Below are 72,089 nucleotides of genomic sequence, written 5' to 3'. Positions count from 1 at the left end.
AATCATACATAAAATAATTCAGAGAAGATTCAAATATTATTCATAGATAGACTTGATCATAAACCCACAATTCAACGGTCTCAACAAACACACCACAAAAAGAACAAGATTACATCGAATAGATCTCCACGAGAGAGGGGGAGAACTTTGTATTGAGATCCAAAAAGAGAGAAGAAGCCATCTAGCTACTAACTATGGACCTGAAGGTCTGAGGTAAACTACTCACACTTCATCGGAAAGGCTATGATGATGTAGAAGCCCTCCGTGATGACGGCCCTCTCCGGCGGAGCTCTGGAACAGGCCCCAAGATGGGATCTCGTGGATACAGAAAGTTGCGGCGGTGGAATTAGGTTTTTGGCTCTGTATCTGTTCGTTTGAGGGTACGTAGGTATATATAGGAGGAAGAAGTACGTTGGTGGAGCTTCGATGGGCCCACAAGGGCGGGGGGGCGCACTTGGGGGTATAGGGTGCGCCCCCCTACCTCGTGCCCACCTTGAAGCTTCCTTGGCGTAGGGTCCAAGTCTCCTGGGTCATATTCGGTGAGAAAATCACGTTCCCAAAGGTTTCATTACGTTTGGACTCCGTTTGATAGTCCGTTTCTTCGAAACACTGAAATAGGCAAAAAACCGCAATTCTGGGCTGGGCCTCCGGTTAATAGGTTAGTCCCAAAAATAATATAAAAGTGGAAAACAAAGCCCAATATAGTCCAAAATAGTAGATAATATAGCATGGAGCAATTAAAAATTATAGATACGTTGGAGACGTATCATGCGGCACCCCGAACTTATAGCATTATATGCATCAGCTCCGAATAATGTCTTGGGTCAATAGTTGGGTTTGCCCGGTTCCCATATTTTGGTACCTTACGTTCCGCTATATCGGCTAAGGTAGCATTGGGAGAACTACTGCGATTGTGCCCCGGTTCATCTGGGTAAGCACCTAAGTAGAGAAAGCTAAAACTTGCTGTCATGATAAGGCTAGAGCTGGTCGCTGTTCAAGAGGTCTCGAGTCCCTAAAGACTTATGCCGCTTAGAGCGAGGAGTCGGCTTTGTCCGGCTTAAGGCGTGTATAGCGCCCCGAATTTGGCCTTCCAAATACTAGGGGCTTCGCCAAAATTTAAAATTGTAGACTTCTATGGTTAAGTGAGAGTGATAAAGCATTATAGTCCGATTGCCTTGTTCGTTGTGCTGAGCACCTCCCTCGAAGGACCCAACAATGGGAAAAAGAGTGCTCAGATTTATCTCGAACACCCCCAGCACTCGTGGCATGGGGGCAAAAGCCGACGACTGGCCATCTCTCAGATTTGATAAATAGCCGCACAGAAGGTAATATCTTAAATTCAAACAAGCGTTGCATACCGCACATGAACAAGTTTTCATAATACAGGATCACACGAGCAAGTTCATTCAAAAATTACATCCTTCGCACACTCGTCCGCCACAAGACGGCACCCTTCAGGACACCCTCATAATACATTTCAGGGTAGCGATGCTCCTTGCCCTGCGGCGGCCCCTCCTTCACCAGCTTCTCGGCGTCCATCTTGGCCCAGTGCTCCTTCGCACGGGCAAAAGCCCGGCGTGCACCTTCGATGCAGATGGACCGCTTTATGACTTCCAGCCGTGGGCAGGCATCCACAAGCCGCCTCACCAGGCCAAAGTAGCTATTGGGAAGGGAGTCGCCAGGCCACATCCGGACTATAAGGCCCCTCATGGCCTGTTCGGCCGCCTTGTGCAGCTCGACCAGTTGCTTCAGCTGGTCGCTCACAGGCATCGAGTGTTCGGTCCCAGTATACTGAGACCAGAACAACTTCTCCGTCGAGCTTCCCTCCTCGGCCTAGTAGTACATTGCGGCATCTGACATGCTGCGGGGCAGATCTGCGAATGCTCCTGGAGAGCTCCGGACTCGGGTAAGTAATAATTAATTTGCTTTGACATGCTTGCTTTGCATAATGAACGCCTTACCCGCTGCTATCTTCCTCATCGCCTCAATTTCCTGGAGGGCCTTTTGGGCTTCAGCCTTGGCATGCTTTGTGCTCTCGAGGGCCACGGCAAGCTCGGACTCTCGCGTCTTCGAGTCAAGCTCCAAAGTCTCGTGTTTCTTCATGAGAGCCTGGAGATCTTGCTGCACCTTGCCCACCCGCGCATCTTGTTTCTCCCGCTCGGTGCACTCCTTGGCTGCTTTGTTTTCGGCCTTGGACAATGCTTACTTCAGGGTCGCCACTTCGGTCGTGGCCCCTGGCACATCCATGATGATCCTATCATTTTGCAACCACATCTTTTTTTACATATATAGACAAGGTATTACTTACCTTTGTTCTCCTCGAGCTGCCTCTTGGCAAGGCCGAGCTCTTTCTCGGACCGCTCGAGGTTCTGCTTCAGTGCGGCAACCTCCGCAGTCAGTGCGGCAGAGGTCAGCAGCGAAGCCTGCATACACATACATACATACTTATATTAGACTCCTGCAGATATTATTTGATCCTCTATTCGGCTTTTATTTGTGAACACCAAACAGAGCATCAGGGGCTACTCTCTATGCGGTAATATTTTCCTATATTTTAAATACTTACCTCAAAGCCTGTTAGAAGGCTGGCACATGCTTTAGTCAGTCCGCTCTTGGCGGACTGAACCTTCTTGATCACCGCACTCATAATAGTGCGGTGCTCTTCATCGATGGAAGCGCCACGAAGCGCTCCCAGCAGGTTGTCTGGTGCATTTGGATGGACAGAGGTCACCGGCACGGGCGGCTTGCTCCTCTTGGAAGGGGGCCGCCTGCTGGAGTCCGGAATCACTGGAGGTTCCGGCGTGGTGTTCGGCTGAGGGCCGAACTTGGAGCCCTTGGGAGTCTTGCTCCCTTTGCTCTTGGAGTCCCGAAGGTTGCCTTGAGGCGCCTCCGAGACTATCTCCAACCGGCTCGGTGCCCCTTGAGACAATACCTCGACATTGTCCGTAGGGCAAGGAGAGGAGGCGGTTGCAAGTGTATCACTATTCATATCCGATGAGTCCAAGGAACCGTCCGACGAGGATACGTCAATACGAGCTCAGGGCGGACTGCATAATCATATTCGATGTTAGGAGAAGCAGTGCAACAAAAGTATGCTATGAGTTACTCTGGTATCCGAATACTTACGACTTCGCCAGGGGCTTGGCCCTGAGTAGCCACTCGTCTTCACCTTCGGCGGCGGTGGTGGAACAGTCCGGAAGGAGAGTCCTTCCCTTCTTGGACCCTCCGGCCTCCCCGGTTGGGGTGGCCTTCCTTTTCTTGTCTCCCCCGGCTGGAGGGGGAGAATCTTCATTTTCCTCCTTGTGACGCCCGGGTAATTAACTACAGTGAACCTCTGCTAATGATGCCACGTCACCTCGGTTATTGTTGCTAATCTCGCGTTAGTTCGAAACCAATTCAAATTCAAATTCAAAATCAAGCAAACAATAAAAGTTTTCAAATATTAAAACTAAAATGTTCGGTTTGTGCCAAATAATGCATAGGTAATTATGGTTGAGAAACCAAATTTTTATAAAGTGTTTAAGTGCTCAAAAATAATTTAAATAGTGGCTTAAGCGATTATATAAATGGCTTTTATAATTTCTAAAATATCGAACTAAATTAGTTGAGTACCAAGCTTTTTGTGGCGGAGGTATGTTTACTTATACTAATTTAGAAACTAGTTTTGTATTTGATTTTAACTAAAATAACGTGAAGTTATAAGTAAATAGAAAAGTTTTGAAAGAATAAAAAAAATGAAAAGTAAAAAAAAGCCAGGCTGCACTGTGCACTTGGCCCAGCCGCACAACACTGCAGCCCAGCCCAACTCCCCCTCCCTCCTCGTCCTCCTGTTCATAGGAGGCACCGTGGACGCCCCTGTGTCGTCCATGGCGCGGAGGCCGCGCCGTGTCGGCCATCCCGCGCCTCTGTGCCGTTTCCCCCGTGTGGATAAGACCCCCCATGCCCCTCCTGGAACCCTAGCCTCCCCAATTCCCCCCTCGCCTCGATCTCTTCTTCCTTGCGCAAGCCGAGTGAGTCCATCATCATGGCCCCGTCACCTACCACCGAGCCCTTGCCTCGCCGACATGTCCAGGAGATCCGTTGTCGTCCTCTTCATCTTCCTCACCCACGAGCTCAAGCCCGGAGCCACCGCAGTGGCCGAATCGACACCATCTTCTTCACCGGCCGTTGCCGCAGTTCTTCGTCGATCCGCCGCCTCTGCAGCTCCTAAGCCACCAACGGGCCTCCATGTGCCTCCGTGGTGAGCTCCTCATCACTTCCCCTCTTGCTGCGTGTCGACCCCCCTGCACCTGCCGCTGCTGCCGTAGCCTAGCGCCGCCGTTCCTCGCCCCGCTGCTCGCGCCTGCTGCCGCCCAGGCGCTCGGCGCCCCTCCTCCGTACGCGCCCGCGCTTGGCCGCCATGGTCGCCGGCGCCGCAGTCCGCCGTGCGTGTTCGCGCACGGACCCCCTCCCTTTCCTCTTCTCGGGTCGACCCAGCCGCCCCCGCTCTTCCTGCACGTGCGTGTGCCCCGTGCCCCACCGCACACCCCTGCGAGCCGCCGCGGTTTGCTGCTGCTGCCTCCGGCGACCCCCTGTTGCCGCTGCCGCGCCCCTGATTTCCCCCCACCGTGTCCACGCGTCGGGCGTGTCCTGCTCACGGCCCGATCCTCGCCCGCCTGCTGCAGTCAGCGCGTGCGCCTGCACCCCTCATCTCTGTCCGCGCCCCCGCTGGCCTCCTAATGCTTCTGCTCCTCCTCCCGCCGCCGTGCCTCGCCCTTCTTCCTCTCCTACTGCTGCCGCCCCTGCAGCTGCCTCCTGCTGTCGTCGCTCCGGCCGGGCGCGCATCTCCGGCCGCCATCGTGGCTGTTGGCCTTGGCCACGGCCATGGCCGATGGCGCTGTCGGCTCCTTGTGTGTGTGCGTACATATTGGGGGCTAACCCCCCCACTAATCACCCACTAAACTAACCCCCACTATCACTGACAATAGGCCCCACACGCACTATTTAACTAAATGGTTTAATTAATCACTGGTTTTTTTTCTATTTGTATCGCTGACTGCTGGGTCCCACTGGACCTAGTTGACCAGTCAACCTACTGACTAGGATAACCCAGTCAATGACACGCGGGTCCCTTTGACCCTTGTTTGACCAGTCAATAGTCAAACTTTGACTATTGACCGGGCTGATGACTCAGCTCCTGACCCCACCAGTCAGCCTCTATGTCACATTTGCTGGGTACACTTCTGTGTACCCATAGTAATTAAATATTAATTTATTTATGAATTAAATTAAATTCAGAAATTAGTAAATCAATTAAAAGTTTGAAAATTAATATAAAATAAACCGTAACTCAGATGAAAATACTTTGTACATGAAAGTTGCTCAGAACGACGAGACGAATCCGAATACATAGTCCGTTCATCCACCACACATCCCTAGCATAGCGAACACACAACTTTCCCCCTCCGGATCATCTGTCTGAAAACATGAAACACCGGGGATACTTTCCCGGATGTTTCCTCCCTTCATTGATATCACCTCCTACCGCATTAGGTCGCCCCTAGCATCGCGTATTGCCATGTTATGCTTTGTAATGCTTTGATTGCTCTGTTATTCATTATGTTCCCCCTCCGCTACTTCTTTCCGGTAGACCCCGAGACCGCTGCCGGTACCCCAGTTCGACTACGGTGTTGACAACTCCTCTTTGCCAAAGCAACCACGCAAGCCCTCCCCCCCTTGATCATCAGATATCGCTTACTCTCCTCTATACTACTTGCATTAGAGTAGTGTAGCATGTTACTGCTTTCTGTTAATCCTATTCTGATGTATAGCCTGTCATTGTTGCTACAACTGTTGATACCTTACTTGCAATCCTAAATGCTTAGTATAGGATGCTAGGGTTCCATCAGTGGCCCTACACTCTTGTCCGTCTGCCATGCTATACTACTGGGCCGTGATCACTTCGGGAGGTGATCACGGGCATATACTATATACTTTACACTGTTACATTACCGGTGATACTGTTTAGAGATGGGGGCTGAAGGGGCAGGTGGCTCCATCCAGGTAGTGGTGAGCCCGAGTTCCCGACGGCCCCCGACTGTTACTTTGTGGCGGAGCGACAGGGTAGGTTGAGACCACCTAGGAGAGAGGTGGGCCTGGCCCTGGTCGGCGTTTGCGAATACTTAACATGCTTAACGAGATCTTGGAATTTGATCTGAGTCTGGCTACTGGCCTATACACACTAACCATCTACGTGGGGACAGTTATGGGAACTCAACATCGTGGTATCAGCCGAAGCCTTCGCGACATCAGCGACCGAGCGGCGCGCGCCGGATTGGACTGGAACGCCTGCTAGGCTAGGTCTGCTTCCGGCCGCGTTCGCAACGTGCAGGTGTGCAAAGGGCGATGGGCCCAGACCCCTGCGCCATTGGATTTAGACCGGCGTGCTGACCTCTCTGTTGTGCCTAGGTAGGGCTGCGACGTGTTGATCTTCCGAGGCCGGGCATGACCCAAAAAAGTGTGTCTGGCCAAATGGGATCGAGCGTGTTGGGTTATGTGGTGCACCCCTGCATGGAAGTTAATCTATTCGAATAGCCGTGATCTTCGGTAACAGGACGACTTGGAGTTGTACCTTGACCTTATGACAACTAGAACCGGATACTTAATAAAACACACCCTTCCAAGTGCCAGATACAACCGGTGATCGCTCTCTCAGAGGGCGATGAGGGGAGGATCATCGGTTAGGATTATGCTATGTGATGTTACTTGGTGAACTTACCATCTACTCTCTTCTTCTGCTGCAAGATGGAGGTTACCAGAAGCGTAGTCTTTGATAGGACTAGCTATCCCCCTCTTATTCCGGCTTTCTGCACTTCAGTCCACATATGATAGCCTTATTCCAGTTGATACCAATGCATACATATGTAGTGTAGCTCCTTGCTTGCGACCAGATGATGGAGCCCAGAAGCCAGACGCCACTGTCGATGACGACTACTACTACTCGGGAGGTGCCAACTACTACGTGCAGCCTGCTGACGACGACCAGGAGTAGTTAGGAGGATCCCAGGCAGGAGGCCTGTGCCTCTTTCGATCTGTATCCCAGTTTGTGCTAGCCTTCTTAAGGCAAACTTGTTTAACTTATGTTTGTACTTAGATATTGTTGCTTCCGCTGACTCGTCTATGATCAAGCTCTTGTATTCGAGCCCTCGAGGCCCCTGGCTTGTAATATGATGCTTGTATGACTTATTTTATTTGTAGAGTTGTGTTGTGATATCTGCCCGTGAGTCCCTGATCTTGATCATACACATTTGTGTGTATGATTAGTGTACGGTCAAATCGGGGGCGTCACAAGTTGGTATCAGAGCCAACTGCCTGTAGGAATCTCCGTTCCAACTCCTTGGCCGAAGTCGAGTCTAGATGTTGCAAAACTTTTACTAACATGGCTGTGTGGCTTACGGGCCCACGTCGCCATTGGGTGGTATTAGGATCCTTTATTCCTCATCTATACTTCGGGATTCTAATCTCTCTTCTATTCGGGTTAAATGATTTTACCAACGCTAACTCTAGGTTCTCGTAATTACTTTCTCCCGGAGAGCCCCTCACTCCAGATGATTGCTTGGTGCATCGAAGGATTCCGAAGATACTATCCGATGTTCTCTCAAGATTTTATGCTCACCACTTTTTGCTATTCCCGACCACCGATAAATCCTTATGGATAACCACTTACGTTTGCTGTTCATACCTTTGTACCCAGTTGCCCTTGTTATTACTTGATACCCTAAAAAAATTCTCTGATATTCCGAGAATCCTTTGTGCCTACTGCATTGTTGCTCTTTTCGCATTATTATCGCTACAGATAATTTCTTGCACTTATCGAGTATCCGCCCATCCCCAGTTGTTTATGTGTTTCACTAATTAAGGTCTTCAAAATAATCGATCTTCCGAAATTCCTTAGCAACTTATTGCCCTTGAAATTCTTGCTTGCTTGCATTATGGTTAATCCCATAAGTAAACTAATCTTATTGACAGCCTTTGTCACTATCATTTTGAGTCCATTGATTCAATATGTTGCGAATGCTCGCAATCCTCAATCAGGTCCTAGAATTCATCCTTCCGACTCAGATGTCATTGTAAACATGAGCTGGATCTCGACCAATCAGATTGCCATCGATTGTACCCCTAAGCCTACGCAACTTATCCATCCTTAATCAGAGCGTTTGCTTCTGATCCCTTGATTTGGAAATCATAAATTCCTTTGCACTTGAGCTTTGAATTAGTCAGTTGTTCTATAATCGTATCCCCTGCTTTTGTCAACCATGCTCTACTCCTGAGCTTGAGTTATTCGCTCTTGAAGTTATGGTAAGTGTTCATAAGATGCCCCGATGGGTTAAACCTATGCCTTCCTTACTCTATGTGAACCCGAGAGATTTCATGGGTCATACTTATCTGGTATTGCACCAGGTAAAACTTTCAACAACTAATGTCAATTTCTAAAAGCGAGGAGTGAATGGAAGGTTATATGATGAAGAAGTGGGAGTCAACCTTGAACCCTGTGTTCATGCCCATGGACATGATGTATAACTTATCATGGAAGCTTCTTGTAATAATAACTATTCCCTTGATATAATATCATTTGGTATCTGTGAATTGATCCTTTGCAATTGTGGCTCCGATCATATTTTCTCCTTGATCTCGGACAAGTTAAAGCACTTGTCTTCTGCAGATCAATACACCTCTGCAACCTCTATTATGTTCTACCTTCGAGTATTACCCTGTGGTATCTCGATAATATCACAGAGCCATATTACTTCTTATGAGTTCTTCATCAAGTACTACATTCTCACTGATTCCAATTTTTCACGGGCTCTGAGTTATTAAACACTCAAAGACACCGATAACTGAATCGAGCTCGCACCGCGATTAAACAACTCTTGGTAACCTTCATTACTTACGAATTTGACACTACTAGGAAAAGGGCTATAGATAGGATTGACACTAATGGCGCACCAGGGAAGTAGTGCGCCACTACTATATACTAATGGCGCACCAGTTGGTGATGCGCCATTAGTGTGGAAGACACTAATGGCGCACCAGAAAATAGGGGCGCCACTAGTGATATTTTTTTTACATACACACTAATGGCGCATCCTACCGAAGTGCGCCATTACTAGTTCTAACTAGTAATGGCGCACCAGACATGGAGTGCGCCAGTACTGAATTTTTTAATTCTTTTTTTTTGCAAAACTACTAATGGTGCACCGCCTCACAGTGCGTCATTACTAGTTTAAACTACTAATGGCGCACCCTGCAAAAGTGCGCCATTAGTATATATATATATATATATATATGTTACTTTTCTGCAAAACTACTAATGGCGCACCACCTGCAACAAGCAATTCGGGTGGCAAGCAATTCTGGGAGCTGCCCCAGGAGTTGGAGGAAGAACCTTACCGCTATGAGGACGCCGCGAAAGACACCGATCCTAACTACACAACCCCTAGTGGCGTCGGGGATGACACCACTGATGATGGCGGCGCACGCACAGATGGCAGCCAACCGAAGAGGCAACGGAAGGACCGGCGCCCGAACGTGCTCGGCACCGTTAGGGAGGAATTTACTGAAGTGAACTCCGACGGGCATCCGACGGCGCCCAAACACGTAGTCAAGGGGTACTCGATTCAGCTCGGGTGCATTCTCCGGAGCACCGCCTCGATCAACACCGAGAACCTAAGGCATAAGGACCGAGGGAATTTGCGCAGCCTCCTCTTCACGAAGCTGCACGAACGATACAAGTTCCCCGCTAAGTTTGCAAACACATGCCTCTCGGGTAATAAAATGAACGGTGCCGCCCTCACGACGATGAGCACGGCCCTGTCTACTTGGAAAAGCACGGTGAAGGCAATGATTGACAAAGGTGATAGTTATGAGAAGATCAAGGCAAAATATCCTTTGATGAGCGAAGATGACTACAAGGAGTTCAAGATCAAGTGCGAGAGCCCCGCAACCTCCGAATCAAGTCAGTGGGGGAAAGAAATGCGAAAGTTGAACATAGGGGTCCACCAACTCGGTCCCGGCGGTTACAGAGTGGCGGAGCCTGTATGGGACAAGGAGGACACGGAGCGTGCCGAGCAAGGCCTCCCGCCCCGCTTCGAGAAATACAGTGACAAGCAGACCAGGAACTTTCTTAGGGCCCGATACAAGCAGGACCTGGTAACAAAGGAGCTTACCACGGATCTGAAGACCAAGGAGCTTGAGCTTGTTCTGGTAAGGAATACACCCCCGCGTAATTAGCTCCATATGGTTGCATTCTAATTAATCCCCAATATTTCTAAATGGTTCACGTTCCTTCCACAGGACAAAGAAAGCAGTAGCGCGGGGTCGTCTCAGAGCTCCCCTTTCGACACGCCTTTGAATAGGGCATTGAACATAATGAAAAATAGGGACAAGCTCAATAAGCCGACGTCAGCTGGTCGTGTGGCCGGCAAAGGCTTGTCCACAAAATGGTCGTCATACTATGGCGCTGGTGGGCGAAAGGAGAAAAAGACCAGCTCGGAAAGCCAGTCGCGCGAGGTTGAAGCACTCAAGGCGCAAGTGGCGCGGATTCTGGAGATGGTCCAAGAGCAAGTGCAACAACAACTGGGATCGACGCTTACCGGCATTATGCCTACCTTGATTCATGGGATAACGATGTGGATTGCGAGTGGCCAACAGGGGCCGCCCCAGATTCCCAGCTTCACGGCCAGCAACTCACACAACGCGTAGGCGGCGCCATTGGTGTCTCCGGCGGCGGCGGTATTGGTGTCTACGGCGGTGGCGGTATTGGTGTCTCCGACACCGGCATTGGAGCTTAATGCACCCGGGTGTACGCCGGCCGGCACCTCGCCAGCAAGCGGCCCCTCCGTCAGTTGCACGCCCGCCGTTGGCGTTGCCTCGACATTAGCCGAGCTCGACGGCATCACGGTAACTAAGCCTCTCGGCCGAGGACTTCATCTCCTTGCCTTTGACTGGGCATCCCTGACGCCCTACATGTTTTCATAGGGCGCCGCCGACGTTCCTTGCACTCTCCTGCACTTCGTGGGCGGCGAGTTGGTCGATGTCGCCAAGGGCAGAATCGTTCAACCGGGCAACCCCGTGTTCCACGGTAATACGATGCCACCCACAATGTATAGGGTTGAAGTGGTTCGGGTGCTGCCAGGCTGCGATGAGCTGTTACCTCCGATTCGACCCGCTGGGGCCGACGAAGAAGATGAGATGACCCTCAGCGCCTGCGTAAGTTGGCCCCTGCTTTGGCCGAAGAGCCAGATTCGTTTGGGGGCGGGGGACACCACCCCACAGACAAGACCGCCAGTCGTGCCGGCGCCAAGCCATGGCAAGAACGCCGCAATGCTACCGGACATGCCGGACATCCCTATGGCACAGGATCCGGACATGCATATGGCACAGGATCCGGACAACGATGACAACGACGATGGTACATTTACCAACATTGATAAGTACTTTGCCGAACATGGGTACGGTGACGAGTTCTGCGGGCCTCCTTCTCAAGAACCCAAACAAGACAACCGCGATCTAGCTGGTACGATGGAGAAACCCAATTGCAACAGGCGTCGTCTGGCGTTCAGTTCTCAGGAGACGCCTCCAACTGCCGCCTTCACCGAGCCTCAGATAGCGGAGGTGCCAAATATTATCATCCCCAACACACTCAAGAAGGCGGTCTGTGAGCAAAACTCAGTCCCATTACAGCAGATCAAGAAGAAGGGCCGGAAACGGCCGACTAAAAAGGCCGCCGGTGTGAGCCAGCCGGCACCGAGTATGATCCGTGCTCAGGACGGGCCACCTTCACCTAAGGATATCACGAGGAGGATGCAAGTGACGGGTAGGGCGATGCTACTGACAAATATGCTCAGTGCTGCAACCGGTGCTATGCGGAGTCTACACGACAATGTTCTTTCTTTGGAGAAGCGGCGTCTCAGAGAGAATGATGTGGCATACCCGGTTTTCGTGGCCAAGGTGCCAGAGGGCAAGGGCTCTGTGAATGGCGCCATCGGGGGTACGATCGTCCTGCGGTTTGATGACATCTTTGCTATGTTCAACCTTCATCCGCTGCACTACACCTTCGTTCGGCTGTTTTCGCTAAGTATGGAGATGCGGATCATTAGAGACAAGACCCCGGACATCGTGATCGTCGACCCCTTCTACATGCATGCCAAGCTCTTGAGCAGCGCTGGGGACCGCCAAGTCGCGAGTTCACACCTTGAAGATGTCATTCTGGCAAACCCAGATAAGGATAACTTCCTTGTGGCTTACTTTTCCAGTAAGTCATCCCTTAACCGCCCCGTAACATATGATTTCTTAGATTTCGACCGTTCTTTTTTTTCTAACATTCCGTGTTCTGTGCAGTGATAGACATTGCACATTCATCCTCTTAAGCCCGAAATATTCCATGGCCACGTATTTCGACCCAAACCGTAACTCCAGGATAGACTACACAAATATCAAGAAAGTTCTTGATAATGTTCTCCCTGGCTACGCCAAATCTGGAGGCACCTTCATCAGGGCAGTTCATAAGTACGGCAAGCACGTGTTCACCCACAATACGATGTTCTGCTACATCAAGCAGCCGCCTGGCAGTCAGAAGGATGCCTACTACGCCCTCCATCACATGCGGGCGATTGTAAGGGACCATCATCACCTTCTGCTACCAAATAATCTCAAAGATTGGGCCGCGAGCTTGTCAGCAATCCAGGACGCAGACATCAGACAAGAATTCTTTCGCATCCAGTCAGAGTTTGCGGACATCATCCATCAAGATGTCCTTCATACTTCGGGGCAGTTCTTCCTCAGATATCAACCGTCCAACATTGAGATAGACGAAATGCTACAAATGCAGGCTGACAACGCCCGCGATTTCATGACCATCACGACAGACGGCGGCTTCATCCACGCTCCTATCCATGAGTCGAGTTGAAAGTAGTGATGTGTAGTTCTGAAACATTGATTGGCTCATGTTGTAATTAAACTTTAATGAATTGTATGTCTCTTTGGTTTGGACAGTCGTTCAACTTAGATGTAATCGATGCTATTTATTAGTAGGACCATGAATCGTGCTATTAATGTCTTGCTTTTCTCTTCCGATCCTTTTGTTGCATACTTATATATTGCTTATGTATGTATTGTCTATTGTTTGGCTTGTGCATAGAGATGCCGTCATATGTCGTGTACAAGGGTAAGGTTCCCAGAGTCTACGACGACTGGGAGGAGTGTCGGAGACAGGTTCACTGTTTCAGCGGTAACAGTTACAAAGGGTACACCACTAGGGCAGAGGCCGAATCTAGATACGCCCGCTATCTAGCGGGAGAGAGGAGGGAGCGGTGGAGGAACCGGATGAAGACCTGTTTGATCGCGATGATGCTCATCATGATGACCACAGCTCTCTTCTATGTGATGGTAGTTTAGATGATTGATATCGACTTGTAATGTTTTATCTTTGTTCGGTCTTTTGAATTCGAAGACTAATATGATGAATTGTATTCGGAGACTAATCTTCTATTGTATTCGATGAATCTGCTGTTGCTGTGTGCTACTGTCTATATTCTGTCAAATAATATATTTTGTAACCTGTGCAAAAATCAGAAAAGTAAAAAAAAACAAATATTCATACTAATGGCGCATCACCACAAGGTGCGCCATTAGTATGCCAAAGGATACTAATGGCGCATCAAGACAGAGTGCGCCATTAGTATGCCAAAGGATACTAATGGCGCATCAAGACAGAGTGCGCCATTAGTATGCCAAGTATACTAATGGCGCATCTATCCGCAGTGCGCCATTAGTGTGCCAAAGCACATGGTTAAATATGGCCCCTGGGAGGCACACTAATGGCGCATGGTGTTATATACTAATGGCGCATTGGGTGGTGCGCCATTAGTATACCAGATACTAATGGCGCACCAGTGGTGCGCCATTAGTAAAAATTACTAGTGGCGTGCTACTAATGGCGCACCAGTGATGCGCCATTAGTAGGCAAAACTGGTGCGCCATTAGTAGGCCTTTTCCTAGTAGTGTGAACTCGATCACGTAATTCCTAGCCTACTCGACTATATCATTGTCATGCCGATTTTAAACTGTGCTACCTGGTCCTTCTTTCTAGAGCAAAAATTTCGAGGTGAGCTAATCTTACGTCGATCTTCCTCGTCATAACAATTGTCCTTGAATGACAAGCTTGATTTCAAGTTTGTGTCATACCTATGGTTTCAATAACTTCTCGCTTCATCATTCCGTTGACTTGATGTCATCGTCGATCGGTTACATCTTCTTGAAACCTCTCGACAAATGTGTCATGATCATCATCAACATTTTGACCCCTTCCAAGATATCAATTGAATTCATGATGAGAAGTACCGCTCCTTGCCCTCGATGAGTTGTGTTATCATCGACCACTTTATTGCCTTCTGTTCAACACAAACTTGTTCGTGTCTTTAGCAACCCTATTACTTTCAAGTTAATGGTCGATATTTCATCCTTAGACTATTGGTTGTTGAATCACCTTTCTAGCATTGGTCAGCTACCTAAGACCATATTTTGGGTGCACTTTTCATCCAATGCTTAATTGTGTATGTTTTCCTCGAGCATACATCCTTATATCATTTGATCTGACAAATGTTATCTCCTTGTTCACATAAGTGTGGACATACATCTTTTGAAAATCTCAATGAATTGTCGTTGAGTTCATCAGCCACCTCTTCATCCTCTCCTTGGTTTTAATGATGAACTCTTGTTTTGGAACTCGCTTCCATAGTACATTTCCCGAGAATCTTACAATGTCGTCTCGTCAATTGTGATGCACCTTTTCTTCTCAGGCATCCTAAGTCTGAGGCATCCTGGCACCAATCAGATCTGAATCTCGGTCAGCTATGATGGTTGGAACATATTTCGAAGAGTTATTACATTGGTCCTTATATATCGGTAAGGTGAGGTCATGCCTATCACACCTGGCCGGTTATCCCTTCTTCCATGAGGGAATTGTAAGACCTATTCTTCAAGTTATTCCTGATGGATCCTTTGTGTCTCCAGAGTCTGATCTTCACCTGTTGACCATGTCAATGCTATCTCGAAGCATGTCTATGGTACTCCGATTTTCAACAAGAACATTTGAAGCCCAATGCTAAATGTTTCCTGCTCAATTACCCAAACACCATTGTATGGTAATGACATGAAATTCCTCTCCCTTTACCTAAATGATTTTCTACTTCTATCCTGTCATGGATGTCATGCTCTGTTTGTCCTTGGGAAGGATATACCCCTGAAATATGTGTTTAAACACATTTTCCTTTCCATTGTTCTGTTTAATTTCATGATCATATTATCCTTTCCATTGATTGGTTTGACCTTTCTTGAGGTCTATATGATCTAAGAAGTAATATTCTCCTGCTTATTTAAACACCTCGGTGTACAATTCTATCAAGCAAGACCTCATTACTATTGTTGATGACATTCCGGTAGCCACCGATGGACGAGAACTTTGCCTAATGGTCCGCCTCGTTCAACGAGCAGGAAAATGGTTCTCTTTGTCCCTCGCCCTTGGTACCGACATTGTTATCGGAATAACAGATAGGCTACCCCCTGACATGTCTTGCTATCATGACCGTGCAAGGTGTCAACGCCCTTCCTACTTTTAACCACATGGTGGGACCATAACACACAGTTCCACGGGATCGAAACCTGACTCTCTTTTTCACCCCCTATTGCAAAAGTTATCCCTTATGCTTGGTTTTGTATGTAATTCACGAGCTAACTTCCCTGCCATATTTCATTCCGGTATCAGATGCAACATTTTTGTTCATTGCTCTGAACACCTTTCACACTATGTTTCAGGCAACAAACGATTGCCTATCCTCTTGAAATTTCTTAGTGCACCTTCTTACCTTGCTCTCGATGAATCTCTTTAATTTCATCTCAAGAGATGCCTCTATGCCTTGTTCACTGAGATAGCCCCCAGGTACCTAGCATGTGTTGAGCTCCGTCCTTCCTGAGTCTCCCTCATCTTTTCCGTAAGTACGATGGAGATCTTGAAGAAAAGGATGTCGGCTTCATCATGATGACCTGGAGCAGAGGAATGAAGACATCAATGTAGTGGATCGACCTTTTCGAGAAGAGCAACCAAGACCGAGAAGATCCGTTAGAATTTTGGAACCAAATCTTTCCCCCTTTCTCTACCTCCTAAATCTCGAGACGAGATTTCTTGTAGTGGAGGAGAATTGTGACGCCCGGGTAAGTAACTACAGTGAACCTCTGCTAATGATGCCACGTCACCTCGGTTATTGTTGCTAATCTCGCGTTAGTTTGAAACCAATTCAAATTCAAAATCAAAATCAAGCGAACAATAAAAGTTTTCAAATATTAAAACTAAAATGTTCGGTTTGTGCCAAATAATGCATAGGTAATTATGGTTGAGAAACCAAATTTTTATAAAGTGTTTAAGTGCTCAAAAATGATTAAAACAGTGGCTTAAGCGATTATATAAATGGCTTTTATAATTTCTAAAATATCAAACTAAATTATTTGAGTACCAAGCTTTTTGTGGCGGAGGTATGTTTACTTATACTAATTTAGAAACTAGTTTTGTATTTTATTTTAACTAAAATAATGTGAAGTTATAAATAAATAGAAAAGTTTTGAAAGAATAAAACAAAACAAAATGAAAAGTAAAAAAAAGCCAGGCTGCACTGTGCACTTGGCCCAGCCGCGCAACACTGCAGCCCAGCCCAACTCCCCCTCCCTCCTCATCCTCCTGTTCATAGGAGGCACCATGGACGCCTCCTGATCTTGATCGTACATATTTGCGTGTATGATTATTGTACAGTCAAATCGGGGGCGTCACTCTCCTCCTCGTTTTCATGGGAGGAGTGCGTATCGGAGTTATCGGACGATGTGTCCAATACCACCTAGCGCCGGGAACTCTTTTGGGTTCCCGTGGCCTTCTTCTTGGCCTTCTTCGGCACCTCATAAGGAGCCGGAGTCCGCATCTTCGTCAGGAGAGCGTCTGCAGGGTCTTCGGGCAGAGGGGCCGGACAGTTAATCTGTTCCGATGTCTCCACCCAGTCCTGTCAAAGGCATGGGAGCTCAGACCCCGCACATGGTTAAGCTATGGAAAATAAATACCCTACCAGATGTACAGAACTTACCGGATTCGTAGGGCGCTTCACGCTTAGCCTGTGGTCCTCGGTAAGAGAAGGGGGGATCTCGGCTCCCTTGAACAGCTCCTTACAGACGTCCTTATGCGTTATGTCGAAGAGATCGCATAGAGTCTGGTGCTGGGCCGGGTCGAACTCCCATAAGTTGAAAGCCCGTTGTTGACACAGGAGGATCTGGCGGAAGAGCATGACCTGGACTATGTTGACAAGCTTAAGTTTCTTGCTTATCATGTTCCGGATACACTTCTGGAGTCCATCTAGCTCCACCGATGAGCCCCAGGACAGGCCCTTCTCCTTCCAGGAAGTGAGCCGTGTGGGGATTCCGGATTGAAACTCGGGGGCCGCCACCTATTTGGTGTCGAGCGGCTCGGTGATCTAGAACCACCCCGATTGCCACCCCTTTATGGTCTCCACGAAGGAGCCCTCGAGCCATGTAACATTGGGCATTTTGCCCACCATGGCTCCGCCACATTCCACTTGTTGGCTGCCTACTACCTTCAGCTTGATATTGAAGGTCTTCAGCCACGGGCCGAAGTGGGGCCGGATGCGGAGGAAATCCTCACACACGACGATGAGCGCCGAGATGTTGAGGCTGAAATTCGGGGCCAGATCATGAAAGTCCAGCCCATAATAGTACATAAGGCCGTAGATGAATGGATGTAGGGGAAACCCCAGTCCGCGAATGAAGTGGGGGAGGAAAACCACCCTTTCGTAAGGTTCTGGGGTAGGGACGATCTGCCCCGTGGCTGGCAGCCGGTGCATGATATCCGCGGCTAAGTATCCGGCCCCACATAGTTTTTTTGCGTCCCTTCATGATGGAGGAGACCATCCACTTGCCTCCCACTCCGTGCATGTTTGGAGAGAGTTGAGGAGAAGGATGTGGACTTGGGGGCTAGAGCTCGAGTGCGCGAGAATGGATGAGCAAGGAGGAAGAAGGCGTGGGTAGAAAAAGGTGAAACCTTATCCCTTTATAAGGGCGGACAAAACTATGCGCCCCCACCAGCCTGGTAAAACTCGCTTATCCCCCAAGCGCCGTAATTGATGGCGTGGTTGGGTTACCCATGTCTGTACTGATGGGAATCGCGTAATAAGGGGACATGATCTCTGCTTCGACAAGACGTGCCAAGGAAACCGCCTCGCGAAACATGCTGAGATAGGTTATGAAAAACGATTCGCATAAAGACCTGGCTGTGGTGTGATGTCACGCTACGGGGTACGTCAGCAGATTAGATTTGTGGAAATATTATTCTCTCTACGGTGGTATGTGGAACTTGTTTTGCAGAGCCGGACACGATCCTCGTGTTCAAAATCTTCTATGAAATATTCGGAGGAGGAACACACCTTGCAATGCCGAAGAGAATCTACACGCCCGACTCATCGTCATTGAAGCCTGGTTCAGGGGCTACTGAGGGAGTCCTCGATTAGGGGGTATCCGGCAGCCGGATTATATCCTTTGGCCGGACTGTTGGACTATGAAGATGCAAGATTGAAGACTTCGTCCCGTGTCCAGATGGGACTCTCCTTGGCGTGGAAGGCATGCTTGGCAATACGGATATGTAGATCTCCTTCCTTATAACCGACTCTGTGTAACCCTAGCTCCCTCCGTTGTCTATATAAACCAGAGGGTTTAGTATGTAGGGACAACAACAATCATACCATAGGCTAGCTTCTAGGGTTTAGCCTCTCTGATCTCGTGCTAGATCAACTCTTGTACTACTCATATTATCAAGAACAATCAAGCAGGACCTAGGGTTTTACCTCCATCAAGAGGGCCCGAACCTAGGTAAACATCATGTCCCCTGCCTCCTGTTACCATCTGCCTAGACGCACAGTTCGGGAGCCCCTACCCGAGATCCGCCGGTTTTGACACCGACAACTTGCATATTTGATGTGATCTCAACTTGAGTAGTGTAGCCCCCAAGTGTCGGGTCGTAAGCCTGCAGCGACTCGGGACTATTCCTTCCATTATAGATTAAATCATATCCATCGATAAAATAATATCTATTGCGCTAAAGCGACTTTGAAAACCTCAATGATAATACTGGTTATTGATAACCATAATAAAAATTCCAGCCATGTTGGATATTAAAGATTTGAACAATATACACAATGATTTATAAGCGCATGATTCCAATGGCTCAATCCAAATATATACTGGCGACTTATAGTCTAAGCCAGGCCGGTTTAATAAACACCGGTGCATTATAATCATAAAGCATGATAAGCCGCATTAAGTAGACCTAAAAAATCAAGAGAATTTAAGTAGTCATAACTGTGGCATTGCGCCGATCAAGAGGGTTTAAGCTATGGTTCGGATACGACCAAAGCCCCCAAGTGATCATCCTGGTGGCCATACGCAGATCAAGAGGGTATAAGCTTTGGTTCGAATACAACCAAAGCCCCCAAGTGATCATCCTGGTGGCCTTACGCCAATCAAGATGGTATAATCTATGGTTCGAATACGACCAAGCCCCCAAGTGATTATCCTGGTGGCCTTACACCAATCAAGAGGGTAGAAGCTATGGTTCGAAGACGACCAAGCCCCCAAGTGATTATCCTGGTGGCCTTACGCCAATCAAGAAGGTATAAGCTATGGTTCGAATACGACCAAGCCCCCAAGTGATTATCTTGGTGGCCTTACGCAAATCAAGAGGGTATAAGCTATGGTTCGAATACGACCAAGCCCCCAAGTGATATTGTGAGCTGTGCTCAAGGGGCACCTATGTTTGAGTTGTGCTTTTGCAACAGACTCTCTTTTGTCCCTTTAATTTTTCCTGCGAACTCGAACTAGGTTGTGAACCGGATTATCCTTGTGGCCTTACGCCAATCAAGAGCTGCAAAGCTTTGTGGGAGGCAGATTTCCCTTGAACCAGATTGTGAACCGGATATTAAGAGTTTCACACTACTAGGGAAAAGCCTATACACAGAATCTTACCAGCAGCGCGCTTTAAAATCAGGCGCTGCTGCTAAGTAGCAGTAGCACGGGTTTTTAACCCTCGCTACTACTAAGTTGATAGTAGTAGCGCTGGTTTTTTACCCTCGCTACTACTAAGCGGTCTCTACCGTGCCCCCGGGACATGCCATAGTAGTAGCGCGAGTTTTTAACACTCGCTACTACTAAGTTGATAGCAGTAGCGCTGGTTTTTACCCCTCGCTACTACTAAGCGGTCTCTACCGTGCCCCTAGGCCATGCCATCGTAGTAGCGAGGGTTATAAACCCGCGCTACTACTAAGTTTTTACCCCTTGCTACTACTAAGAGGTCTCAACCGTGCCCCTCCGGGACATGCCATAGTAGTAGCGAGGGGTAAAATCCCTCGCTACTACTAAAGGTCCCATTTTGAAACTCTACCCCCCCCCTGGATCGCCTTTTCGGTTTTGTAAAAAGCAAAAGAAAATGATAAAAACTTCAAAAATTAAAATCCTTCGAGATGTAGTTATGTTACTACATCTACTAGTTAGGAAAATTTAAAAACTTAAATTTGGACATGTTTTGCAAAAAGTGTAGGGAAAATGTAAAACGGCTATAACTTTTGCATACGATGTTAGAAAAAAACGTATAATATATCAAAATGTTTCAAAAATTAAAATCCTTTGAGATGTAGTTATGTTACTACATCTACTAGTTAGGAAAATTTAAAAACTTAAATTTGCACATGTTTTGCAAAAAGTGTAGGGAAAATGTAAAACGGCTATAACTTTTGCATACGATGTCATAAAAAATGTATAATATATCAAAATGTTCAGCACGAAAATCCGCATATGATCAAGACTGCCTACGGCCGGTTTGCAAATTTTTAGAATCCTCAAATTCTAAAAGGAAAAAAAGTTATGCTCAAATTTTAGTTTTTTTTTAATTTTGGTCAAATCTGGTCAAACTGTTGTCAAACTACTTATTCAAGAAGTATTAGTGTTACTAAATAATTATTCAAGAATATTAATGTTACTAAATAATTATTTCAGTTTTTGGGAATTTTGGTCAAATCTGGTCAAACTGTGGTCAAACTTTGGTCAAAATGTGGTCAAACTCCTTATTCAAGAAATATTAGTGTTACTAAATAATTATTGTTTTTTAGAACAATAGTTTTAAACTCAAACAGCGAAATGTGTGACTTCATGCTCAAGCTAAACTACCGAGGGTTAATAGGATTGACATCTTACTATTGTCAGGAAAACAACAAGTGTAGACTTGGAATTGAGGGAGAATAGAACCCGGAAGTTAAGCGTGCTCAGGCTGGAGTAGTGAGAGGATGGGTGACCGTCCGGGAAGTTAGATGATTTGGAATGATGAGGGGTGATTAGAGATTAAATTGAGCAGCGATGAGGGTGATTAGAGATTAGAGGTTAAAATAATTCAGAAATTTGAAAATTTGTGCAAAAAATTCGAAAAAAAATTCCGCGGTTTTTACCCACGCTACTACTAACGGACGTAGTAGTAGTGCGGGTGGCACCCGCGCTACTGCTATACGTTAGCTGTAGCGCCTTATTAGTAGCGCCGGCCCCCGCGCTGCTAATAGGCCCAAAACCCGCGCTGCTGGTAGGCTTTTCCCTAGTAGTGTCAGCGCATTGTAGGAGACAGATTTCCCTTGAACTGGAACCTTCATTTGGAGCCGGAAACTTTCTGATGGCCCTTAAATTTTCATCGATATAGCAGTAATCTCCGGGGCCGGGTTATTTCCCATCCAATGACCCAGAGTACTTGAATTTTGCTGAAACCGGTAAGATTTGCTGAGTCATACAATTGTAGCCCCAGAGTCTTAAGACGACTCGACGAGTTGGCTTGAGATTCTTCATATTTGACCGTGATATAAACCGGTATGAGTCATTCAACAGCTCAGTGATATAACTTGTCCTGCATTGGAGAACTTGCAAGCCAGAGTAATTGCTCTTTTAAACAAAGCAATATATAATATAAAAATATACCGGATGGATTTTGCCTGATATGTTTGGCCGGTCATTATCCGCCGTGGAGTTGATGATCACCATGGTGAAGCTGAAATCAATCATGGCCAAGTCAGCCGTGGGAGCAGGCAGATAAGTTGACCGCGACCTTGTAAGCCGGTGCGGATGAGGAGAGTCGGCGGCGGCGTTGTAAGCCGGTGCGGACGAGAGAGTCAGCCGCGGCGTTGGAAACGGCACAGATGCAGGCAAGTCGGCCATGGGCATGGACAATGAGTCAGTCGCGTGTGTTGATGTAGCGGGGGTGGCAACTTGCGCGGGACGAGCGCTAGTGCAAAAATAGTATTTGCTCATGCCCCTTTTGCGAAACCTGATTTGTTCAGATAGCATATGATCCGCACGCAAAATCTTTGTACGTAGTAGTGGCAGTGCTCCATATGCCTTTTGGACTGATGCAACACCCTCTTTCCTTTAACTCCTCACACAAGGTGAGTGAATCTCTTTTTGCAAACTCACACTTTGTTCTCTGAGCCATATAATACTAATTGCCACACACACTCGGCCGGCTGGATACCCAATCTTCTCGTGAAGTGGGTTTCTCTCTCCTCCGTTGCTTTTGCTAGGTCCTTGTGCGTTTGAACCATAGTAGCCAGAAACAGGGAACGGTGGGCTGTCTCTCGATCCGGATTCATCGACCCGGAATCAGATTCAGGAACGAGGGTCGATTCAGTAAGATTCGATGCGGATTCGATGCGGATTCGGCGTTTTCCGTAGCCGGATCGTCGATTCAGGTTGGGCGACTCGACAGTCTTGGTTCTTGAATCGATCGAGTAAGCAAAAGGTCAGCCATATCAATCACGAACTCCTCGTTTTACTCTCTGTCCCGTTCTTTTCCACTCCCCTAAATAACTCCTCGTTCTGCTCTCCAATTACTCCAAGGCTGTTAATAAATTTTCCATTGGGAAGGAGATGATGTATTTTAGTCTTCATGAATCGACGATGTAGCCAGTTGCTCCCAGCCCAGCTAGTTCCATGTATAAGTACTCCCTCGGTCCCTCCCAGCCAGTTGCTCCCCGCATCTATAAAGATTCACGTTCCTCGTTCCATGGTACCGTACCGGATTCATCGTACCGGAATTGATTGGATCGCGTTTCCGCTTTAGAAAAATCGTTCTAGAGATGTATACCCTCACTGTATCCTACTTTTTCCAGCCCCCGACTCTCGTCCCTCGTTTCTGTTCCTCGTTCCCACCGTACTGGAAACATGGCAACTATGGTTTGAACTTTGGGCAGCAGCTGAACATGGTGCCTCGTCGCGAAGTGAGAGGACGGTGATGGGCGCGCTGCAGCCTCAGTGCTGGAGGCAGAGGTGTGGTGTCCCGAAGTAAAGGTCGGGACGGCTCAGTAGAGATGGTGGCTCGAGGACTACTCCAGCGGTGACAATTTGGCAAGCAGGCGGCTCAGAAGACAGGCGCAGCGGCAGAGCTCCCAAGGGCTTAGGCGGATCAAGGCCACGGCGGCTTGAAAACAGGCGTGAAGCAGACGGTCTCGAAACAAGGCCCGTGACTCGGTAACTCTGCGAGGCAGTGACTTCGTAGCATGGCAAAAGCACCTGGCGGCTCAAAGCGGACCGGCGGCTCAACACACAGAAAAGCGGCAACTCAACGCAGTGAAGGCGGCTCGACGCGGCCCCCGGTGGCTTCACGTGCGGCAAACGGTGACTCAACATGGCAGGGGTGGCTCAACATAGCCCCCGGCGGCTCACGGCGAACGGAAAAGAAGGAAAGATGCGGTCGGGCACGGTGACCTAGAACCAGCACAGGTGAGGGCCGGCGTGGCTGAACGCGAGGTTGACGCGAGGTGGGTCAAGCAATGAGGTCGTGCTTAGGGGTGGACTAACGAGCAGCTCGGCTCGTTAAGCTCGTACTCGTTAAGCTCGCGCTCGTTAAGGCTCGGTTCGTTAAGCTCGTTAAGATTAACAAGCAGAAAACCCTGCTCAGCTCGGCTCATTTGAAGCTCGTTAAGCTCATGAGCGCTCGCGAGCGCTTGTTAACAGATTGTAATGTGTTATGATATACATGATGAATGTGTAGGTATGGTTTTCAAGATGAAATATGGTGACTACAAAAATAAATGAAGTAGTTTGTTGCCTCATATGTCGATTAGATTAAATAGATGGACTGAGGTGCTACAAAAAGTTTGTCACATAAGATAAAAATATGTATTGTGTTGTTTCTAACGAGCTTAACGAGCTACTCGTGAAACTCGTTAGCTCGCTCGTTAAGCTCGTTATGCTTAATGAGCTAAAATCAATGATTGGCTTTGTTCATTTAGAAGCGAGCTACGAGCTTAAAGAGCCAAACTATCGAACACTCATTAAGCTCGCGAGCTACGAGCTTTTGGTCCAGCCCTAGTCGTGCTGACAGATGCAGCGGCTCGGAGCGAGGCCGGGGGAAACAAAGGCGCGACAGCTACGGAGCCCGGCCACTGACCCAGCGCGGGAAGTAACTTGATGAAAAGGTTGCTTGGGGCGGCTCGTAGCAGAGGCATGAACGGCTTGCCCAACAAGTCTTGTGTTTTGAACGCTGGATTTAGAGAAAAAACTCCGGTGTGATGATGCTTAAGCCATTGGCCACCTCCTAGACGGCAATAGTAGTCGACCATGTTCTTAATATATAGTAGAAGCATGACGCATCAGACACCCCCTGTCTCCTACACCATGTTCTTGGTTGATGGGAAGTCTAATTCTCTCGAGACTTGATGGGCTCCACAAGACGATTCGTAAAGCTGGCGGCTCGAAGCAAGCATCCGACTTAGAGCAAAGTTCTTTGAGTCAACGAGGCAGATCAGCAGTGGTGAGTGACCAGGCCGGGCGCCAGGCCAGCCACCGCCGGAGGTTTGAAGCGTGTTGAGGTCGTAGAGGCGGCAAGGTGGACTCCAAGGCGGATTGGTGATGGAGGATCAATGGCGGGGTCATGGAGTTTGCGACTCGGAAGGAAGTCAGATGCTCGCCGATGAGGTGGCGGCCCTAGGAGCAGCGGAGACCAGATTGCTGTGGTTGAGTCCGGTTGGGATTGATCTGATTGTATTAGTGATTTGACTAGTACAAACGTGATACTGAGCTGTAGTCGTGAAGTTCTTGATGCTTGCCCACTCCCGTGTGTGTTTAACACGGGTGATATAACACAGCGTCCGGCGTCTGTAGCAAGATTCTTGTCTGCCTCAGCAACAGGCGATAGCAGCAGCAAAAGTTCACCTCCTCATCTTTATGATGGCTTTCATCATTTGATGATAATCAACTGATCCTGCTGATACACACGATGGCTCATGCTAAATCTTTCAGGATCTTCTCTCATGATCCGGTCAACAGAACAGATGAACACTTCCCGTAACAAATTCTGATCTCGATCTAGTGAACTCAAAGTTTGATGTAGATCCTTCCAAAACCGGTCTTTCTTCATCCGGAAATTTAAGAACTTCTCGAAATCCTTGAAACAGATCCCTCCAAGAACTCAACACCACCGTGCGCAAGCCCCATGGTGGGCGCCAACTGTTGTGGAATTGTCACGGCAGATGTCCTTGTTGAAAGGACTTAGTCATGAGGCCAACACATCTATGTGGTAGCTTGAGAGGGGTTGAGCGGGACGAGAGATGCGACGTTTTACCCAGGTTCGGCCCCTCACGGTGGAGGTAGAAGGCTACATCCTGCTTCATTGATATTTATGATGATGATCACTATTACAAAGGTGATCTATCTCGAGAGCTATTGACTTGTCTGTCTAGACCTAACTTGTCAAACTTGTGGAACTTGTCCCTCTTGGGGGGCCCTGCCCCTCCTTATATATGTTGAAGGGGTGGCTTACATGACTAGTCCTATTAGGATTAGGATTACTCTATTACGAGTGGAGTCATAGTCTTGCTTCCTTTGTAAGGGAATATTCCTTATGCTTTCCTCTTATGCCGGCCTACCATAATGTAAGCCGGCCTTCCTTGAACCGCCTACTGGGCCTCCGGGTCTTGTCGCTCCTCTAACCTGCTGGACGGGTCACCAATGAGTCACCTGGTTCGGTCGGGTCATCAGTGAGTGAAGAGATTCGGGTGGGTCACTTAATGAGTCACCAAGTCCGGCCGGGTCATACATCTGGCCGGGTCATACCGCAGGGTATATCCCCAACAATAACCGAACATAAAACATAATTTTAAACTAAGCTAAACTACTTTCGGTCGAAGTAGAGGTCGAGCCAATCCTTCCTCGTTGATAATCCACAAGTATAGGGGATCGCAATAGTTTTCGAGGGTAGAGTATTCAACCCAAATTTATTGATTCGACACAAGGGGAGACAAAGAATATTCTCAAGTATTAGCATCTGAGTTGTCAATTCAACCACACCTGGAAACTTAATATCTGCAGCAAAGTGTTTAGTAGCAAAATAATATGATAGTAGTGGTAACGACAGCAAAAGTAACGGTAGAAAAAGTAATGTTTTTGGTATTTTGTAGTGATGATAGCAATAGCAATGGGAAAATAAATAAGCGAAGAACAATATATGGAAAGCTCGTAGGCAATGGATCGGTGATGGTGAATTATGCCGGATGCGGTTCATCATGTAACAGTTATAACATAGGGTGACACAGAACTAGCTCCAATTCATCAATATAATGTAGGCATGTATTCCGAATATAGTCATACGTGCTTATGGAAAAGAACTTGCATGACATCTTTTGTCTTACCCTCCCGTGGCAGCTGGGTCCTAGTGGAAACTAAGGGATATTAAGGCCTCCTTTTAATAGAGTACCGGACCAAAGCATTAACACATAGTGAATACATGAACTCCTCAAACTATGGTCATCACCGGAAGTGGTCCCGATTATTGTCACTTCGGGGTTGCCGGATCATAACACATAGTAGGTGACTATAGACTTGCAAGATAGGATCAAGAACTCTCATATATTCATGAAAACATAATAGGTTCAGATCTGAAATCATGGCACTTGGGCCCTAGTGACAAGCATTAAGCATAGCAAAGTCATAGCAATATCAAACTCAGAACATAGTGGATACTAGGGATCAAACCCTAACAAAACTAACTCGATTACATGACAAATCTCATCCAACCCATCACCGTCCAGCAAGCCTACGATGGAATTACTCACGCACGGCGGTGAGCATCATGAAATTGGTGATGGAGGATGGTTGATGATGACGATGGCGATGGATTCCCCTCTCCGGAGCCCCGAACGGACTCCAGATTAGCCCTCCCGAGAGAGTTTAGGGCTTGGCGACGGTTCCGTATCGTAAAACACGATGAATCTTTCTCCCTGATCTTTTTGTCCCCGAACACGAATATATAGAGTTGGAGTTGAGGTCGGAGGAGCTCCAGGGGGCCCACGAGGTAGGGGGCGCGCCCCCCACCCTCAGGGCTAGGGTGTGGGCCCCCTGGTATTTATCTTTTGCCAGTATTTTTTATTACTTCCAAAAATAGTCTCCGTGAGGTTTCAGGTCATTCCGAGAACTTTTGTTTCTGCACATAAATAACACCATGGCAATTCTGCTGAAAATAGCGTCAGTCCGGGTTAGTTCCATTCAAATCATGCAAGTTAGAGTCCAAAACAAGGGCAAAAGTGTTTGGAAAAGTAGATACAACAAAGACGTATCACTCGTCATGTACGGTGGTCTGGGCCAGTACCGTCATCGGGGTCGTTGGGGAAGGCACTCCTCCACTCGTCGACGTTGATCTCCTGTCCTGGGGGCCCACCTCGACGCCCTCCGCGCCGCCGTCGCCGCCGCCTTCGACCTCGTCATCAGAGGAGAGCGCGATAACCTCACCGCCCTCCACGCCGCCGTCCTCGCCGCCTTCAACCTCATCATCGGAGGAGAGCACAATAACCTCGCGGCCCTCCATGCCGGCAATGATCGCCCGCTCCGCCTCTACGAGCTTTGGGTGCTTCCAACGGAGCTCTTGCATGTAGGCCTCGGCGGTGGCCTCGGCCTCGAGAAGCTCCCACGCCTCGCGGTCCTCCCGCGCCATAGCCCCTGGCTCCGGCGAAACGAGGTGGACCGGACATGTGCCAAAGGGGAAATTGAGCCTAGTCGCCTCGCCGTGGTAGCGGACCTGCCAGCGGTTGTACTCCATGGCCACGAGCTCGGCCGTGTGGAAGCTACCGAGCCACCGGGGGTGTGGGTCTCTCGATCTGTAATCTCGGCGACCCACGTCCCCCAGCGCCGCTGCCGAACCCCGAGGTAGGACTTCGTCGGCTGCCGGGTCCGGGGGAGCACGGGGAAGTCCTCGAACCGGCGTAGAGGCACGGCGGCGGACGGATCGGGGGACCGGCGACAGGGGATCGGGCCCGCGGAGGACGACTGGGACACCTCGCCAGCATCGGGCGAAAAGTCTGTGATAAACCTCTTTTTGGTCATTGGCTACTCGAGCTCCCCGGCACACAGGAAGAGGTTGTGGATGGAGGTGCTGGCGATGGTGGCGACCTACCAATGGATTCGAGGGTTGTGTGTGTCTGTGTGAGCAGAGGTTGTGTTTGAGGAAATACTGCGGCAACTAAAAATTTTACTAGGCGGGAGTAACAAGGCGGGGCTACTAAAAATTTGGATCAAGGGCGAGCAGATATTTTTGAGATTGCAAGGGATGTAGAGGCGGGAGTAAAATGTCGGGGCTACTGAAAATTTGAATCAAGGGACTAAAGCAGAGAGGGATGCAGAGGCGGGAGTTTTGGGGGAGCGAGCTAGTGTGCTTGACACGCCGGCTGTGGACTGTAGCCGACGCACCTTCTCGCGTAAGCCATAGTCGTACTATACACCGACGGTACTCCAAGATATTTTGTACTACATCTCACATGGTTGGTGAGAATAAACTGTGTGGGATCTACTTGATTCGAATTACAAAATGGGGTCACAGCGGCAATGGACGGTGTTTAAATTGCTAGACCTTTTATCTGCAGTGAACATGCAACTGTATGTGTGTCGTAAAAGAATTGGAATTATTCAGGGTTCGTTTAGACATTTCATACATTAAACTGGTTTTCTAGCCATTTCAGGTACACAATTCAAAAATTAAACTACGTGCACATGCTCCGGTGCATACAAATTGGTTGAAAAATCAAATATGTGTCCTTCAGTGCATGCTTAGGTCCCATGGAAGGAATGGGAATGAATTTTTCGTGGATCGTTTGGCCTTTTTTTTACATTAACTCGGTTTTCTAGGCATTTTATGTGCATAATTCAAATTTGAACTACAAGCACATGCTCCAATGCACAAAAGTTGGTTGAAAAATCACATGTGTGTCCTTGGGTGAATTTCTAGGTCCCATGCAAGAGATGGGAATGAATTTCAACGACCAGGGCACTATTGATTGCCGGTAAAACGTTGAGATACCTGGTTTTTAAATTCTAGTAAAATCCAAAATTCGTCTGAAATTCATGAAACTTGGCATGCTATCATGGAGCGGTATCAACATGTCGTGGTGAAAATTTTGTCCCATTTGGGGCAGGTTTGGGTAAATGCTTCTCACAAACTAGAGCTTCTCACAACAAGAATGATGGTTTCGATAGGGAACGTACCACCTTTGGGGACGAGACGATATCTGTTGCCTCTTATTGCTTTCAAAAAATTTCTAGTGTCAACATAGAACAACAGGAGTGTTGTGTTCAATCTTGGAATTTTTTGGGGTTCGTTTGGCCTTTTTTATACATTAATTGGGTTTTCTAGGATTTTTATGTTCATAATTCAAATTTGAACTACAAGCACATGCTCCAATGCACCAAAGTTGGTTGAAAAATCACATGTGTGTCCTTGGGTGAATTTCTAGATCCCATGCTAGAGATGGGAATGAATTTCAAGCACCAGGGCACTGTTGATTGTCGGCAAAATGTTGAGACGCCTGGTTTTAAATTCTAGTAAATCCAAAACTCGTTTGAAATTCATGAAACTTGGCATGCTATCATGGAGTGGCATCAACATGCCGTGGTGAAAATTTTGTCCCATTTGGGGCAGGTTTGGGTATAAGCTTCTCACAAATCAGAGCTTCTCACAACAAGCATATGATGGTTTTGATAGGGAATACCACCTTTGGGGACGAGACGACTATCCGTTGCCACTTATTACTTTCAAAAAATTTCTAGTGTCAACATAGAACAACAGGAGTGCTTTGTTCAGGGCCGGTCCTGAGATTTCAGGGGCCCGGGGCGAGACTAGAATCAGGGGCCCTCAATATAAACATCACAATAATATTCAATATACGTATATGTGAAATATTTTAATAAACAGTATAGTAAAGTGCATCCAAAATGAAATATTTTATCATTTACCTTAAAAAAATTCCTCTAACATAGCTTGACGCAATTATATTCATTATGGTATCAATATAAATCTCATTGAATAATTTTAAAGTTACTAAACTATTTAAGCTCCCTTGGAAATTTACAAAGCGCACATCATTTCTACTCTCTATATGGCTATTTAAAAGATGTTCATGCTTCTTGTAGTATGACAATAACTATCACATAAGCCAGCATACCTCGGCCATCATTCACACATCCAGTGTCTCCTCATACATGTCCTTCATAAAAGAAATTGTTCTTGAAGCATTGAAACCATCTTCTAAGCTCTACACATAGCACATATAATGAGTTGAATGACATAAACTATATAAGAAAACTGATGAGCAGAAGATTCAGTATATTACTAGATATCATCTCCAGATCCAAAAGGCATTATTTTCTATCAACTTTGATCCTGGAGGTATATGTTGAAACTTTCTAAAAGGAAGGAACCTGAATGTTTTTGAGAAAATTGATTTTGCGTAATCACTACGAAACTATAAAATTGATCAGCAAGTTAATAGAACAGACAAGTGTCATACAGAATTCGATGTACCTAAGTGGTTAATCCTGCTTTAGTTGACATCAACCCCTACTCATAATTTCTCTAAACCCAACAGTAACATCACGACCCTAATTTTCGAATGCCAAACTTAAATCCTGCTCATGGTGACTATTTCCTTCCATCAAGAGCAAGGAAGGGGAGAAATCTGAAAATCCATACACTCCCACAAGATTCAATCAAAAAACAGCGAAGAGATGCTTACCAGGGCCTGAAGAACAGCACATCTATCTGCTTCTCCTCCCTCGCAGACGTCATAGCATCGGCACCGATCGACTTGCCGTGAGCCCGCGATTGGGTCCTGAAGTTTGGCGTCGGCGGCGGGCGATGGGCATCCACACGCGACAGAAAAAAAAAGAAGACGAGGGCATTGTGCGCTTCATAGGCCTCGGCAGCATTGGTCATCTGCCCATGCATTGGGCCAGGCCCAATATCTCAGCGAAAGAGATGGACGGAGTGGAAAGATGAACACGTGACAAGGTACGACGTGATCTAACCTGCTGCTCCGTACATGCACATACCTGGTCAGTGGGGGCCCCTGGATTTGGGGGGCCCGGGGCGGCCGCCCCCCCTGCCCCCCCTCAGGGCCGGCCCTGGCTTTGTTCAATCTTGGAATTTTCCAGGGTTCGTGTGGCCTTTTTTATACATTAACTGGGTTTTCTAGGCATTTTATGTGCATAATTCAAATTTGAACTACAAGCACATGCTCCAATGCACAAAAGTTGATTGAAAATCACATGTGTGTCCTTGGGTGAATTTCTAGGTCCCATGCAAGAGATGGGAATGAAATTCAAACACCATGGCACTGTTGATTGCCGGCAAAATGTTGAGATGCCTGGTTTTTAAATTCTAGTAAATCCAAAACTCTTCTGAAATTCATGAAACTTGGCATGTTATCGTGGAGCAGTAGCAACATGTCGTGGTGAATTTTTTTCCAATTTGGGGCAGGTTCGGGTGTAAGCTTCTCACAAACAAGAGCTTCTCACAACAAGCATGATGGTTTTGATAGGGAACGTCCCACCTTTGGGGACGAAATGATATTCATTGCCTCTTATTGTTTTCAAATATTTTCTAGTGTTAACATAGAACAACATGAGTGTCGTGTCAATTTTTGTGATTTTTCGGGGTTCATTTGGACATTTTTATGCATTAACTGGGTTTTCTAGGCATTTTATGTGCATAATTCAAATTTGAACTATATGCACATGCTCCAGTGCATATAAATTGGTTGAAAGATCAAATCTATGTCCTTGGGTGCATGCTTAGGTCCTATGCAAGAAATGGGAATGAATTTCAAACACCAGGGCACCGTTGATTGCCGGCAAAACATTGAGATGCCTCGTTTTTGAATTCTAGTAAATACAAAACTCGTCTGAAATTCATGAAACTTGGCATGCTTTCATGCAGCGGCATCAATATGCCATGGTAAAAACTTTGTCTCGTTTGGGGCAGGTTTGGGTATATGCTTCTCACAAACGAGAGCTTCTCACAACAAGCATCATGGTTTCGGTAGGGAACGTCCCACCTTTGGGGACGAAAAGATATCCACTGCCTCTTATTGCTTCCAAAAAATTTCTCGTGTCAACATAGAACAACAGGAGTGTTGTGTCAATTTTTTTGAGTTTTCGGGGTTCTTTTGGACATTTTTATGCATTAACTGAGTTTTCGATGCATTTATGTGCATAATTCAAATTTGAACTACATGCACATGATCCAATGCATATAAATTGGTTGAAAAATAAAATATGTGTCCTTGGGTGCATGCTTAGTTCCCATGCAATAAATGGGAATGAATTTCAAACACCAGGGCACCGTTGATTGCCCACAAAGCATTGAGATGCCTGGTTTTTAAATTCTAGTAAATCCAAAACTCGTCTGAAATTCATGAAACTTGGCATGCTATCATGCAATGGCGCCCGGCATTATGTGGTATTTTTCGTGTCCATTTTGAGAGAAGGCGCACTCGAATAATGACATCCAACAAAGGCATTTTGAAAAAATAGCTGCCACTTAATATCTCAAACGTTTTTTAATTCAAAACGTGTGCATTCTGTTAACCCTTCACGTGTGCCACGTGTCTTGGTTTTAATGGATGTAGGAGGTGTCGTGCGGACAGCTGCTTGACCTTGACTGAACGGAAGGCGTGCGAACACAGTCCAGTGCGCAGGCTGACTAAAAGGCGTGCAAGCTGTCCTCCAATGTGTAGGCTCACCGGGAAGCATGCGAGCTTTACGCTGCACAGGCTCACTTGGAAGCGAGCCCTTTGACTTCCATGGCCACCCTCCTTCCTCTCCATTAATGGCGCCCGAGCCGCTATATAATACGGGCGGCCTCATTGTTCGCCTCCCACCCCACCCCCCCCCCTCGCAGACCTCCACCGCCATGGCGCAGAATGATCATCTGTCACTAGTCTTCAAGTTTGGTGAAGTCGACTCCGAGCCGGAGGAGATAGAAAATAAGGAGGAATAGGGCCTCATGGACATGGCCCAGAACGAGCTGGCCGCGGTGGTTGCTGCCCCCGCTCCCGTCCCAGCTCCCATACACGCGCTCGCGCCAGCGACCATCCCCGTAGCATTGACGGGCTGGTCGCCAAGCACTATCGCAGAGATGGAAGCCGCGGGCGTCAGCGAGTTCTTTGCGGACCCGCGCGAGCTCGCGTACATGCCAGCGCCCGTGCCCGTGCCCGTGCCCGTGCGCGCCCCTCCACTCACCGTGCCACCGGCTCTCATGGATCTAAGACTGACAGTAGAATTGGGGTAGGTATGAGGAGGCAAGATCCTAGCTATGGAGTAGTTGTACACACGAGTTTACGAGTTCAGGGCCTTCGCGGAGGAAGTAACACCCCTACGTCTCGGTGCCTGGAGGCGTTTGACTGGATTGTATGTGTGTGTGAGTTTACAAAAGATGCGAACCCCCGTCCCGGAGGAGGGGGTGGCTTATATAGAGTGCGCCAGGACCCCAGCTCCCCTCCGTTACATGGGGTTCAATGTACATAAAGAAAGAGCATTACAGGTAATGTCTGTATTAAAGTTCTATAAATGATAGTTAAGTCTATGAGTAAACGCCCGACCGTTGCTGTGTAGAGTGACTTTAGATCTTCTGTTTGTCGAGTGATTTCTGTGATGGTCGAGTGACATTGATTCTTTCGAGTGGAATGTCTCTGGTCGAGTGGATGATGGTACCCTTTGAATGCTTCTGGCTTTAGGGTGATGTCCTTGGGGATGGCGTCTAGGTCAGGCCTATGACCCTACCCTAGGTACATAGCTTCATCATTAGCCCCCAAATGGTTCGGGGCTTGAGTGGAGAAGGAGTTGAGAATTCCTCCGATTAAATTTTTTTGCTCCGGGAGTAACTTATTGCAACCAAGCGAACAACCATGATGATCTCAACTCCTTTTCAGTCACCTTGATCAATTTTTGAATCTGCCGAGTGAACTTTACTGTGATTTCTTGAGTACTAATATGGAGAAGATATTCCGTCTGACAGATTGCCTTGCTGCACGCGGATATCATGGGATCCGGATTTGGGGAAGCGCGCAGGACGGGGGAGGCCGCAGTAATCGGAAGGGATTAGGTAAGGCCGCCTCGATCACCGCGCCACCTTTTTCGCCACGTACCTCCTGCGCGACTGTTGCGGGATTTGATTGGGGTGTCCGGACCCACAGGTCAACCACTCGGAAGCGGCCCCATATAAGGCGTCGGGCCGGGGTTTTCTTTGAACAATGTGTCTTTGTTCTTCTCTTTTCCTCTCAGTTTTCTCCGCTGCATCTGCTCCTGCCCCAGCGCTACCGCCCCATTCGAGCTCTGCTTGCCACGATGGGGAAGGAGAAGATGGTGGCATTGGAGCGCACGAAGAAGGCGATGGCGAAGGCGAAGGGGAAGAAGTCCGGCTGAGGCGGAACTTCCTCGAGGTCCGGCCTGCCACCGGGCCAGATCCAGGGCGACTGGATTCGCTCGACGATCCATCAGGACAACATCGATGACCTGGGCGAGGGGGGACTGATCCCCCACGAATCGGCGCGACTCCCGGGGTACGAGACCGAGCCGCAGCAACAGGAGGGTGAGTGCATTCTCCTCGCTACTCATGTCAACCGCGGGTTTTCCTTGCCTCCCCACCCTTTCTTTCGAGGTTTCTTGAACTTCTTTGGGGCGCAACTCCACCACTTTACCCCGAACACCATCATGTATCTTGCTGCTTTCGTGTCCATGTGTGAGAACTTCCTGGGCTGTCGGCCACACTGGGGCCTCTTCAAACACATATTCACGTGCCGTTCTCAGTCGGTCAAGAAGGCTAACCCGAGGGACGAGAGGACGCATGTGATTCAGATGTACGGGGGCCTTGGAATTCAGATGAGGGGTAAAAGCACTTTCCCAGCCATGATCCTTCCTGAGTCGGTCCGAGGGTGGCAGTAGACCTGGTTCTATTGCAAGGACCATCCGACTCCGGGTCAGTCAACTGGACTTCCCACCTTTTGCATGGCCTGAGTGGAGAAGCCCTCTGCTCTGAAAGTGACCCCAGAGGATAAGGCGCAAGTGAAAGTGCTGGTTGAGCGAGTAGTTCAGCTTGTCCGTGATGGGGTAACCGGTATGGATCTGTTGGAGGTCTTCCTCAGGCGACGCATCCAACCACTTCCAGCTTGTGACCATCCGATGTGGATGTATTCGGGCACTGACGACACCACTCGGATCCATCCAGAAGAAGTCGACGAAGCTACATTGAAAGGGTGGCTGAAGGGTATTACTGGCAACAAAGACAACCCCAGGGGACCCTGGAGGATTCCTCCACTCAACAACTCGTACGAAACCGACAAGGTATGACTCCAAATGGTAGAGTGTCTTCTCGATTTATCAGGTACCTATTTGCTGTCATCCGGCTGACTCCAATCTTGGTTGTTGCCTTCCAGGCCCTGACTAAGATGTACTCGATGCCCAACGGGGAGCAAGAGCAGGACCCAGAGGGAGAAGCGAGTGGAGGTGAAAGCGGCGAGAGGTACTCTGACAATGAAGAGGACGAGGATAGCGACGACCCGAGTGATGAAGAAGAGGTCGACTCTCCTCCTCGTAGGGAAAGACGATCCAAGCTTTCTCACGATCCAGCAAGCGCCAGCGGCAAAGCGACCGCGCAAACTGGGCAGTCATCAAAGCGCCCTTGGACGTCTTCTCCAGCGCCGACTGAAAAGGCGTCGAAGCAACCGAAAGCCACGCCGTCCAAACCTCCAAAAGCCTTGCCGAAGATCAAAGTGGCCATCCCCATTGCTTCCGGGTATTAGTTGGACTTCATTTCTTGTTTTAGTATGAATTTGGATTTGAGTCGATTCATTTCGTCAGACATGACCGACTGAATTCTGAAATTTGTAGTGCTGCTACCTCTAGGACTTCCACCCACCAGTATGAAGACGAGGACATGGAAGATGCGGTCACCTCCAACCTGGGTACAATTCTCGTGATCTTGTTCTCGATTGTATGGTCGATTAAATTTTGGTGACTCATCTAGGGTCGGCTGATTTCTTTGCAGCCCCTCCCAATGTCATTAAGCTTTTGGATGATGAGGAGGACGTGCCGCCGAGGCCCAGGAAGAAGAAAGCAATAGCTAGCAAGACATCCCAGTCGGAGCCGGCCACGGAGCGGGTAGTTCAACAGCTCGAAGATGCGAGTAAGGTTTCTGTAACCTTTGCTGACCCAGTGTCGAGTGCGCGTCCTGCATCGTCGACTGCTCCAGAGCTTGTTTCAAGCATCCAACTTCATGCCTCGGATCTCCAAGCCACTGTGTCTGGACCGTCCGTCCCCTTCTTTGCCACTCATCATGTTCCAGAAAGCTAGTCGGACGCCGATGTGGAGGCCATTGGTCATGCTGGCATAATGATGGAGCGGGTGAAGGTGGTGCACGAATGCAGTCAGGCTGCTTATGACGGCAGCGCGGCTCTTCGAGCCAATGTCCAGGTAATTTAACTTCCGACTGAACTTGTTCTTTTAGGATATTCTACCCGAATATTTTCCTTCGCGCAATCTATCATTGACTTGCACTTCGAGATTGTACACCCACTGGGTGCTTTCTCATCCTCTTTTTTTGTACTCGGTCTGGGCGGACCAGCCGAGTGGGATCCGAACCAGTGGGGGCACGCCAAGTGCACCCACTGGGTGTAGTCCCCGAGACCACAGTTGAGGGAGTCCTGGATTAGGGGTCTCCGGACAGTCGGACTATATCCTTTGGCCGGACTGTTGGACTATGAAGATACAAGATTGAAGACTTTGGCTTGTGTCCGGATAGGACTCTACTTGGCATGGAAGGCAAGCTAGGCAATACGGATATGTATAACTCCTCCTTTGTTACCAACCTTGTGTAACCCAAGCCCCTTCCTGTGTCTATATAAACCGGAGGGTTTTAGTCCGTAGGACAACATACAATCATACCATAGGCTACCTTCTAGGGTCTAGCCTCTCCGATCTTGTGGTAGATCAACTCTTGTAGTACTCATATCATGAAGAAAAAATCAAGCAGGACGTAGGGTTTTACCTCCATCAAGAGGGCCCGAACGTGGGTAAAACATCGTGTTCCCTGCCTCCTGTTACCATCCACCTTAGACGCACAGTTCGGGACCCCCTACCCGAGATCTGCCTGTTTTGACACCGACATTGGTGCTTTCATTGAGAGTTCCTCTATGACATCGCCGTAAGGAAGGATGCCTCATCTTGTTGTTAAAAACAACATTACCGCCGGGGGAGCTCTAGCTGTCGGCCAAACTCTTCGGCTAGGTAGTTTCGTCATGACTGCATGTTCGGCCGCTGCACCGATGATGACTTCTCGGGTCATCAAAAACAGCCTCCACATTGGCTCGGAATTCGCCGAGCAGATGGATCCAATGGAGCTCTCTTCCCTAAATGAACTCTTGGGTCACATTGCCGCCTTGGGATTCACTACGGACTATGATCGGATTGGGCTTAAACCCGATCAGAGGGAGATTAACTCTCCATCGATCACCCATCACGTTGCGGTGGTGGAGGAACAATGCGGCAACTCTTCCTCTATTTTGAGGACTAATGATACGTCTCCGTCGTATCTACTTTTCCAAACACTTTTGCCCTTGTTTTGGACTCTAACTTGTATGATTCGAATGCAACTAACCCGGACTGACGCTGTTTTCAGCAGAATTGCCATGGTGTTGTTTTATGTGTAGAAAACAAATATTCTCGGAATGACCTGAAACTCCACAAAACGTCTTAGAAAAAACAATAAAAATTCTCGCCAAAGATGAAGACCAGGGGGCCCACACACTTCTCACGAGGGTGCCCCCCCTAGGGCGCGCCCCTACCTCGTGGGCCCCCTGGATGCCCTCCGACACCAACTCGAACTCTATATATTTGCTTTCGGAGAGAGAAAAATCAGAGAGAAGAAATCATCGCGTTTTACGATACGGAGCCACCGCCAAGCCCTAAAACCTCTCGGGAGGGCTGATCTGGAGTCCATTTGGGGCTCCAGAGAGGGGAATTCGTCGCCGTCGTCATCATCAACCATCCTCCATCACCAATTTCATGATGCTCACCGCCGTGCGTGAGTAATTCCATCGTAGGCTTGCTGGACGGTGATGGGTTGGATGAGATTTATCATGTAATCGAGTTAGTTTTGATAGGGTTTGATCCCTAGTTTCCATTATGTTCTGAGATTGGTGTTGCTATGACTTTGCTATGCTTAATGCTTGTCACTAGGGCCCGAGTGCCATGATTTCAGATCTGAACCTATCATGTTTTCATGAATATATGTGAGTTCTTGATCCTATCTTGCAAGTCTATAGTCACCTACTATGTGTTATGATCCGGCAACCCCGAAGTGACAATAATCAGGACCACTCCCGGTGATGACCATAGTTTGAGGAGTTCATGTATTCACTATGTGCTAATGCTTTGTTCCGGCTCTCTATTAAAAGGAGGCCTTAATATCCCTTAGTTTCCAACAGGACCCCGCTGCCACGGGAGGGTAGGACAAAAGATGTCATGCAAGTTCTTTTCCATAAGCACGTATGACTATATACGAAATACATGCCTACATTACATTGATGAATTGGAGCTAGTTTTGTGTCACCCTATGTTATGACTGTTACATGATGAACCGCATCCGGCATAATTATGCATCACTGATCCGGTGCCTACGAGTTTTCCATATACTGGTTTACGCTTGTTTACTTTTCCACTACTACTGTTACAATCACTAGAAAATACCAAAAACATTAATTTTGTTGTCTTTACTTTTGTTGCCGCTACCACCACTATCATACTACTTTGCTACTAAACACTTTGCTGCAGATACTAAGTTTCTAGGTGTGGTTGAATTGACAACTCAGCTGCTAATACTTGAGAATATTCTTTGGCTCCCCTTGTGTCGAATCAATAAATTTGGGTTGAATACTCTACCCTCGAAAGCTGTTGTGATCCCCTATACTTGTGGGTTATCAACTAACTATGTACGGATTCCTGAGCTCTCCGAGCCGGATACCCACTTACGGGAGGACATCACCCAAGCCCTGAACCTAGAATCAGGCAGCGGGCCAGACTTATCGGGCAACACTCCGGAACCCAAACTTCCAAGATTGGAAACTCCTCGGCCCCTGGGTCTCAGATCGGGTAGGGGTTCGGACTCAAATCCACCCACCCACCCAGACATAAACGATCTTTCCCACATCAAGCAAGAGCCCCATGAAGCAGTACATCATTATTGGGCCAGATTCCTCCTTGTGATGAACAAGGTTAAGGACTGTCGCGAGGAAGATGCAGTCTCACTTTTCTGCAATAATTGCACGGACAAGGGAATCCTTAACGCCTTAAGTCGCCATGACATATCATGCTTCGCTGACTTGGTGTCCATAGTACGAAAGTACTGTGCGATGGAAAGCGCCTAGAAAACCGAAACAAAATTTTGGGATAATCCGGCCCCGAATATACACCCAGTCCGAAGTAAAAGGGTGCACTATCATAAGACACTCGAGCTAGTTGCAAAGAAACAAAAACCCTCTACAGGGCATGGAACCGTACTGGAGGGATGGCTTAACGGACCCTGCCAAATTCATAGTACAGCAGATACAATACCAACGCATAGCCTTAGAGCATGTTGGATAATCCGCCAGGTGGCCAAAAGTGGTGAGGATCTTCTTATCCCAAATGCCATAGAGCACCATCCCGTGGATAACAATACGGTGTTAACACTCTGCAGCATGGCCGAAATCTGCCACGTAGCAGCAATAAATCCATGGAGTGACACGGCTATTACCTTCAATGCTAGTGATGAACCTAAATTCCGAACAGCCCGAGCACCAGCCGCACTGGTCCTCAGTACAATTGTGGACGGCTTTCAACTCACCAAAGTACTCATGGACGGCGGTAGCGGATTAAACCTCATCTATGAGGAAACTCTTCAAAAAATGGAAATAGACTGGAACCACATTGAGCAAAGTAGCACAACCTTCAGGGCAATCATACCCAGTTGGGAGGCACGATTCGCTGGGAAAATCACACTAGATGTGGTATTCGGTACGCCAGAGAACTACAGGTCCGAAGAAATTACATTTCAAGTGGCCCCGTTCAGCAGTGGATACCACGCCCTTTTAGGACGTGAGGCGTTCATGATCTTCCAAGTCGTACCCCATTATGGGTACATGAAGCTCAAAATGGCCGGGCCCAACGGAATCATCACCCTCGCCAATGATCCGGACACAGCACTCCGCACCGAGAACAAAACAACCGCACTGGCCCTCGAGGCATTATCCGAAGCCCTCTCGACCGAGGAATTAGCCACGCTATGCTCCACAGTGGACAGGGACGACGTGACACTCGATAAGAGATCCAAGTCCATCTCTTTTAAACCAGTGGATGAAATAGTCAAATTCCAAGTCCACCCAACAGACCCTACAAAAACAGCCTCCATCGGGGCACAGTTAAACCCCGCCGTGGACGCTGCACTACGAGAGTTCCTGCGCGAGAATTGGGACATATTCGCCTAGCATCCCTCAGACATGCCAGGAATCCCACGCAGGCTGGCCGAGCATAACCTCAATATCCTAAAGGGATTCAAGCCGGTCAAGCAAGCTCTTCGGCGTTTCTCCGAACCTAAGAGACAGGCCATGGGAGAGGAACTAGCCAAGTTATTGGAGGCCGGATTCATCAGAGAAATAAAACACCCGGACTGGCTAGCAAACCTGGTGATGGTACCAAAGAAGGATAAATCTTGGCGCCTTTGTGTCAATTTCAAGGACGTCAATAAAGCCTACCCAAAGGATCCCTTCCCCCTCCCCCGCATCGATCAAATTGTCGATGCTACCGCAGGATACGAGTCATTGTGTTTCCTCGACGCATACTCCGGTTGCCACCAAATCAAGATGGCGGAGTACGACCAAGCCGCAACGGCATTCATCACACCATACGGTCCCTTCTATTTCAACATAATGCCTTTTGGGCTCAAAAACGCCAGGGCAACATATCAGCGCATGATTCAGACATGTCTGGAGAAATAAATCGGCAAAACAGTAGAGGCATACGTAGACGATGTGGTCGTCAAAACCAAACACGTCGACTCTTTGATAGATGACTTGAGGCTAACATTCGACAACCTCCGAACATACGACATCAAGCTCAATCCGGAAAAATGCGTTTTTGGCGTGCCAGCCGGAAAGCTCCTGGGTTTCATTGTCTCTAGTAGAGGTATTAAAGCTAATCCGGCCAAAATCTAAGCTTTGTCACAGTTGGCTACCCCAACAGACCTCAAACAAATCCAGAAGTTAACTGGATGCATGGCGGCTCTAAGCCGCTTTATTTCCCGCTTAGGAGAAAAGGCTTTACCCCTTTATCGCCTCCTTCGGCGCACCAAACACTTCGAGTGGACGGACGCTGCCACAGCCGGATTGGAAGAAATAAAGGCCATTTTGGCAACCAACCCAATCTTGGCCGCGCCAAACATCGGCGAACCAATGTTGTTGTACATTGCGACAACTCATCAAGTTGTAAGCGCAGTGCTCGTCGTCGAACGGGAAGCGGACGGACATAAATTCCCTCTTCAAAAGCCGGTATACTATGTATCCACTGTCCTCACTCCATGCAAATCACGGTACCCACATTATCAAAAGACAGCATATGCGGTATTCATGGCATCGCGGAAGCTGCGACACTACTTTCAAGAGTGTTCGATTACAGTAGCCTCGGAAGTGCCACTTAATGATATTATAAACAACCGCGATGCTACGGGCCGGATTGCCAAATGGGCCATTGAGCTCCTCCCGTTCGACATAACATACAAACCTTGACGAGCCATTAAGTCGCAAGTATTGGCCGACTTCGTCGCCGAATGGACGGAGGCCGAACTCCCTAAAGAGTACGGCGCATACTCCAATTGGATCATGCACTTCGACGGTTCTAAAATGCTGGCAGGTCTAGGGGCTAGCATCGTCCTGACGTCCCCAACCGGAGATACCGTTCAGTACGTACTGCAAATATTATATACAGACTCCAACAACGTAGCCGAATACGAAGCTCTGTTGCATGGTCTTCGGATGGCAGTCTCCATGGGCATTCAACGCCTGGAGGTGCGTGCGGATTCAAACCTCGCAATATCCCAAATAAATGGAGACTTTGACGCCAAGGATCCGAAAATGGCGGCCTACCGAAACGCCGTCCTAAAAATGTCAGCTCGGTTCGAGGGGCTCGAATTTCACCATGTGGCTCGGGAAAACAATCAGGCGGCGGATATCCTCGCCCGCATCGGCGCAAAACGCGATGCGGTCCCCCCAACATATTTTTGGAGAGGCTGTTCAAGCCATCCGTAGTATGGGAAGGGGACACCGGTAACAATAGTCTAGACCCGTCCAAAATACCCGGTACCGAACACTCTGACACAATCGGAGGCTCTGCCACCAAAATAACACCTTCAGCCCATGTAATGATGGCCATCATAACCCCGTGGACAGAACCATTCCTGGCCTACCTAACTAGGCATGAACTTCCGGAGGACCAAAATGAGGCACGCTGCATTGTGCGGCGATCTAAGGCCTATAGGGTCCATGAGGGAGAATTGTATAAAAAAGCACTAACGGAGTCCTTCAAAGGTGCATCTCTGAAGAGGAAGGGAGGAACCTTTTGGCAGAAATTCACGTCGGACTCGGCGGTCACCACGCTGCAGCCCGGGCTCTTGTAAGCAAGGCCTTCCGTACAGAATTCTATTGGCCAACGGCCCGGGCAGATGCACAAGACTTGGTCCAACATTGCGCCGGTTGCCAGGTCTTTGCAAATCAAAGCCACATGCCACACACCGCCCTCCAAACAATCCCCGTTACGTGGCCCATTGCGGTCTGGGGGCTTGACATGGTTGGACCCCTTAAAGGGGGAACCCACAAGAAAAAATACTTACTGGTCATGGTGGATAAATTCATCAAATGGATAGAGGCCAAACCTGTTAAAACAGCCTAATCCGGACCAGTGATAGACTTCATATCCGGGGTCATACACCGTTATGGCATCCCCTATAGCATCATCACTGACAACGGCACGAACTTCACTGCCGATGAGGTAAAACTCTGGTGCAGCAAAATGGGCATCAAGCTCGATTATGCTTCCGTCTATCACCCACAAACCAATGGCCATGTTGAGCGAGCAAATGGTCTTATCATGAGCGGCATCAAACCCAGATTAGTGTGGTCCTTAAAGGAGTCTAACACGCACTGGGTAGAGGAGCTTGACTCCGTACTCTGGGGGTTGCGGACCACGCCGAATCGTAGTACCGGATATACACCTTTCTTTATGCTGTACGGTGCAGAGGCAGTCTTGCCCTGTGACATAACTCATGACTCACCTCGAGTGCGCATGTACGAAGAAAGAGAAGCCAAGCTCGATCGGCAGGACAGTCTGGACACCCTGGAGGAGGAGCGCGACGTAGCAAAAGCCCGTTCCGCATTTTATCAGCAACAGGCTCGCAGATACCAAAGAAGAGAAGTACGGGCCAAAACTTATAATGTTGGCGAACTAGTTCTACGCCTGCTGGAAAAGAAAGGGAACAAGCTCGAGCCCAAATGGGAAGTTCCCTTCATTATTGACCAAGTGCTGACCGGTGGAGCGTACCGACTGCGGGATGCATCGACTAATCGACTCGAGCTGAACCCATGGAACGCGGCCAGGCTCCGAAGATTCTACGCCTAGCGGCGGACTCTATGTTCGTCTCCTTCCTCTGTCCATTTTTTGCATATACATTCTCTGCCTTGTTTTTCTTTCTCTCTTTCTTTTATTCCTTCTTTAGGCCTTCAAAGGCCAACTTGTGCCTCGCTTGCACATTATAGATGCACTAGCCGCGCTCATCATACATGGGGGCTTTTTTCGCCATTATATGCATCGATATGACTTATGTTTTGGCCAAGCTGGGTTGCCTGGCTCTTGTATTTATGCCCTACGTTCCTGTTAATTCGGCTAGGGCATAAGGGGAGCACCTCTGCGATTGTTACTGCCGGGTCAGCCGGATGTGTACCACAGACTGGGTGAAGCCGAAAGCTAGCATTCTTAAGGGAATATTCGGTCGGTGAAAAAAAGATGATTTTCATTTATTTTCCATATCTGCCCCCAGATGTTTTTCCTGCGTTTATCGCAGTCCGAACATGCACTTTAGGGCATGCTTACCCAGGGAAAGGAACCCTTAACGGAACTATTCTCACTGGAAGAGGTTTCTTACTACCCATGTAATATAACATAACTAGTTGGGCACTTGTCTGTTCAAGAACTAATGACCCCTATGCCTGGTCTCCATGCATACCCCGATTCTTATATAACTGAGAGGGTATTCGGATACACTCCGGACTATCGGGTCCTGAGGTTGAAGCGAAAAGGTCTGCCATGACAAATGATCTACAATCCGGCTAGAAGGCATTATACATGTCACTTTAATTACATAGTCATGCAGACTAACTAAATTTCTCTTCTATACCATCCAACAGGCGGTCTAGCCTACAATCCCGTTGGGAATATTTTGCGGCAAATTCTACTTGCCCATAAACTAAGCTAACGGGGATCTCTTTTCCGTCGGGCTCCACAGGTCCGACCTCGGCCATGTGATTTGGGTCAGCCTTGGAATACCGCGTCTTCACCATGGCCCAGGCTTCTCTGGCACCTTGTCGGCAAGCCGATATCTTCCATAGTCAGAAGCACCGCCGTGCTCCCTTGAGCTTCTCCATAAGCTATGCAACACCTTCTGGCAGGGAGGCGGATGGCCACAAGGCCTGGGCAACACCTTGCATCACCTGCCGAACTTGTTCGTGCAGATGTGAGAGCTCGGATAGAAGATCACCCGCAGACCCGGGCATTTCCTCCGCGGGACGACCCGTCAGCATACCTACAGACATAACGCTGTTAGTCGGCTTCTTCGCCGAACTCCTTCAAAAGGATTCATTCAAGCACTTACTGAAAATACCGCGCCGAAGCCGCTTATTCTCCTTCTTGGAGTCTAGAAGCTGGGCTCGAACGTCTTTTAGTTCCACGCTCAGCTTGATATTGGCTTCTTGGAGATTGTTTTTCTCCCGCCTAACCTCAGTCAGCACGCGTTTGCCAGCCTCTAGCTGTCGCACGACATGCTGGTCCTCCGGATTTTCTCCAGATTCATCTGCAACATCTATTATTAGATCTACAGCCACGCCGCACACTATATGGTAACCATCATTCTTTAAAGTAAATGTTACCAGCGGGAGACTTTTTCGGTTCCTGCAATGCGGCAACAGCGGCCCGTAGTTGGGTCTTGCATTCCTCCAGCTCCTGTGACAGCCTAGTATTCTTCTCTGTAAGAACCTACACAATAAAGATGATCCTTAAATCAGTTCTGCTAACTGTTGAAGTCTCAGGGGCTACTGATACATATAAATCGTCAAATTTACTTACCCGTACATCCTTTACATACTAATCCGTGGCTCTAGCTAGACCATCTTGAGCAGCACGGAGGTACGCCTCTCCAGAATTGAAGGCATCAAATGCCTCTGGTGAGAAACAAGCGTCACGGAGTACGGCCCGGCGGCGCCTATGATTCATGGCGCTTTCCACTTCTGAGTTTGTAGCGGATAATCTATCCGCATCCTCTGTAGCGGGATTATCCGGCGCCCGCCACATATCGGCTTCCGCCTCTATGTCCGGTCCTGGCGCCCGATTGGTGGAAGCGTGATTAGCAACATCGTCGGACATGTTCCGGCGAGCGTTTTTTCTGTTAAAGAAACACGGGCGTCATTACATTTCGAGGAAGACGACAACCATGGAGCGGGGTTTTTGTTATACCTTCGCGCCGGTGTCTCCGTCCTGATCGCCTTCCTTTTTGGCCTACCCGGCCTCAGTGCCTCTTGTTGGGGAGTTGCTGCGGGTTCGGTAGGGCGTCCCGAATGCCTTCCCTGTAAAAATGCCATATGTATATGGTGGGTGAAGTGTCTAAAAGGGGATCCTAGTTTTTGGAGTTGGGATTTTTGGTTTTTCTTACGTGCGATGCAGGGAGCAGTCCGGGATAGTCGGCCGTAATGGCCACCATGGCATCATTGCAGCTTAACTGATAGAACTGCCGGTCTATCAGCTCCACGAATATAACCGAATCTTCTTCAAGTCCGGATTTGAGGGCCTGGTCAGGGACCTCTGGTTGTGGAGAAGGGCTGCTGACCTCCTTTATGGCTTTTCGCAGTTCCTGCCACAAAGTGGCAAGGTGAATACTTACGACAAAGAATGCGGGAAAAATGGGAGTAAGGAGATATAACTTACCCAACTTGGAGGATTGTACATGGAGAATCCAATCCGTGGCTTGATGCGGGTGAACTCCTCTTCCTCTCCCTTGAACAATTCGGACAGAATTTTTGCTAAAGAGGCAGCATTGTCCGGACCCTTACGCCCGTAGCGGGTGGCATCATCCGCCCCGTTAAAACACCACAAGGGGTGCCCACGATATTGAAGTGGTTGCACTCCCCGCATTATGCAAATCGACATAACTTCGATTACTGTCAATCCTGATTGAGCCAATGTTTTAATCCGGTTCGTCAGATAGAGGACATCTCCATTGTCTTCCACCTGGGGGCTCCGTGGGCGCCAACTTCGGCGTTTCTTCAGAAGAGCATTGTTGAACTCAGGAAGACCCCGTCGAATAGGGTTCGGGAGGGGAATGTCCTCCATATAAAACCATTCTAAAGGCCAGTCTTCGGACGACTTCTTCGGGGTACCGGACAGGTATCCGGTACCAGCGATGCGCCATATTTCGGCTTCGGACGAGGCAAAATAGCCTTTTCCACAGCTCGAAGTGAGCCTCGCAGCCCAGGAACAACTCGCAAAGAGCAACATAGCCGGCGATATGTAGAATGGAGGCAGGGATGAAATTGTGTAATTGGAGGCCGTAGAACTCCAGGAGCCCGCGGAGGAATGGATGAATTGGAAATCCGAGTCCCCTTGAAAAATAAGGAACAAGGCAGATCCGTTCCCCCATAGAGGTACAGGGAAGGCTCTCCGCTTGCTCCCCGCCATTGTAGGTGGCAAGCCCGGCTCGAACGGGCACCATATACGCTGGAGGGAGAAATTCCTTAGTCTGCAGTTCGACTAATCGACTCTGCGGGACTGAACACCTCGCCCAATCACCGGGCTTAGGGCTACGGGGGGGAGGAGGAGCAGCGGAGGTTGGCCATGCTGGGATGGATCTTTTCGAAACGCGCTCTGATGGATTCTCGTTGGGGAGGATGGTATGGATGGGATCTAGGAATCCCCATCCCTTTAGTAGACAATTTATTTATCTGGCTAGGGGGGCTAATGTAAAAACACCCTGGCGCCTCGTATTCATTCGATGCGTGGGAGATAGCCCTTATTGGGCACAGAAGCCAAGAGGTCCAAACATTTATGGGACCGAACACTGCTTTACAAACATTCGAAAGATGGAGAAGAACCCGCCTTGCAATGCCGAAGACAACACTGCGCGCCGGACTCATCGTCATTGAAGCCTGGTTCAGGGGCTACTGAGGGAGTCCTGGATTAGGGGGTCTCCGGACAGCCGGACTATATCCTTTGGCCGGACTGTTGGACTATGAAGATACAAGATTGAAGACTTCGTCTGGTGTCCGGATAGGACTCTACTTGGCGTGGAAGGCAAGCTAGGCAATACGGATATGTATATCTCCTCCTTTGTAACCGACCTTGTGTAACCCTAGCCCCTTCCGGTGTCTATATAAACCGGAGGGTTTTAGTCCGTAGGAGAACATACAATCATACCATAGGCTAGCTTCTAGGGTTTAGCCTCTCCGATCTCATGGTAGATCAACTCTTGTAATACTCATATTATCAAGAATAAATCAAGCAGGATGTAGGGTTTTACCTCCATCAAGAGGGCCCGAACATGGGTAAAACATCGTGTTCCCTGCCTCCTATTACCATCCACCTTAGATGCACAGTTCGGGACCCCCTACCCGAGATCCGCCGGTTTTGACATCGACAGCAGTCGACTACTGGCAGTCGGTTGGGGTGTGAGCACTTCTTTCTCTCCCCTTTTTTTATACTCGGTCTGGGTGGACCAGCCGAGTGGGATCCGAACCAGTGGGGGCACGCTAAGTGCACCCACTGGGTGTAGTCCCCAAGACCGCAGTCGACTGTTGGCAGTCGATTGGGGTATGAGTAGTCTTGAAGTTCTATTCACTCAGAAGTAAATAATCTTTGATCTTGTCGATTGATATGTCCTTTGCTCACTGTAGAAATCTTGTATGCTTATCTCCAAGTTCGCCGAATTTGAGGAAAAGCAGAGGCAACTCAACCTTGACCTGGAGTTGGCTCAGCAGAACTTAAAGAAGGCTCAAGATGAAGTCGCTGGTACGGAAGATAACGGCATGTTGACTGCTTATCTTGACCATCCTTCAAGTTATCTCTTCGTTCTTCTGTTTGATCTAGATGTGTATTTTGCAGAGAAAATGAGGCTGGCCGTGGAGAAGAAGGACTTGGACCTTGTAGCTACCCAGAAGGAGGATCAGGAGAAGACTGCCCTTGCTGACCAGAAACTGGCTTTCGGTCGAAGTGATGTCTACTACACAACCTTCTTCTTGTAGACGTTGTTGGGCCTCCAAGTGCAGAGGTTTGTAGGACAGTAGCAAATTTCCCTCAAGTGGATGACCTAAGGTTTATCAATCCGTAGGAGATGTGGGATGAAGATGGTCTCTCTCAAGCAACCCTGCAACCAAATAACAAAGAGTCTCTTGTGTCTGCAACACACCCAATACAATGGTAAATTGTATAGGTGCACTAGTTCGGCGAAGAGATGGTGATACAAGTGGTATATGGATAGTAGATAATGGTTTTTGTAATCTGAAAATATAAAAAAAAGCAAGGTAACTAATGATAAAAGTGAGCACAAACGGTATTGCAATGCATTGAAACAAGGCCTAGGGTTCATACTTTCACTAGTGCAAGGTCTCTCAACAATAATAACATAATTGGATCACATAACTATCCCTCAACATGCAACAAAGAGTCACTCCAAAGTCACTAATAGCGGAGAACAAACGAAGAGATTATGGTAGGGTACGAAACCACCTCAAAGTTATTCTTTCCAATCAATCCGTTGGGCTATTCCTATAAGTGTCACAAACAGCCCTAGAGTTCGTACTAGAATAACACCTTAAGACACAAATCAACCAAAACCCTAATGTCACCTAGATACTCCAATGTCACCTCAAGTATCCATGATTATGATTATACGATATGCATCACACAATCTCAGATTCATCTATTCAAACCAACACAAAGAACCTCAAAGAGTGCCCCAAAGTTTTTACCGGAGAGTCAAGACGAAAACGTGTGCCAACCCCTATGCATAGATTCCCAAGGTCACGGAACCCGCAAGTTGATCACCAAAACATACATCAAGTGGATCATAGAATACCCCATTGTCACCACAGGTATCCCATGCAGGGCATACATCAAGTGTTCCCAAATCCTTAAGGACTCAATCCGATAAGATAACTTCAAAGGGAAAACTCAATCCATTACAAGAGAGTAGAGGGGGGAGAAAACATCATAGGATCCAACTATAATAGCAAAGCTCGCGATACATCAAGATCGTGCCAAATCAAGAATTCGTACTAGAATAACACCTTAAGACACAAATCAACCAAAACCCTAATGCCACCTAGATACTCCAATGTAAACTCAAGTATCCGTGGGTATGATTATATGATATGCATCACACAACCTCAGATTCATCTATTCAAACCAATACAAAGAACCTCAAAGAGTGCCCCAAAGTTTCTACCGGAGAGTTAAGATGAAAACGTGTGCCATCCCCTATGCATAGATTCCCAAGGTCACGGAATAGCAAACGTGTGCCATCCGCAAGTTCATCACCAAAACATACATCAAGTGGATCATAGAATACCCCATTGTCACCATAGGTATCCCACGCAAGACATACATCAAGTGTTCTCAAATCCTTAAAGACTCAATCCGATAAGATAACTTCAAAGGGAAAACTCAATCCATTACAAGCGAGTAGAGAGGGAGAAACATCATAAGATCCAACTATAATAGCAAAGCTCGCGATACATCAAGATCGTATCACCTCAAGAAAAAGAGAGAGAGAGAGAGAGAGAGAGAGAGAGAGAGAGAGATCAAACACATAGCTATTGGTACATACCCTTAGCCCCGAGGGAGAACTACTCCCTCCTCGTCACGGAGAGCATCGGGATGATGAAGATGGCCACCGGAGAAGGATTCGCCCTCTGGCAGGGCGCCGGAACGGGTCTAGATTGGTTTTCGGTGGCTACGGAGGCATCTGGCGGTGGAACTCCCGATCTATTGTGCTCCCCGATAGTTTTAGGGTATATGGATATATATAGGCGGAAGAAATACATCAGGGGAGCCACGAGGTGCCCACGAGGGTGGAGGGCGCGCCCCCCTGCCTCGTGCTCTCCTCGTTGATCCCCTGACGTGCACTCCAAGTCTCCCGTATTTCTTTCTTTCCAAAAATAAGTTTTCCAAAGGTTTCATTCCGTTTGGACTCCGTTTGATTTTCCTTTTCTGCGATACTCTAAAACAAGGAAAAAAAGAAACTGGCACTGGGCTCTAGGTTAATAGGTTAGTCCCAAAAATCATATAAAATAGCATATAAATGCATATAAAACATCCAAGGTTGATAATATAATAGCATCGAACAATCAAATATTATAGATACGTTGGAGACGTATCAGCATCCCCAAGTTTAATTCCTGCTCGTCCTCGAGTAGGTAAATGATAAAAACAGAATTTTTGATGTGGAATACTACCTAACATATTTATCCATGTAGTTGTCTTTATTGTGGCAAGAATATTCAGATCCATATGATTCAAGACAAAAGTTTAATATTGACATAAAAATAATAATACTTCAAGCATACTAACAAAGCAATCATGTCTTCTCAAAATAACATGGCCAAAGAAAGCTATCCCTACAAAATCATATAGTCAGGCTATGCTCCATCTTCACCACACAAAGTATTTAAATCATGCACAACCCCGATGACAAGCCAAGCAATTGTTTCATACTTTTGATGTTCTCATACTTTTTCAATCTTCACGCAATACATGAGCGTGAGCCATGGACATAGCACTATAGGAGGAATATAATGGTGGTTGTGGAGAAGACAAAAAGGAGAAGATAGTCTCACATCAACTAGGCGTATCAACGGACAATGGAGATGCCCATTAATAGATATCAATGTGAGTGAGTAGGGATTGCCATGCAACGGATGCACTAGAGCTATAAATGTATGAAAGCTCAACAAAAAAAACTAAGTGGGTGTGCATCCAACTTGCTTGCTCACAAAGACCTAGGGCACTTGAGGAGGCCCATTGTTGGAATATACAAGCCAAGTTCTATAATGAAAATTTCCCACTAGTATATGAAAGTGACAAAACAAGAGACTCTCTATCATGAAGATCATGATGCTACTTTGAAGCACAAGTGTGGAAAAAAGGATAGTGGCATTGTCCCTTTTTTATTATTCTTTATTTGACCTTTCCTTTTTTTGCCTTTTTTGGGTCAATGCTCTATTAATGATGATCATCACACTTCTATTTATTTACAACTCAATGATTACAACTCGATACTAGAACAAAGTATGACTCTATATGAATGGCTCCGGCAGTGTACCGGGATGTGCAATGACTCATGAGTGACATGTATGAAAGAATTATGAACCGTGGCTTTGCCACAAATACAATGTCAACTACATGATCATGCAAAGCAATATGACAATGATGGAGCCTGTCATAGTAAACGGAACGGTGGAAAGTTGCATGGCAATATACATCTGAATGGCTATGGAAATGCCATAATAGGTAGGTATGGTGGCTGTTTTGAGGAAGGTATATGGTGGGTTTATGATACCGGCTAAAGGTGCGCGATATTAGAGAGGCTAGCAATGGTGGAAGGGTGAGAGTGCGTATAATCCATGGACTCAACATTAGTCATAAAGAACTCACATACTTATTGCAAAAATCTATTAGTTATCGAAGCAAAGTACCATGCGCATGCTCCTAGGGGGATAGATTGGTAGGAAAAGACCATCGCTCGTCCCCGACCGCCACTCATAAGGAGGACAATCAATAAATACATCATGCTCCGACTTCTTAACATAACGGTTCACCATACGTGCATGCTACGGGAATCACAAACTTTAACACAAGAATTTCTCAAAGTCACAACTACTTAACTAGCATGACTCTAATATCACCATCTCCATATCTCAAAACAATTATCAAGTATCAAACTTCTCATAGTATTCAATGCACTTCATATGCAAGTTTTTATTATATTCCTCTTTGATGCCCATCATATTAGGACTAAATTCATAACCAAAGCAAATTACCATGCTTTTTAGGACTCTCAAAATAATATAAGTGATGTATGAGAGTTCATCTATTTCTTCTAAATAAAACCACCACCATGCTCTAGAAGGATATAAGTGAAGCACTAGAGCAAATGACAAACTACTCCAAAAGATACAAGTGAAGATCAATGAGTAGTCGAATAATTATGCAACTATGTGAAGACTCTCTAACATTAAATAATTTCAGATCTGGATACTTTATTCAAACAGAAATCAAAACGAAAGAAAATAAAATGACGCTCCAAGCAAAACACATATCATGCGGTAAATAAAAATATAGCTCCAAGTAAAGTTACCGATGAACGAAGACGAAAGAGGGGATGACTTCTGAGGCATCCCCAAGCTTAGGCTTTTCATTGTCCTTTAATATTACCATGGGGTTCCTTGGGCATCCCCAAGCTTAGGCTCTTGCCACTCCTTATTCCATAGTCCATCGAATCTTCACCCAAAACATGAAAACTTCACAACACAAAACTTAATAGAAAACTCGTAAGCTCCGTTAGTATAAGAAAATAAATCACCACTTCAAGGTACTGTAATGTACTCATTCTTTATTTATATTGGTGTTAAACCTACTGTATTCCAACTTATCTATGGTTTATAAAATCTTTTACTAGCCATAGATTCATCAAAATAAGCAAATAACACATGAAAAACAGAATCTGTCAAAAACAGAACAGTCTGAAGTAATCTGTAACTAACGCAAACTTCTGGAACCCCAAAAATTCTAAAATAAATGCCTGGACGTGAGGAATTTATCTATTAATCATCTTCAAAAATAATAAACTAAATATCACTCTCCAATAAATAATGGCAGCAATTCTCGTGAGCGCTAAAGTTTCTGTTTTTTTACAGCAAGATCAACAAGACTTTCCCCAAGTCTTCCCAACGGTTCTACTTGCCACAAACACTAATTAAACACAAAAAACACAGCCAAAACAGAGGCTAGATAATTTATTTATTACTAAACTGGAACAAAAATCAAATAACAAGAATAAGATTGGGTTGCCTCCCAACAAGCGCTATCGTTTAACGCCCCTAGCTAGGCATGATGATTTCAACGATGCTCACATAAAAGATAAGAATTGTAACATAAAGAGAGCATCATGAAGAATATGACTAGCACATTAAATCTAACCCACTTCCTATGCATAGGGATTTTGTGAGCAAACAACTTGTGGGAACAAGAATCAACTTGCATAGGAAGGTAAAACAATGATAACTTCAAAATTTTAAGCACATAGAGAGGAAACTTGATATTATTGCAATTCCTACAAGCATATATTCCTCCCTCATAATAATTTTCAGTAGCATCATGAATGAATTCGACAATATAACCATCACATAGAGCATTCTTTTCATGATCTACAAGCATAGAAAATTTACTACTCTCCACATAAGCAAAATTATTTTCATGAATAATAGTGGGAGCAAACTCAACAAAGTAATTATCATGTGAGGCATAATCCAATTGAAAACTAAAATCATGATGACAAATTTCATGGTTATCATTATTTTTAATAGCATACAAGTCATCACAATAATCATCATAGATAGCAACTTTGTTCTCATAATCAATTGGAACCTCTTCCGAAATAGTGGAATCATTACTAAATAAAGTCATGACCTCTCCAAATCCACTTTCTTCAATATAACCATCATAAATAGGAGGCATGCTATCATCATAATAAATTTGCTCATCAAAATTTGGGGGACAAAAAATATCATCTTCATCAAACATAGCATCCCCAATCTTGTGGCTTTGCATATCATTAGTATCATGGATATTCAAGGAATTCATACTAACAACATTGCAATCATGCTCATCATTCAAATATTTAGTGCCAAACATTTCAATGCATTCTTCTTCTCACACTTTGGCACAATTTTCCTTTCCATCATACTCATGAAAGGTATTAAAAAGATGAAGCGTATGAGGCAAACTCAATTCCATATTTTTTTTGTAGTTTTGTTTTATAAACTAAACTAGTGCTAAAACAAGAAACAAAAAGATTCAATTGCAAGGTCTAAAGATATACCTTCACGCGCTAACCTCCCCAGCAATGGCGCCAGAAAAGAGTTTGATGTCTACTACACAACATTCTTCTTGTAGACGTTGTTGGGCCTCCAAGTGCAGAGGTTTGTAGGACAGTAGCAAATTTCCCTCATGTGGATGACCTAAGGTTTACCAATCCGTAGGAGGCGTAGGATGAAGATGGTCTCTCTCAAGCAACCCTGCAACCAAATAACAAAGAGTCTCTTGTGTCCCCAACACACCAATACTGTGGTAAATTGTATAGGTGCACTAGTTCGGCGAAGAGATGGTGATACAAGTGGTATATGGATAGTAGATAATGGTTTTTCCAATCTGAAAATATAAATGAGAAAGGTAACTAATGATAAAAGTGAGCACAAACGGTATTGCAATGCATTGAAACAAGGCCTAGGGTTCATACTTTCACTAGTGAAAGTTCTCTCAACAATAATAACATAATTGGATCACATAACTATCCCTCAACATGCAACAAAGAGTCACTCCAAAGTCACTAATAGCGGAGAACAAATGAAGAGATTATGGTAGGGTACGAAACCACCTCAAAGTTATTCTTTCCAATCAATCCGTTGGGCTATTCCTATAAGTGTCACAAACAGCCCTAGAGTTCGTACTAGAATAACACCTTAAGACACAAATCAACCAAAACCCTAATGTCACCTAGATACTCCAATGTCACCTAGATACTCCAATGTCACCTCAAGTATCCATGATTATGATTATATGATATGCATCACACAACCTCAGATTCATCTATTCAAACCAACACAAAGAACCTCAAAGAGTGCCCCAAAGTTTCTACCGGAGAGTTAAGACGAAAACGTGTGCCAACCCCTATGCATAGATTCCCAAGGTCACGGAACCCGCAAGTTGATCACCAAAACATACATCAAGTGGATCATAGAATACCCCATTGTCACCACAGGTATCCCATGCAAGGCATACATCAAGTGTTCCCAAATCCTTAAAGACTCAATCTGATAAGATAACTTCAAAGGGAAAACTCAATCCATTACAAGAGAGTAGAGGGGGAGAAACATCATAAGATCCAACTATAATAGCAAAGCTCGCGATACATCAAGATCGTATCACCTCAAGAACATGAGATAGAGAGAGAGAGATCAAGCACATAGCTACTGGTACATACCCTCAGCACCGAGGGAGAACTACTCCCTCCTCGTCATGGAGAGCACCGGGATGATGAAGATGGCCACCGGAGAAGGATTCCCCCTCCGGCAGGGTGCCGGAATGGGTCTAGATTGGTTTTCGGTGGCTTCGGAGGCTTCTGGCAGTGGAACTCCTGATCTATTGTGCTCCCCGATAGTTTTAGGGTATATGGATATATATATAGGCGGAAGAAATACATCAGGGGAGCCACGAGGGGCCCACGAGGGTGGAGGGCGCGCCCAGGGGGTGGGCGCGCCACCCTGCCTCGTGCTCTCCTCGTTGATCCCCTGACGTGCACTCCAAGTCTCCCGTACTGCTTTCTTTCCAAAAATAACTTTTCTGAAGGTTTCATTCCGTTTGATTTTCCTTTTCTGTGATACTCTAAAATGGGGAAAAAACAAAAACTGGCACTAGGCTCTAGATTAATAGGTTAGTCCCAAAAATCATATAAAATAGCATATAAATGCATATAAAACATCCAAGGTTGATAATATAATAGCATGGAACAATCAAAAATTATAGATACGTTGGAGACGTATCACAGAGCGCTAGAGGAGGAAATCAACAAGTTGAAGTCGTCTCTCACTGAATCCAATCGAGAGGCGACTCGTCTAAAAAAAGATAAAGTGGCTCTGAACGACCAGCTGGAAAGCATGACTCATAGGAGGAACGATTTGGAGGCTTATCTGAAAGCTCTCGCCAAAAAACTATTTCTTATGCTCGAAGGTATCCCCTTTTTACCCGACTGTTTTACTGCTTGCAAGTTAGTCCTGGCCAGTCGACTCATTAACTCCTTGCCTCTGTAGAATTCTGATAAAACTTTGAAGAGGAGACTGGACGGATCGAGACAGGCTTGGACCCTATCCTTTCTCCAGTCGGCGATGAGGTTGCCATGAACGTGCTTCGACTGGAATCCCGCGTCGCCAGTGTTATAAGTTATCTTGCCCGTCTGAAGGTGGACATTTCACGCATCGACTCATCGCTCTGGCCAAGGGCAACTCTTCAGAATGATCTCGAGTCTCTAATGACTCGGCTTAATGAGGTCCCCGGTCGAGTGCAGGAATGGAAGAAGTCCTCTGCCCGATGCGGTGCCGACGTGGCTTTGTCACTGGTCAGGGTCCACTGCAAAGAGGCTCGAGAAGAGAAGCTGGCGGCGATCAAGGTCGCCAACACAAAAAGGAACGACTTCCAGTCCTTCATGGAGACTTTCATTGCTGCTACGACTCGGATCGCTGACGGTATTGATTTGGACGAGTTCGTCGAGACTTACATTAGAGACTATCAAGTTTCGGGACGTCAATCGTTTCACCAACCGATGCTCTAGATGTCGCAAAGCTAAGTCCAAAGCTCAATTTCATGGCCTCTTTATGCCTCTACCAATTCCATACCGACCATGGGAAGACATTAGCATGGACTTTGTACTTGGTTTGCCTAGGACTCAAAATGGAAAAGATTCAATATTTGTCGTTGTGGACCGTTTCTCAAAAATGGCACATTTTATTCCTTGCGACAAGATAGACGATGCTTCACATGTTGCTAATCTCTTTTGTAGGGAAATATTGTGTCTACATGGTGTGCCTAAGACTATCGTCTCGGACAGCGACATCAAGTTCCTTAGCTACTTTTGGAAGACCCTAAGCGCCAAGCTCGGAATGAAGCTACTCTTCTCCACGGCTTACCATCCTCAAACCGACGGCCAAACGGAGGTGACTAACCGCACACTCTCCGCTCTACTTCGAGTACTCATCAAGAAGAACATCAAGGAATGGGAGGAGTGCCTACCTATCGCCGAGTTCGCCTACAATCGGGAAAGACACTCAACAACCTGAAAGTCCCCCTTCGAGGTCGTCTACAGATTCAACCCATTGTCACCATTGGACATTCTTCCTCTACCACTCCAAGAGTGCATCAATCTGGACGCAAGTGCGCGTGTGACACATCTCAAGAAGGTGCATGAAGATACAAGAAGCACCATCGAGTGCCAAGTTCAACGCCTTGCGACCAAGCTCAACTTCAACAAGAAACCTATGGTCTTCAGCATTGGTGATCTCGTGTGGCTACACCTTCGCAAGGACCGCTTTCCACAAGAACGCAAGTCCAAGCTTCAGCCACGAGCGGATGGCCCCTTCAAGGTGCTTGCATGCTACAACAAAAATGCTTACAAGATCGACCTCCCGCATGACAAGTACAACGTGAGCGACATCTTCAACGTCAAAGATCTCTCTCCCTTCCATGGTGATGAAGAATTTGATCCAAGGACGGATCTTCCCCAAGGGAGGGGAGATGATGTGAAGCATCCCACGATCATCCCCATGGACACCACCTCAACTACCCAAGCTCCAAGTGGACCCATCACAAGGGCTAGGGCGCATGCTATTCAATCCGAGGTGACATCACTCCTACTTGAGTTTCCCTCCTCTTCAAGTGAGACATGACTACTGCCTAAGTCCAAGATGCTATGTGTGATCAGGTACAACGCTCAAGACACGGAGCCGAGGGCTGAAGAAGAAGAGACATGCGTCAACACTCTGGACCGCCCAGAACCTCCGGCCAGAGCCCGGAACTTCCGGCCCCCGGACCCTCCGACCGACCTGGAGCTTCCGGCCTCCGACGTCTTCGACCAGCCCAGGCGTGCCAACTCTATGGTTAGCCCGGAACCCGTCCCGGACCTTCCGGCACCCGGAACCTCCGGCCAGCCTGGACCTTCCGGCCCCCGGATGCCAACCCAGCTCCACTCGCGCCAACTCTCTGGTTAGGCCGGACCCTCCCCGAAACCTCCAATGCCCGGAACTTTCGGTCTCGCCTGGAACTTCCGGCCCTGCCTGCGCGCAGCGACTTGGGCCGAGGCCCATGTACCCCTCTCGACACTTAGATTATAAATACTCTTCTCCTACCTACGTTTTAGGGTTAGCAAAGAAATAGCTCATGTTTGTGTGAGAGCATTGCTCATCCACTTGGTTACCTTCTCCTCGAAGATCGCACCTCCTCGGAGAAGATTCCCCAAGCGGATTCAAGACCCCTCTTTAGGGAAGAACATCAAGACCTCCTCACGGAGAAGACCGGTTACCGTGTATCGTCCTTAGTTGTCCGTGGACCATGTATCGTTCTATGTATCCGAGGATCTAGCACATGTGTGACTATCTTGTTGGTTTGAGTGTTCCTCTTTGTGCCCCTTTGTGATTTCCCCCTCATGTTTTCTCCCCTTGTTCTTTGTGTTCTTCGCGGGATCCGCTCCTATCATGATAGATCGGCCCCCTAGGGTTCCTACCCTACATCATTTGCTCATCACTCGGTAGGATTTTTGAAACTTAGGCTAGTACTGGACTGCAGCTAAGCCCCCGAGTGAGAGGGTTGCTCATCACTCGGTAGGATTTTTTCAACACAAGCGAGTACTGGACTGCAGCTAAGCCCCCGAGTGAGAGGCTTGCTCATCACTCGGTAGGATTTTTGAAACTTAGGTGAGTACTGGACTGCAGCTAAGCCCCCGAGTGAGAGGCTTCCTCCTCACTCTGTAGGATTTTTTCAACTTAGGCAAGTACTGGACTGCAGCTAAGCCCCCGAGTGAGAGGCTTGCTCATCACTCAGTAGGATTTTTTTCAACTTAGGCGAAACGGATTCGCAACTAAGCCACCCACTGGGGGATTTCAGAAACAAGCGTAAGCAATCGACAATCATTTTAGAAGACTGTAAAAACTCTGGTCTTTGATAAACAAACTACAAAGGTGCTTCTTATTACATCCCAATAGACTGAGTGCTTAAGTATAAAAGGGACGGAGCAGCTTCGCATTCCAAGCTCACGACTCATCTTTCTTGTGCTCCACGTTGTAGAGGTGGTATGCTCCATTGTGGAGCACTCTGGTGACAACGAAGGGGCCTTCCCAGGCCGGAGCAAGCTTGTGAGGTTTCTGCTGATCCACTCGAAGAACCAAGTCTCCCTCTTGAAATGCTCGACCCCTCACGTTTCTGGCATGGAATCGACACGGGTCTTGCTGATAGATAGTTGATTGGATCAAGGCCATCTCTATTTCTTCTTCCAGGAGATCGACCGCATCTTGCCGTGCCTATTCTACTTCTTCTTCTGAGAAAAGCTCGACTCGGGGCGCATTATTGAGCAAGTCACTTGGAAGTACAGCTTCGGCTCCATAAACCAAGAAAAAAGGGGTTCTTCCAGTCGACCGATTGGGAGTTGTCCTCAATCCCAACAATACTGATGGAAGTTCATCGAACCAGGCTCCTGCTGCGTGTTTGAGGTCATGCACTAGTTGGGGTTTCAGTCCTTTGAGAATCAATCCATTTGCTCTTTTAGCTTGCCCATTCGACTGGGGGTGGGCGACTGAGGCATAGTCGACTCGAGTACCTTGGGAAGCACAGAACTCATCACAATCAAAGTTTGACCCATTGTTAGTGATGATGTTGTGTGGAACACCATATCTGAATGTTAACTCTCTGATGAAGCTGACAACAGTACTGGCTTCAAGGTTCTTCATAGGCTTGGCTTCAATCCACTTGGTGAACTTGTCGACTGCTACAAGCACATGAGTGAATCCACTCCTGCCAGTCCTCAGAGGTCCAACCATGTCCAATCCCCAAACAGCAAAGGGCCAGGCGAGTGGAATGGTCTTCAGGGCCGACGCGGGCTTGTGAGACATGTTGGAGTAAAACTGGCAACCTTCACATTTGTCGACTATTTCTTTTGCCATGCCATTCGCCCGTGGCCAGTAAAATCCCGCTCGGTATGCTTTGGCCACAATGGTCCGAGAGGACGCACGGTGACCACAGGTCCCCGAGTGGATGTCATTGAGGATCACTCGACCTTCTTCAGGTGTTATGCATTTCTAGCAAACTCCAGTTACACTTTCTCTAAACAAATATCCTCTTATCACAGTAAAGGCTTTAGATCGACGAATGATCTGTCGAGCCTCTTCTTCATCCTCTGGGAGTTCCTTTCTAAGAATGTACGTGATATATATATATATATATATGGTATTGTCCAATCGGGAGTAATGACCAAAACCTCCATAATCAAATCTACTACGGCTGGAACCTCGATTTCAGTCGGGTCGGTGGCACTCTTCAGCTGCGGGCGCTCTTCAATGAAGGGATCTTCTTGAACTGAAGGTGTATGGATATGCTCCAGGAACACATTGCTGGGAATGGCTTCCTTTTTGGAGCCTATCTTTGCCAGATCATCGGGTGCTTGATTTTTCAGTCGAGGGATGTGATGGAGCTCTAACCCCTCAAACCTCTTTTCTAACTTTCTCACTGCATTGCAATAACCAGTCGTAGTTGGGCTTCTGACGTCCCACTCCTTCATCACCTGATTGACCACTAAATCCGAGTCGCCATAGACCATGAGGCGACGGACATCGAGTGAAATGGCCATATGCAACCCGTACAGAAGTGCTTCATGTTCAGCTTCATTGTAGGAGGAGTCAAAGAAAATCTGGAGAACATAGCCAAGTTTGTCACCACGGGGGGGATACCAACACCACCCCAGCACCGGAACCATTCAGCATCTTGGACCCATCGAAGAACATGGTCCAATGCTTCAAGTGAATTTGGGTCAGAAGTTGCTATTCGATCCACTCGGCGAGGAAGTCAGCTATTGCTTGGGACTTGATAACTTTCTTTGCCTCGAATTTGATGTCCAGGGGAAGGAGTTCAATCGCCCACTTTGCCACTCGACCAGTTGCATCTCTGTTGTTCAGAATCTCTGATAATGGAGCGTCGCTGACGACTGTAATGGAATGATCAGAGAAATAGTGTGCAACCTTCTAAGTGGTCATGTAAATCCCATAAACAAGCTTCTGATAACGTGGATATCTTTGCTTCGACGGAGTCAGAACTTCAGAAACATAATATACTGGGCGCTGAACTTTATAGGTTTTTCCTTCTTCCTCCCGCTTGACCATGAGTACTGTACTGACAACTTGTCCAGTGGCTGCAATATAAAGTAGTAAAGGCTCTTTGCTGATTGGTGCAGCAAGCACCGGCTAGGTGGAAAGCAGGGCTTTGAGCTCTGCAAACGCTGCATCAGCTTCGGGAGTCCACTCGAACTTATCAGACTTCTTCATCAGTCGGTAAAGAGGCAATGCCTTTTCACCAAGGCGAGAAATGAATCGACTCAAGGCGGCCAAACAACTAGTAAGCTTCTGGACATCGTGCACACGCACAGGGTGTTTCATCCGAAGTATAGCACCAACTTTCTCTGGGTTAGCGTCGATCCCTTGTTCGGAAACGAGGAAACCGAGTAACTTTCCGCCAGGAACTCCGAATGTGCACTTCGATGGATTAAGCTTGATATCATATCTTCTGAGATTGGCAAAGGTTTCAGCAAGGTCAGCCAGCAGGTCGGAACCTTTACGTGACTTGACCACAATGTCATCCATGTATGCTTCCACATTCCGACTGATTTGAGTGAGCAAACACTTCTGGATCATCCTCATGAATATGGCTCCGGCGTTCTTCAAGCCGAATGGCATAGTGACATAACAGAAGCATCCGAATGGAGTGATGAAAGCCGTTTTTATCTCATCGGGTCCATACAGTCGGATCTGATGGTACCCAGAATAGGCGTCCAAAAAGGACAAACGCTCACACCCCGTAGTCGAGTCGACAATTTGGTTAATGTGGGGGAGAGGAAAATGATCTTTCCGGCAGGCCCGATTGATATGCTTGAAGTCAATGCACATGTGAAGTGAATCATCCTTCTTGGGGACCATGACAACATTGGCGAGCCACTCGGAGTGGTAAATCTCTCAGATGAACCCAGCTGCCAGGAGCCGAGCCACTTCCTCGCCAGTTGCTTTTCTCTTCTGGACGGAGGGCCGTCGGAGATGTTCCTTGACTGGTTTTACTTTTGGGTCGACTCGCAAACGATGCTTAGCCAGTCCCCTGGGTACACCCAGCATGTCAGAAGGTTTCCATGCAAAGATGTCCCAGTTCTCACGGAGGAACTGGATGAGCGCTTCTTCCTATTTGCTGTCAAGTGTTGTTGAGATATGGGTCGGAGCAGCATTGGGATCGATCGGGTGAATATGAATCGACTTCGTTTCACCAGACGACTGAAATGCAGAATCTGTGGCTGGCTTCTTGGCTCGCAGCAAATCACTCGGATCTGCATTTTTCTGATATTCTTGCAGTTCTACTACTGCCATTTGTGCATCGGCAATTTTTGAGCCCTTTTGGAAGCACTCTTCTGCCTTTTGCCGATTACTAGTGACAGTGATTACTCCTCTAGGACCAGGCATCTTCAATTTGAGATACACATAACATGGTCGAGCCATAAAACGTGCATAAGAGGGCCTACCCAGAATAGCATGGTAAGCACTCTTGAAATCCACTACCTCAAATGCCAACTTTTCCTTGCGGTAATTCTTGGAATCACCGAAAACCACATCAAGGGCGATCTAGCCGAGTGACTGAGCCTTCTTGCCAGGTATAACACCATGGAAACTCATGTTGCTTTCACTAAGCTTGGACATCGGAATGCCCTTTCCCTTCAAGGTTTCGGCATAAAGGATATTCAGGCCACTGCCACCATCCATCAGCACTTTAGTCAGTCGAGTGCCTTCAGCTACTGGGTCGGCCACCAGTGTTTGCCCCCCAGGGTTGGCTATATGTGCTGGATGGTCCGACTGGTCAAATGTGATGGCAGTCTGAGACCACTTCAGATAACTGGTTGTTGCTGGAGCAACCATGTTTACTTCTCTGTTAATAACTTTCAACTGACTTTTGCTTTCAACATCAGCAAAAATCATCAGCGTGGAATTGACATTGGGAAAACCATCATCATCTTCTTCCCTATCCCCGCCTCCATCTGACTCCATTTCCTTCTCCTTGGGTTGTTTCTCTCGGAACTGCTAGATCGGGAAACGACACTGTCGAGTGGTGTGTTTAGTGTAAATGATGTTCCCCTCTTCATTTTTTTTGGTATGAATATGGCACGGTAAATCCAACACATCATTCCCATCTTTATCCTTAACTTTTTTGGGAGTTTAGGGCCCTTTGGGCTTTCCTTTGAACTTTCCTTGGGCAAAAACTAAAGCTTCACTAGGAGCAGCTGGTTCGGCCTTTCGCTTCTGTTTCCGACTGGAATTCCCTCCTCCGGTTTCTTGGGCGACTGTTTTGTGCTTGCCACTCCGGAGTCGGTATTCCTCTTCACCATTGGCATACTTTGTGGCAATCCTCATCATTCGTCTTAGGGACATATCTCCTATCCGACCGAACTTCAGGTTCAACTCTCAGTACTTAACTCCTTCCTTGAAGGCACAAACTGCTTGGTGATCTGACACATTCTCCATTGTGTGGTGCAAAGTGATCCATCTCTGGATATGATCTCTCAAGGTTTCATTCAGCTTCTGAACACAAGACTGTAATTATGTCAACCCTGCTGGCCTTTTGCAAGTACCTTCAAAGGTTGTAACAAACACTCGAGCAAGTTCCTCCCAACTATATATGCTGCCGGGAGCCAACTGATTCAACCATGCTCTGGCTGAGCCCTACAAAATCAAGGGAAGGTGCTTCATGGCCATATCATCATTGGCACCACCAATCTGCACAGCCACTCTGTAGTCCTCAATCCAAGTGGCTGGCTTGGACTCGCCGGTGAACTTGCTGACTCCAGTCGCCAACCTAAAGTTGGGGGCAATCACTGCTGCTCTGATGGCTTTGCTAAAACACTCGGGTCCTAAAACATTCACCCTGCTTCCAGTCGGATAATCCCTATCGTGGCCTTCTTTGTGAGCCCTGTTCCTATCAACCAGACCTTGAACGAGAATAGATCTTGCATCAAAGCCTGGCTCTCTGGGGTCGACTGGAATTCTTCGTTCGCCGTTGTGGGGGCGTCTGTCATCTTGCCGCCGAGGCATGTATGACCCACTCCTCGGAGGAGGCGTGGGCACTCACGACGGTCATCGTGGTCGAGTCGATGATCATACTGCTCACCGTTCCTGTACTGATCTTGCCGGTGCCCACATCCCTCACACCGCGGAGGCGATCTTGGGCTATGAGCAGATTGAACAGTATCTACCACCACAGATCTGCTATGAATCCTATTCCGCGACTGAGATACTGCTGTATTCTGCTCTCCTGCCGCCCGGAGTAAAGCTACTGGGAAGGTTGAATTGACTCTGCTATTCGAGCTGCAGCTATGAGATTCTGGATCGGAGTTCGGTATACCTGAGTCGGAGGCGGAAAAAGTTGTTGTCGACTAGACTCAGGAATCCGTTGCCGAGCACGCTCGTCGAGTGCGCGCTGGAGGTTCTCCAATCAAGTGCGCTCAGCCAAGTTGGCCAGGCGCACCTCCTCCAAGGCCTGGGCCTCGGGGGTTTCTCCAACGATAGGAGTGTGAAGTGCATCCATATTACGGCGGCGAAGATCTTCCCTCCACTGCGAAGAGAGGGGTTCGGGGAGGTACTCCTCGTGGACATGTGATGGGTCGCCGATGCCATCGCCACCGTCTTCACGGGAGAAGCCTGGAGGACTGCGTGGTCCATTGACCATCAAGACTTCCGCCGCGGGGTCGCTGCTGTCGCACTCGGATGCAGTCTCGACGGAGCCAGTCGACAGATCGAACAGGCCGTAGAGAGTCTCATCGGGCTCGATCGCCGCGATTTGTGGGGTGGCCGATTGGCGGGCCACCGCATGTCTCACCCACAGCTAAAGCCGCGACCGACCGGATCACTGACGCCGACGAACAACGGGAAGCGAGGTTGCCATAGGAGCCGTTTGATACTGAGTCGATGGCTGCCGAAGAAGGACGTCGCGGACGCATGCGCAGAAGTGCGTCGCCCCACGGACGGGGAGTGCCTCGACATCGAGTGAAGCCTCGTGGATCCAAACGGAGTCGTCGGCGATGAAGACGAGCGCGACGAGACGGATCTCGCGGCCTTCAGCCAATCCTCCGCCAGAAACCATGATGACGGGAATCGGAAAAATCGCAACTTCTCCAACAAACTACTAAGACACCGGCCCCACGGTGGGCGCCAACTGTCGTCGATCTAAGACTGACAGTAGAATGGGGGGTAGGTATGAGGAGGCAAGATCCTAGATATGGAGTAGTTGTACACACGAGTTTACGAGTTCAGGCCCTTCGCAAAGGAAGTAACAGCCCTACGTCTCGGTGCCCGGAGGCGGTCGACTTCATTGTATGTGTGCGTGAGTTTACAAAAGATGCGAACCCCCGTCCCAGAGGAGGCGGTGGCTTATATAGAGTGCACCAGGACCCCAGCTCCCCTCCATTACACGGGGTTCAATGTACATAAAGAAAGAGCGTTACAGGTAACGTCTATATTAAAGTGCTATAAATGATAGTTAAGTCTATGAGTAAACGCCCGACCATTGTTGTGTTGAGTGACTTTAGATCTTATGTTTGTCGAGTGATTTTTGTGACGGCCAAGTGACATTGATTCTTCCGAGTGGAGTGTCTCTGGTCGAGTGGATGATGGTACCCATTGAATGCTTCTGGCTTTAGGGTGATGTCCTTGGGGAGGGCGTCTAGGTCAGGCCTATGACCCTACCCTAGGTACATAGCTTCATCACCGGGCCTCGTGCGTTTTCCTGCATCTGCCGCGCCCGTGCGCGCCCCTCCACCCACTGCGGTGCCGGTCCCCGTGTGTTTGGCTGAACCCGTCGCGCCCGTGCCCGTGCCCCCCCCCACCCTCAACGGCATGGGACGCTGCCGTCGACTGCTACCTCTCAGCGGCACCCGTTGCCGTCCTCCCGCGCCCCGCCCGTCGATCGCGCGACGGCATGATGTTTGATTTACAAGTGAATAACATTTTGTGCTTCCTTGAATACTTCAACAATGGCGTCCTGGAGGACAACAACGACGGTGCGGCACGCCGCCTCCGCCGCCGCCGGAAATAGTTTTTTGGGGGTTTAATACTGTATCTTGAATTCTCGATCATATGAATATAAATTCGCAGTGTGACTGAATGAAATATATGGTTTGAACGAACTTGTGTTTTTCTCTCTTAATGTACAGACTTATCAAATGATTTTCTTTTGAAAAAAAGTCAACAGTTTGTAAATATAAAACACTCATCGCAAACATTTTAGTTAGAACACCCGTATGCAAACCGACAGCTTCACTAGGAAGCCAAGGGAAAATGTGTCGAACAGGATTTCTGCATCCCTTCAATGCAAACGGTTGTTTTGCATGACCCATGTGCAACCACGTACAAACAATTGGGTAAGATTTGCATATCTGTCATTTTGGGTATGTTGCCATTTCTCAAACTGGAAAGATTGACATTTGTTTATCTAGTAACATTGCCATTTGTCAACCTTGTAACACTACGATTTGTCAAAATATGCACCTACAAATCACTAGCACTATCTAGTTTTTGCAACTAAAATCACTAGCACTATTCATATGGACACCACTAGCAGGCATGAGTTCATGGACGCATATGCAAATGTACCATTGATTACATACAACAAGTCATCAACCCACAACGACAACGAGGATACACGTTGGATTATAGATCATTTCCAACAAAACATTCTAGTAAAGTTTTTCTCACACAACAAATAACAAAGCGATGAAATGAATTTCAGCTCAACCACTCGTCGGCGTTGTAAACGCTTGCTTTGGACCAGAAGTGATTCTCTAGGAAGGGCCAGCTACTATCAATCACGAGACCAACGCATGACTGATCATCCAGGCTGAAGCGGCCTACTATATCATGACGATGGTAGGGAACCACCACAATGTCCGAGGTATAGATACAGTTGCTTTTCATAAATGGTAGTAATGTTGTGTCAACAGCAGTTGGATCGCCTTCCACCATCATTGGATAGTTTTGTCCAAGGAAGAGCAAGTTTCCTCCAAGACTTTCAATACTGAACCAGGGAGAAGGATTTGGCGCTAGTACACCAGTATCCATCCCGAATACCCTGCAACGGATGTTGGAATAGGTCCGGAGAGTGCGACCATACAAGACAACACCTGCTTCCTTAGTAACATTAGCAGTGCCACGTATACAGACAAGAAGAGGTGATCCATCGAAATAAGTTGCCAGGCGCCACTGAGTATAGGGGACCTGCTCGTCCTCAAGCTCGTGAATAAAATTTTCAAGTATAGGTGGTGGAATGGTCATAGGACCTTGGAAACACAAGAAGGTTAATTAGTAAAGGGAAACTAGCTAACCCGCATGCATGTGGATGAAACAATTATAATTACGGTGGAAGACAAACATACCAAAATCATGAGGATTCCATGCAAAAATAGTGCCACGAGTGGTGGCAGCAAACACAAGACCCTCGTATTGAATTGCATCACAGTACTCATCCGTGTATAGAAACTCATTTTTGACCAATATCCATCGAGTCGAACCATGAAGGACGGCACAAGTTTGTCGAAGATAGCGACAGCATAAGCATTCGTATAACCCCAAGAGTGGTTGGGAACTCGACAAATTGCTATCTTCCATAGATGACAGTCAGCATGACCGTATTTGAACTCATGTAGAATACCAGTGTACTCAACCTCTGGACAGTCATCTGATATTTTTCGAAGTCGAACCCGGTGATGAGTGTACACATTCACAAGTTCCTACTCGTAGTTGTACCCGATATAAACAACCCAATCTCCATTTGCGCCTGCCCAAGCCTTGCCCTCAACCGATGGCATCTTAACATCATACATATCATTATCAAGCGGCATCAACTTACACAAGGCGAGGCTTCCCTTGTCCTTGCGCCAGTCAGCAAGGTCACGGCGGAGAAGATAGGGGAGATCAAACCGCTCCTGAACCCTTGGGTTCCTTGTAATGATTTTATTAGTTGAGTCAAGAATGGTCATGAACCTGCCATGCGAGCCGAGGTGATCACGTCGCACCGATCAATGAGTTCCTCCACCACATCATCATTCAGATTGGGGCAAGAATAACGGGGTTCTTTCCGGCTTGTTCCCTACATGGAGAAGATGATCAAACAATGGCAGAAGGAAGGGTGAAGGCAAATGGAGGAGGGAGGAAGAGCTAGCATGCGACAACAGTTCCAAATCGAGAGGGAAAGGCGAAGAGTCGGTGGACAGTTGCCACGGTACTGATGTCTACTACACAACCTTCTTCTTGTAGACGTTGTTGGGCCTCCAAGTGTTGAGGTTTGTAGGACAGTGGCAAATTTCCCTCAAGTGGATGACCTAAGGTTTATCAATCCGTAGGAGGCGTAGGATGAAGATGGTCTCTCTCAAACAACCCTCAACCAAATAACAAAGAGTCTCTTGTGTCCCCAACACACCCAATACAATGGTAAATTGTATAGGTGCACTAGTTCGGCGAAGAGATGGTAATACAAGTGCAGTATGGATGATAGATAAAGGTTTTTGTAATCTGAAAATATAAAACAGCAAGGTAACTAATGATAAAAGTGAGCACAAACGGTATTTCAATGCGTTGAAACAAGGCCTGGGGTTCATACTTTCACTAGTGCAAGTTCCCTCAACAATAATAACATAATTGGATCATATAACTATCCCTCAACATGCAACAAAGAGTCACTCCAAAGTCACTAATAGTGGAGAACAAAAGAAGAGATTATGGTAGGGTATGAAACCACCTCAAAGTTATCCTTTCTGATCGATCTATTCAAGAGTCCGTAGTAAAATAACATGAAGCTATTCTTTCCGTTCGATCTATCATAGATTTCGTACTAGAATAACACCTTAAGACACAAATCAACCAAAACCCTAATGTCACCTAGATACTCCAATGTCACCTCAAGTATCCGTGGGTATGATTATACGATATGCATCACACAATCTCAGATTCATCTATTGAAACCAACACAAAGAACTTCAAAGAGTGCCCCAAAGATTCTACCGGAGAGTCAAGACGAAAACGTGTGCCAACCCCTATGCATAGGTTCATGGGCGGAACCCGCAAGTTGATCACCAAAACATACATCAAGTGGATCAATAGAATACCCCATTGTCACCACGGGTATCCCACGCAAGACATACATCAAGTGTTCTCAAATACTTAAAGACTCAATCTAATAAGATAACTTCAAAGGGAAAACTCAATCCATTACAAGAGAGTAGAGGGGGAAGAAACATCATAAGATCCCACTATAATAGCAAAGCTCGCAATACATCAAGATCGTATCACCTCAAGGATACGAGAGAGAGAGAGAGAAAGATCAAACACATAGCTACTGGTACATACCCTCAGCCCCGAGGGTGGACTACCCCCTCCTCGTCATTGAGAGCGCCAGGATGATGAAGATGGCCATGGAAGAGGGATTCCCCCCTCCGGCAGGGTGCCAGAACGGGTCTAGATTGGTTTTCGGTGGCTACGGAGGCTTCTGGAGATGGAACTCCTGATCTATTGTGCTCCCCGAAGTTTTTAGGGTATATGGATATATATAGGAGGAAGAAGTACGTTGGTGGATCTCCGGGCTGTCCACGAGGCAGGGTGCGCTCCCAGGGGGTGGGCGCGCCCCCCACCCTCGTGGCCAGCCCAGGACACTTCTGGTCCATCTCCGATACTCCGTGGGCTTCTTCTGGTCCAAAAATAAGTTCCATGAAGTTTCAGGTCAATTGGACTATGTTTGATTTTTCTTTTCTGCGATACTCTAAAACAAGGAAAAAACAGAAACTGGCACTGGGCTCTAGGTTAATAGGTTAGTCCCAAAAATCATATAAAATAGCATATAAATGCATATAAAACATCCAAAGTTGATAATATAATAGCATGGAACAATCAAAAATTATAGATACGTTGGAGACGTATCAGCATCCCCAAGCTTAATTCCTGCTCGTCCTTGAGTAGGTAAATGATAAAAATAGAATTTTTGATGTGGAATGCTACCTAACATATTTATCCATGTAATCTTATTTGTTGTGTCAAGAATATTCAGATCCATAAGATTTAAGACAAAAGTTTAATATTGACATAAAAACAATAATACTTCAAGCATACTAACAAAGCAATCATGTCTTTTCAAAATAACATGGCCAAAGAAAGTTATCCCTACAAAATCATATAATCTGGCTATGCTCTATCTTCACCACACAAAATATTTAAATCATGCACAACCCCGATGACAAGCCAAGCAATTGTTTCATACTTTTGATGTTCTCAGACTTTTTCAATCTTCAGGCAATATATGAGCGTGGTCCATGGACATAGCACTATATGTAGAACAAAATGGTGGTTGTGGAGAAGACAAAAAAGGAGAAGATAGTCTCATATCAACTAGGCGTATCAACGGGCTATGGAGATGCCCATCAATAGATATCAATGTGAGTGAGTATGGATTGCCATGCAACGGATGCACTAGAGCTATAAGTGTATGAAAGCTAAAAAGAAACTAAGTGGGTGTGCATCCAACTCGCTTGCTCACGAAGACCTAGGGCATTTTGAGGAAGCCCATCATTGGAATATACAAGCCAAGTTCTATAATGAAAGATTCCCACTAGTATATGAAAGTGACAACATAGGAACTCTCTATCATGAAGATCATGGTCTACTTTGAAGCACAAGTGTCGTAAAAGGATAGTAGCATTGCCCCTTCTCTCTTTTTCTCTCATTTTTTTGTTTTTTATTTGGGCCTTTTCTCTTTTTATGGCCTCTTTTTTATTTGGGCTTCTTTGGCCTCTTTTATTTATTTATTTTTTTGTCCGGAGTCTCATCCCGACTTATGGGGGAATCATAGTCTCCATCATCCTTTCCTCACTTGGGACAATGCTCTAATAATGATGATCATCACACTTTTATTTACTTACAACTCAAGAATTACAACTCGATACTTAGAACAAAATATGACTCTATATGAATGCCTCCGGCGGTGTACCGGGATGTGCAATGACTCATGAGTGACATGTATGAAAGAATTATGAAAGGTGGCTTTGCCACAAATACGATGTCAACTACATGATCATGCAAAGCAATATGACAATGATGAAGCGTGTCATAACAAACGGAATGGTGGAAAGTTGCATGGCAATATATCTCGGAATGGCTATCGAAATGCCATAATAGGTAGGTATGGTGGCAGTTTTGAGAAAGGTATATGGTGGTTTTATGGTA

Source organism: Triticum aestivum, chromosome 7A (genome assembly GCF_018294505.1).
Source record: "Triticum aestivum cultivar Chinese Spring chromosome 7A, IWGSC CS RefSeq v2.1, whole genome shotgun sequence".
Taxonomy (NCBI): Eukaryota; Viridiplantae; Streptophyta; class Magnoliopsida; order Poales; family Poaceae; genus Triticum; species Triticum aestivum.
The sequence above is the reverse complement of the archived record's forward strand: the minus strand, read 5'-3'. Positions refer to the sequence as shown.